The 71895-nt window shown below is 44.7% G+C and overlaps 2 protein-coding genes across 2 annotated transcripts; one reads left to right on the top strand and one right to left on the bottom strand.

Moving 5' to 3' along the window:
• Nucleotides 1-33635: 33635 nt before the first annotated feature.
• Nucleotides 33636-35656, bottom strand: LOC129657127 (translation initiation factor IF-2-like). The gene is made up of 5 exons (XM_055587426.1): nucleotides 35569-35656; nucleotides 35168-35281; nucleotides 34651-34960; nucleotides 34425-34572; nucleotides 33636-34229 (listed from the first exon to the last, which is right to left on the bottom strand). The coding sequence occupies exons 1-5, from the start codon at nucleotides 35654-35656 to the stop codon at nucleotides 33789-33791; spliced, it is 1101 nt and encodes a 366-aa protein (XP_055443401.1). The 3' UTR covers nucleotides 33636-33788.
• On the top strand, nucleotides 34650-71031 carry HS3ST1 (heparan sulfate-glucosamine 3-sulfotransferase 1). The gene is made up of 2 exons (XM_055589109.1): nucleotides 34650-34871; nucleotides 69264-71031. Exon 2 carries the CDS (start codon nucleotides 69375-69377, stop codon nucleotides 70311-70313), a length of 939 nt encoding a protein of 312 aa, XP_055445084.1. The 5' UTR covers nucleotides 34650-34871; nucleotides 69264-69374; the 3' UTR covers nucleotides 70314-71031.
• Nucleotides 71032-71895: the final 864 nt, after the last annotated feature.

Below are 71895 nucleotides of genomic sequence, written 5' to 3'. Positions count from 1 at the left end.
AAAGTTACAATATCTTCTTCATAGTGTTTGTAAGAAATATAGGCCCAGAAAGGGAAACTGTTTGCCTAAAATCACAAAGCTAATTAGTGAGGGAGCAGAAACTAAGTCCACATCCTAGGTATCATTCTGATTTCTACTACAGAACACGTGACTGCTGCATCTGGCTAAACCAATCACAGTCAACGAAAAGCAGAAGTGATCTGGACCAAGAAGGGAAAGAAATATAATAATTTTTTAAAAAAATCTTGCAAACTGAAGTTTCTGTGTCCCTGGTAGGTCTGAGTTCTCTGACTCTTGAAAGGTTCCAGAAGGCCGGGTGAAGCCACCTCTCCCACCAGGAGCCATACATTCCCTCCATAAACTCACTACCATCTCTTTTGGCTCCAGAATGTTCTTCCAGACAGGAAATAACTCACCCCCATCCTGACTAAGTAAAAGACTGGATTAGAGGCTTGAATGAAATAATGGAAGGGGACACTTTCTTTCTAATGTAAAACAATAGGACTTTATCATGTTCAAGCTGCCTTGCAGCAGCAGAGAAAGGCAATCAGCTTTAGGTAATGGAATCACCAGGGCTTCCCTGGTGGCTCAGATGATAAAGCATCTGCCTGCAATGAGGGAGACCTGGGTTCGATCCTGGGTTGGGAAGATCCCCTGGAGAAGGAACTGGCAACCCACTCCAGTACTCTTGGCTGGAAAATTCCATGGATGGAGGAACCTGTTAGGCTACAGTCCATGGGATTGCAAAGAATCAGACATGACTGAGCAACTTCACTCATGCACTCACTCAACGAAATTAAGGACTTCACTGGTGGCTCAGCAGAAAAGAATACACCTGCCAATGCAGGAGATAAGGGTTCCATCCCTGGGTCAGGAAGATCCCCTAGAAGAAGAAATGGCAGCCAACTCCAATATTCTTGCCTAGGAAATCCCATGGACAGAGGCTACAGTCCATGGGGCCACAAAAGAGACACAACTCAGCGACTAAACAACAAGGGAATCAAGCCTCCACCACAGCTTTCAAAAACCACAGAAGGGAGAAGGTCCCCAAGCTGCATGAAGTTCCTTTGAGAAGGCAAACTCAGATCTATTCTAGCCTCTTCCTGTGAGTGAATGGCAGCCCTGGAGATGATCCTTGGGGACACAGCCACACTTTGTCCCCCAGAGGCTCTGGGAAAGTGGGGGAGACCAAGGCAGTGGCTGCAGCTGAATTAGTATCTCCAGGGAGGCCAAAGGACAGTTATTTACAAATTGTCATCACTTTCAGCACACTTTTTCCTTCTGCAAAGAAAAAGATGTTGGTTTATAGCTTCCTTACCTGTAATTTCTTGCAATGGTTTTTTCTTCTTCCTTTTTCCCTTCATTCCTTTCTTCCTTCCTCCAGTAATCAATCTCTCTCTTTCTCTCTCTGGCAAAAACAATACCACGTTTTCCTGTTCAATCCCTGAAGAGCGTACCAATTACACTTATTTTAAAATGATGATAACAGTATAATTACTGAAAGCCATTAAAAGCAGTTAAATCCTAAAAGCTTGAAAGTGCTGATCCTCCAAGAAATTATACTGATTTGATAGATTCAAGGGTTGAGCATTGCCTACTCTGTCATGTGAATAAAATGTTATCTTTTCATCTTAAGAAGTGGCTATATTGGTATTTCTTTTATGATGTCTGGGTTGTTTCCTCTCTGTGAAGAAAGAACTTTCATTTTCATAGTCACAAAGGAAATTAAGGAATGTCTATTCAACTTTTACAGATTGGGGCATGTACTGATATTACCAGTTTCCTTCCCACTCTTATTGCCTGGCTAAGCAAAAGAGAAATAATTCTGTGGTTGTTTGCTGTATCACAAAGCAATAATATTGACCAATAAACAAGTGAAATGACCTGTCAAATTTTCCACATGTCCCATAGGTTAGAGTTGACAAACGGCTTCAGAGTTTTTCAATACACTTTTTTTTTTTTTTTAAGATTAACCTACATTTAATTCTACTCTCTCTTGTTTGCTGAATCTATAAAGTTGAACATGTTACCATACTTCTCTGAAAGTCTCTTTCTGCATATGTAAAATGGAGACAAGACCAGTATTCACAGGTTGTGGGTAGACTGAGCAAGAAAAGACGAAGCTTAGTGGGATGTCTCACATATAATAGATCCTTCCTCAATGTGGTTTCCCCTGATTTCACTGGAACTATGCACTGACCTCATGAGGTTGATGGTGCAGGTGAAAAGTATAATTCGTGTCCCACATGGAGGCAACTGAGCTCAGAGAAATAAAATGAACTGACCAGAATCTCACAAGTGGTTAACTATCACTTTAAACCCCTAGTTCTCAACCAAGGGTAATTTTGCCTCCAGGGGACATTTAGAGATGTTCAGAGATTGGGAATTGTCACATTAGAGGGATTATGCTTTTGGCATCTAGTGGGCAGAGGCCAGGGATGCTATTAAACATCCTGCCATACACAAATACAATCCCCTACAGAAAAGAACTGTCCAGACTAAAATGTTCGTAGTGCCAAGGTTAAGAAACCCTGGCTTAGATCCATGTATTTTGACACCAAATCAAGAGTTCTTTTCAATCCGCCTTACATTTCCCAAAGTACATCAAAGCACCTTGTAAAACTCACACACTATTTTTGTTGTTTGAAAGGCAGTAGAATAGAATAGAAAACTTAAAGGTTTGACATATCTGGGTCTATTCTCAGCTCTGCTATTATTAACATTTAATCTGTGTGACCTCAGGCAAAATTAACTCATCTGAACCCTTGCTTCTCTATTTATGAATTGTAACAGGACACTTCAAAAGTTAGAAATAATATAGCAATGCACCATTCACAGCAGCTACATATACATTTATTATTACAGTTGATGTATCATTTATGGATGCGGGTGTAGATAAATGAGGTACTTTCCATTTTTTCAACAGATACTAATGAATACCCACTATGTCCTAAGCACACAGGGGAAAGAGGGAAATAATACAAAAGAATGCATTTTTAACTCCATGGAAATCCATTATCCCCTAAAGGGGGGATTCCAAATAATCTAAATTATTGGATAAGATTTAATTTTCCAGGTAATTTAAATTTAGATTATCTTCCATAACCCAGTGGAATAGAAAGACTAAATAAGAAATAGAAAAATTTCTTTGCACACTTTGGGGGCGGTGGTTTAGTCTCTAAGTTGTATCTGACTCTTTTGTGACCCCATGGACTATAGCCTGCCAGGTTCCTCTGTCCATGGGATTTTTCAGGCAAGAACACTGGAGTGGGTAGACATTCCTTTCTTCAAGGGATCTTCCCAACCCAGGGATCAAACCCCCATCTCCTGCACTGCAGGCAGATTCTTTACCACTGAGCCATCAGGGAAGGCCTTTCAGTGTACTATGAATATGTGTGACAACATAAGAGAAAAAAATTGAGATCAATCTAGAAGTTCCTCAAATGTAAGGTGAGCACAAAAGCAAAACTGCTTGTTTTAGAGAAATGAAAGAAGGAAAACAGGCCAATATCAGGTGGGGGAAGAGAGTGTCCTCCTGTAAGAGGGCCAAGTCCTCCAGGGGCCTGGGGATGTCTGACCTCCTCCTTTGCACCTGTCTTTTCTTTCTCTTTACCTTTGAGACTCACCCTCAGTTCCTGCCCCAAATTCTGTCTATCAGCCTGTTAATTACTGACATGTCAGTTCTCTGCCTGGGAAGGGCCTGACTTTGGTAAAAGCTGAATTTATGATTAGGGCTGGTAGATAAAATACAGGATGCCCAGTCACATTTGAATTTCAAATAAATAACAAATTAGTTCTTGTAAAAGTATAAAATCCCAAATGTTACATACAAATATTAGGACATACTTATAACAAAATGAATTATCATCTACCTGAAATTTACATGTAACAGGACAGTCCATATCCTTAATCTGGTAACCCTACTCTGAACAATGGCAAACCTAGATTCTGATCCAAAACCAAGTTGAAAGGGAAGAGGGTACCCATATAATCATCCATCCACATTGTGCCCCATCTAGACTGAGACAGGAAAGACCTCACTTCTAGTATTCATGAATGTATAAATATTAATACAATACAAATATAACTTTAAACAGAAGTGTTTTCAAAACTGAAGTTCTGGGGGAAGAGTGCATTGGAAGGTTGAAAGTACCCAACCACCCTGGACCTCACCAAGGAAGGAGGCCTTCTCGTTATACCAATTTTATGTCAATATTATTGGACCTCACAAAGCTCTCACAGACAAGCATCATTATGTGTATTTCACAAATGGGAAACTAAAAGTCAAGGAGTAAAGCAACATTGAATCTTAGTCAGAAGTGAACTAGATGGACACCCTGTAAATGAAAGTAGCTCAGCCGTGTCTGACTCTTTGCAACCCCATGAACTATACAGTCCGTGGAATTCTCCAGCCCAGAATATTGGAGTGGGTAGCCTTTCCCTTCTCCAGGGGGTCTTTCCAACCCAGGGATCGAACCCAGGTCTCCCACATTGAAGGTGGATTCTTTACCCACTGAGCTACTAGGGAAGCCCCTAGATGTATACCCAGAAGGCTAAATTTTTAATTTCAGCTCTATGCAGATATTACTACCAGAAATACCTTAACGTTTTTTAGTCTCTGATTATCACCTTGTGGCAAATAACACACAGACCACGGGGTAGAGGGAATATTTCATATTTGATGAATGCAAAATAAAAACTAGTACTGAAAGAGGTACCCTAAAACTGATAACTACTGGTATTAATTTCTATGGAGTATGTTTCCCATGAACAGTGATGCTGTGACTAAAATCAGGGACCTGGTATGTAGCAGTCATGGGGACACGGAGTTATTTAATAAAGCAGATTTAAATTCATGCCTAGTACTCAGATAATGTCTTCAAATTAAGCACTGGCCTCCCCTATAACCCTATTTTTAAATGCAAATTATAATGTGATACTTAAGTAATATCTTGAATCACACACATGTTTAATGAATTCAATTTATCAAATCAATTTTCTTATTAACAGCAGACTCTGGTCAGTGACATACTCTGACTGTAAAGTTCTTCATGGAGAATAGACCCATTCTTTGCTCATCTCTGAGAAACTGGAAGAGAGGGTATCAACAGGCAAAAATAAGGTGGTGGGGAAATCTGGACACAAGTAGGGAAAGTGAAGGTCAGTGAGTGTTTATAGGAACTCTTTTGATGCAAATCTCTTTGATGACAGATATCTTCCATAATTCCCATCTCTTTAAGAAATACAACAGCCGCAGCATTTTCCAGCTAGGCAAAATCATTTTTATTTGCCACCAGGGATCTTAATCTTGCAAAAGGATAAAGTTAGTAATATAATTTTACTAATAATTATATCATTAACTTTAAACTTAGTGATATAAATATTATAAATATTTAAAGTTAGTGAGATAAATATAAATATAACTTTAAAGTTAGTGATATAAATAAAGTTAGTAATATAAATATAAATATTAGTGATATAGAGTTAGTGATATAAATATAATATCACTCAAAAAAAAAATTTGAGTGAAAGTCAGCCTCCTTCATTTATACTGGAATTAATAGCCAAGAGTCCTGGGACATAGGAAATGGAGGGCTGAAGGTAAGTGCCATTAGTTCATGCCACACATCACACCTTTTCCCAACTCCAACCAACTTTGGAGACCTTCTCAGGAGTTGACTTTCAAGTTTTTGTGTGTACAAACAATCAAATTTACTACTTGCTATTTCTTTAATGTTCGATGTAATTATACTTACAAGTATACCAGGTAAATTTTCTCTAAATATTTAAACAGACTTAATCTATTCGTAAATCAAAATTTAAACTATAAGTCATCTTACACATTGAAAGGTTGATTGCAAACCTTAATCAAATTCTCTAACTCAACAAAAGCATAAACCTAATGTATAACATTCCTTTAGTGCTTCAAATACCTTAGAAACGTATTCACAAATACGTGATATTCACAAAGTATCATAATGCTTATAAAATATATTGTTATATTCATACTCAGCCTAGCAGAAAATTAGTGATCATACAGGTTTAGCTAATTTCTCCATTACTCACATACTTTAATATATTTTACTGCATCTTTCCAGGTTACAGAGATGTATTGAACATAAAGCAAAGAGATTATGGTTGATCAGCTGAGATCGTTGAGTTATCAGTGAATTCACTAGTAGTCACACCAAAGGCCACAGTTTGAACTTCTAGAGTGAGTGAAAGCCTAGCAGGTATTTCTTATCAAGGTTGTTTCATTTTGTCAGAATGTCCACAGTCACGTCTTTTCCTGCAACTTGCTGTCTCTGCTCTCTCCCTTCATTATTTCTGTGTCATGGAGGCATTGAGCTGACTTATGTCCTCCCTAAGTTCCTCTTATGAAGTCTTAACCCCCAGTATCTCAGAATGAAACCATAATTGGATATGGCATCTTTAAAGAGATAATTTAATTAAGCCGAGGTCATATGGGTAGACTCTAATCCAATATGACGATGTCCTTATAAGGAAAGTAAATTGGGACTGTAGCCCACCAGGCTCCTCCATCCATGGGATTTTCCAGGCAAGAGTACTGGAGTGGGTGGCCATTTCCTTCTCCAGGGGATCTTCCCGAGCCAGGGATCGAACCCAGGTCTCCCGCATTGCAGGCAGATGCTTTAACCTCTGAGCCCATGAGACTCCCTCAAATTGGGACATAGATGTATGCAGAAAGAAGACAATATAAAAACAGAGCAAGACAGCTTTAAGTCAAATAAAGTTCCTAGGACAGATTCCTCCCTCATGACTCTGAGAAGGAACCAAGCCTGCTGACACCTTGATCTCAAATTTCTAGCCTCCAGAACTATGAGAAAGTAAGTTTCTGTTTAAGCCACTCCATCTGTGGTATTTTGTTCCAACAGTCCTAGCAAACTAATATAAGACAGTTAACTCCAGTTTACAATTTAACTCAACCTCCACGTTTTGCATCTCAGGAAAATTGATGGACTCATGCAGACATTTCATTCTCTAGGAGATAAGAGGCTGAATTAACCTATCAGGTAGTCTTCTTGAATTTGACCCATTATATGGAAACCATAGGGCTTCCCTGGTGGCTCAGATGGTAAAGCGTCTGCTGCAATTTGGGAGACCCGGGTTCAATCCCTCAGTCAAGAAGATCTTCTGGAGAAGGAAATGGCAACCCACTCCAGTACTCTTGCCTGGAAAATTCCATGGATGGAGGAAACTGGTGGGCTACAGTCCATAGGGTCGCAAAGAGTCGGACACGACTGAGCGACTTAACTTTCACTCTCTTTTCATGGAAACCTACTGGCATGCTTTCTACTCTCATTTTTGCCTGTGGTCTCTTGTGCTCACAGATCTTTGCTCCTCTAGGTGTAATTTCTATTTCCTAGGTAAAGAAACAAAAAGACAAAATGTAATACTTACATTTACTTGGAAAAGCAGAATGTCATCTATGGCAATAGTTCCTTACCAATTTTAGCGCATTTAAAAATTTCATTCACCCTTTCTTTTGTATTATAATTATCATCTTATACATTTTAATGAACTTATTTCATCTTTGAATGTCATAGCTTTCTTATAGACTCAATTCATTCCAATTAGCTATAGTTAATATTCTTGTTTGATGCTTAAACTGTTATAACTTGACAAGTAGGAGTTTCTTAAAACTATCTCCTTTGTCCTTGCAGTATGACCCTTGCATTTTTAAAAAGTTTCCTTATCTTCTGGCACTCACTGTAGCTCAAACTCCATCCTAATTTTTCTCCATCCCATGGAGTCAGTTGACCTCCCCGGAGTCTTGGTTCTCTCTTACCTAGTATTGGAAGATGAGATGTGGCCACTTGGTATTCATAGCTATCTTTTCCACATGCATGATGGGGGATAGGAAGACATCAATGCTGGACCACCCTGGGGATAAAACTGAAAACATCTATTTGTCATCAAGGTCATGAGGCTCACAAGCTCTAATTTAGCTGTAAGATTAGCATGTGTTAAGTCACTTCAGTCGTGCTTGACTCTTTGTGATTGTCAGGCCCCTCTGTCCATGGGATACTTCAGGCAAGCATCCTGGAGTGAGTTGCCACACCCTCCTCCAGGGAATCTTCTCAACCCAGGAATCAAACTCAAGTCTCCTGCATCTCCTGCCTTGCTGGTGGATTCTTTACTATGTGGTCTAGTGGAAATGGAAGCCCACGCCAGTACTCTTGCCTGGAGAATCTCATGGATGGAGGAGACTGGTGGGCTGCAGTCCATGGGGTCACTAAGAGTTGGAGATAACTGAGCAACTTCACTTTCCCTTTTCACTTTCATGCATTGGAGAAGGAAATGGCAACCCACTCCGGTGTTCTTGCCTGGAGAATCCCAGGGACAGGGGAGCCTGGTGGGCTGCCGTCTATGGGGTCTCACAGAGTCGGACTCCGCTGAAGTGATTTAACAGCAGTAGCAGCAGCAGCTAGTGGAAAAGAACCATCTGCCAATGCTGGAGATAGTGAAAGATGTGGGTTGGATCCCTGCATCTAGAAGATCCCCTTGAGTAAGGCGTGGCAACCCACTCCAGTATGCACACCTCGAGAAACCCATGGACAGAGGAGCCTGGCGGGCTACAGTCCATGAGGTAGCAACGAGTCGGATACACTGAAGCAAAGCATTCTTTCATTCTTCTTTACCACTTGCACCACCTGGGAAGTTATTTTAAAAAGATCAATACTTTATTTTAATTTATTTCCATTTCAGTGTGCTTAACTTAAATTTTAACCTATCACCCCAATTGTAATCATGTCTCCATTTTTACTTTCTTTTTATGTCTCATCAACCACCATTTTGCAATCACTTTACTGACCCCAAAGAATTGAAAGCACCTCCTAAATTGCCTCTATATCTCCTCCCTCACTCTTGGGACAGATGCAAAGTAATCCAGCCCCTTTCACACACGTAATCACATTTAGGTCCCAGAAGGTGATATTTCCCAGGCTTCAGCCCTCATTTTCTAAGGATGTAATTTACAGGCTGAGTGACCTTTACCTACTCTCTTCCCCTCTTTGGACCTCACTAACTCATTTATTTGGGAGAAGGCAATGGCACCCCACTCCAGTACTCTTGCCTGGAAAATCCCATGGACGGAGGAGCCTGGTAGGCTGTGCTCCATGAGGTCGCTAAGAGTCGGACACGACTGAGCGACTTCACTTTCACTTTTCACTTTCATGCATTGGAGGAGGAAATGGCAACCCACTCCAGTGTTGTTTCCTGGAGAATCCCAGGGACAGCGGGGCCTGGTGGGCTGCCATCTATGGGGTCGCACAGAGTCAGAGACGACTGAAGCGACTTAGCAGCAGTAGCAGCAACTCATTTATTTATACTGTTTTTTTCTTTTTTACTGAAAAAAGAAAAGAAGAAAAAGAAAAAGCCAGGTCTCAAATTCTATGATTCAGGAAGGCATGTGGTCCAGGATCAAATCTGCTTCATTACCTAAAGTATCTTTACAGAATGAATATGGAGGGAAGGAAGAACAAAACACCTAAGAGCTCTCCAGGTTCCTATAAAACTGGACGCCGGAAGCCACTCAGCCATTCTTTGCTGATGCGAACCCAAAGCTGAAAAGGGTTAACCTCTGTGTGTGAAAGCACTTTCTAAACTTAAACCCTGGGTACATTTTATGCATTTTTATTACGAATTAGCAATCACAATAATGACTGAGTTAACACAGGCATTAAGCTGTTAAAGCCCTCACCTCGGTGTCAGCAGCAAAGATCTTCCAAAGTCCACGGACCCTGGATTTCCAATTCAGGGCTCCATCCACCAGGTCATGCAGCATTTCAAATATGAAAATGAACTCCGTGGATGAAAAGCAATCATTCACCCATGGGCCAAGCTCTCATCTTTCTCTGCACACCTGTCGGGAAGAGAGCCAAGCGGAAAGGCCCCACTTACCTGAGATAAAGGCCAGTCCACTAAGGACCGTGACGCGGGTGCCCTGCCCTTGAGCCCCGTAGCACGCCAGCTGCATCAAGACTGTAAGGCACACAAGCCTTCCTGGCCTATTTTATTCATTCCAGGTCCCGGGGATAGTGCTCCAAACTCTGAATGAAAGGCACATTTTTGTTTCCATCCCAGTGTAACCTAAGAAAGCAGGCTCTTGATACCGCAGTTTAATTAGAGTATGCAAATCACTATGCTTCCATTTCTCTCCTGTGTCTTACCAGTTGTGCCTTATTTACAGGAGAAGAGAATGCAGCTCAGCGAAGTGGTGGGGATGATCAGAAAAATTAAAAAAAGGAAAAAAAAAGGAAGGAATCTGCCCTCCTCCAGAACAATGTGCTGGTGAGGATGGTGAGAGATAAAGGGTCACAAACTTGCTCTCCCAATTCCCATCACGTGACACCATTCAATATGCTTAACTTGTGAGACAACTTTGGTTAAACCATGTCCAAAGTGAGGTGCATGCATTGTAAACAACATGTGACTTTTGTAAATTTATTTTTAATATACAGACTCTAAAGTATACTCTTTTATTATTGAAGTATAGTTGATTTACAGGTTGTGCTAATGTCCTGCAAAGCAGGAGACCTGGGTTTGCTCCCAGAGTCGGGAAGATCCCCTGGAGGACAGCATGGCAACCCACCCCAGTATTCTTGACTAGAGAATCCCATGGACAGAGAAGCCTGGAGGGTTATTGTCCACAGGGTCTCAAAGAGTCAGACACGACTGAAGTAACTTAACATGCATGCATGCATGACTATATCAGTCGACACATTGATCTTCATTTCATTTCCATGTTAGAATGGCAAATAAAGAATTCCATTTTGGACATAAGTTTCTAATATCTGAGAGAGATTTGAATGGAGCTGTCAAGTATACAGTTAGACTAGCAATCACAAGAAAAGGTGAGTTGAAGCCATAAACCAGCAAGGTGTCAGGACAGAGAGGGGAGTTGATGGGGTCCTTTAGTAACTAGGTTTTAAATAGAAGGGAATGCTAACATTCGGGCATCCCAGGTGGCTCCATGGTGAAGAATCTGCCTGTCATGGCAGGAGACACAGGCAACATGGGTGCAGTCTCCTATGTTGGGAAGATCCCCTGGAGGAGGAAATGGTAACTCACTCCAGTATTCTTGCCTGGAGAATCCCATGGACAGAGGAGCCTGGTGGGCTACCATCCATAGCGTCGCAAAGAATCAGACAGGACTTGGCATCTGAGCATGTACACATGCTAATATTTAGAGCTTAAGCAGGAGAGGGGAAACAATTGAAGAAAACAGAGAAGACAAGTGTAAAGAGTGTGCAGAGAAACAAGCTTGTTCCCAGGAGAGAGTAGTGTTTCATAAAATGGCAGACAAGGTGTCAAGAAAGACTGATGAACCATATTACATTTTGCTGGAGGGTTTAGTAAGATGAGAGGAGGACATGCCTACTGAATTTGATTCCCAGGATGTTGGTGACCTCACAGTGATCTCAGCAAGAGAGTGGCCACTTCAGGAGACTCCAGTGCAAAGTGAAGCACACAAAGCCCATGCCCCAGGAAGGGCATTTTCTTGTTATTGTTAACAGAAGCATATTTTATTTTGTATAAAGAAATATATGCATGTTCTGACTGAAAATTAAGGGAATTAAAGTAATGCATGAGAAGACCAACAAAAATGTGTTTTAAATTTAATCATCAATAATCCTCACCTAAAAGAAAGCCCTGGAAGAATGTTGAGTGTCCAATTCCTCTGTTTTCTGTTGGTAGATTGTGTTCCTTTAATTTACTCCATGTAATTATGATTAGATTTTATGCACTGTTCTTTTTTCACTTCAGTTTTTAACAAACAAACTTTAAATGCTTTGTAAGCATAGTATACCACAAAGTGTGCACATCATATATTCATCCCATTTAGATTGTTTCTAATTTGAAAGCTATTACAAATAGAGCTGAAATGAATGTATTTCTATATAAGCCTTCTCCACAATTATTCTGGATTAAATAAAAAACAGAAATATTCCTAGGGAAAATTCTAGGTTAAATGGAAATATAGCTGATTTGGGGCTTCCCTGGTGGCTCAGCTGGTAAAGAATCTGCCTGCCATGCGGGAGACCTGGGTTCGATCCCTAGGTTGGGAAGATCCCCTGGAGAAGGGAAAGGCTACTCACTCCAGTATTCTGGCCTGGAGAATTCCATGAACTGTATAGTCTATGGGGTTGCAAAGAGTTGACACGACTGAGCGACTTCTGTGTTTGCATTGTATTCGTATAGCTGACTTACAACATGATGTTAGTTTCAGGTGTATAGCCCAGTGACTCAGCTCTATAGTGACCCAGGGATCGAACCCATGTCTTCTGCATTGGCATGCAAGTTCTTTACCAGCTGAGCCACCAGGGAAGCCTGGTGGGCTACAGTCCATAGGGTCATAAAGAGTCAGACACAACGGAGCAACTGAACACACACAGTCTGTGCTAAACAGTAGGTCCTTGTTGGTTATCTGTAACTTTTTAATGAAAATTTCAAACACACAACAAATTTGAAAGAATGTTACAGTAAGCACCCGTACATGCAAACCTAGATTCTACTATTAGTATTGTATTATACAGTGTGTTTGCTAAGGACTTATTTTTAAAATGAATATTAGTATGCTGTGGAATGACAAAAAGGACCACAAATTGATCCATAAACAAGATAATAAACTCTAGGTAGTTTTAATTCAGCAACTTCCATGAACATAATTTCTAATTTCCTTTCTCACCGTTCAGAATATTACTTTTCTACCTTTACCTCCAAGGATTTAGAACTTGTCTAATACTGAGCAATAGAACATTGCTGCCTATACAAGAAGACAGACATGGGTCAGAAGAGAGAGAAAAATCGGACAGGAAAGGAAGGAAAGGAAAGAGAAGGGAAGACCATTTGCTACCATTGATTTCAAGGAAGCCTTTAAAATTGTGTAACTTTTTTCCTCCCAAATTTTTGTGTTGTCCAAAGCAGAAGCATCTGCATAGTAGACACTGTTTCTGCTTCTGGGACAACCAGCCTCCTTTTCCTATCACCCTCAGTCTGATATTTGAGAAACTCCTATTAAGTGGAGTCCTGGGGAGAAACACCCATCCCTCACTAGACAAGGAGAAACAAAACAGTTCTCGTTCTGTCAGTAGGACACTGACACATGGACTGGGCTCTGCAAGTTGGTAATCAATTTCAGCAATCAATTTGGGTCTTGAGAGAATGATGCACTTATGTGGGGATAGAGGGCATAGTCATCGCCGTTGCCACCTGAGCAGGCCAGCCCACACACGTCTGCAGTACCTTGTGCTGCAGTCTTTGGTGTTTATCTGTCCCTGGCTATCACTTTTTTCTACATCTGCTCTTCCTCCTCTTGTCATTTCTATGAACCCTAAAAACCCTTCAATAATCACCCTTTCCACCTAAGTTGCCACAGTTCAGTTCAGTCACTCAGTCGTGTCCAACTTTTTGTGACCCCACGGACCACAGTACATCGGGCCTCCCTGTCCATCACCAACTCCCGGAGTTTACTCAAACTCATGTCCATTGAGTCGTGGATGCCATCCAACCATCTCATCCTCTGTCGTCCCCTTCTCCTCCTGCCTTCAATCTTTCCCAGCATCAGGGTCTTCAAATGAATCAGTTCTTCCCATCAGGTGGCCAAAGTATTAGAGTTCCAGCTTCAACATCAGTCCTTCCAATGAACACTCAGGACTGATTTCCTTTAGGATGGACTGGTTGGATCTCCTTGCAGCCTAAGGGACTCTCAAGAGTCTTCTCCAACACCAAAAAGTTCAAAAGCATCAATTCTTTGGCACTCAGCTTTCTTTATAGTCCAACTCTCACATCCATACATGACACTGGAAAAACCATAATTTTGACAAGATGGACCTTTGTTGGCAAAGTAATGTCTCTGCTTTTTAATATGCTGTCTAGGTTGGTTATAACTTTCCTTCCAAGGAGTAAGCATCTTTTAATTTCATGGCCGCAGTCACCATCTTCAGTGATTTTGGAGCCCCCAAAAATAAAGTCTCTCACTGTTTCCCCATCTATTTTCCATGAATTGATGTGACTGGATGCCATGGTCTTAGTTTTCTGAATTCAGTCTTTAGTGTTTGTAAAGAGGTCTCTTCCTGAGCCCAGTGGGCAAGACCAGGCTGCATTAGGATTTTGGACTTTAGAGTGATGGAAAGTTTCTAGTGGGTAAAAACTCTTTCATCACAGGACTATTATCGAGGGAGGCTGGAGACCTCCCTGAAAAAGAGTGGCAGTCCGAACAAAAGGATACACAGGAGTAAATGCCCCAGATGGTAAGGAGTCGAAAGAAGGCTGCTCAGAGTGGCTGACACCCTGGGAACGAGGACCTTCTCATTTTCCCATCATGCAAAGGCTCAGGACTCCAGGGAAACGAAGACAAGAGGCACAGAGGCTATGACTGCACCTATCTGAGATTTCCAGGGACAAATGAAGATGCCAGTAGAGGCATTCCATGAGGCTCCTGTAAAGACTCCGGAGCTGTGTTTTTCCACTTCATGGAGCCAAAAAGAATGAAAAATTGATCATTATCAGTTCTTCTGACAGCTCCTGACTCCTCAACGCTCATCTCCAACATGTCAGGTGGGAAAATTCCACCCAGCCCACAGCCCCCACTCCCACCTTCAAGAACAGTTTCCTAACTCAAATAGGGGCTCTGTTTCAACCTAGAAGGGTAGGATGGGGAGGGAAATGGGAGGGAGGTTCAAAAGGGAGGAGATACATGTATATTTATGGCTGATTCATGTTGAGGTTTGACAGAAAACAACAACATTCTGTAAAGCAATTATTCTTCAATAAAAAAAAATAAATTAAAAAAAGAATAGTTTCCTAAACTTCACAGATAAGATTTTAACATGAAACTCTGGTTAAAAACCCAGCTTCCCCAACTCTGCCCCCAGAAGGCATGAATCAGAGAGTAGAGGTGAAAGCTGAGAATGATTTTTACCACGTTCTGCCTTATGACTCTTGTTATCATGGAAGTTTGTGAAACACCATTTTAACATCTCTTACCTGGTAAAGATATGAAGTAGATTCCTAGCAGGATTTCCCTGGTCATCTGTGGTATCATTACAGATAAAGGTGGTTTCAAGGGTGAGACTAGTGGTTCTTGATACATCCCAGCATCTCCTGGAGTCTACTGGGGGACCGTGACAAAACAGACTACTGGTCCCACTCCCAGAGTATCTTACTCAGAAGATCTTGGTTGGGGTCTTAGAATTTGTATTCGTGACATTCTTAGGTGAAGCTGAAGCTGCTGATCTTGGACCACATTTTGAGAATGACTGACCCAGAAGTCCATAGGTATTCACTCACCTAATTATCACTCACCTATATCACCAAAGGAAATCCCTCACACAATCAATAAACTGGTAGAAAAGGACAGGAGATTGTCAGTCAAGAATTGCATACCCTGAGGCACTAGAGACCGAGATTCTCCCTCCATTATAATATATCAAACAATAAGATCTAGAATCTCCAGTGTGGTCATCATGTGGACTCAGAGATGCAACGTGAATCCTAACCCTCTTTAGACTGAATAAAGTAGGAGGTTGTTGGGACATGGATACCTATACAGTGGTTGATGTTTCTATAGTACAGCCTTGGGAGACCCAAGGCAGAGTCAAAACAAGGAAACTGAGACAAGGACACCTGGGCCTTGGGACACATCCCTAGTGTCGGAAAGAGGACAGCTGACAGTAGGGGAGGTCATTCCGGGGTGGAGGGGACAACTGGGGAGAGTTGACAAAGCCAGGCTGGAGCATCCAGTTTGCTCTGCCATGCTCTGGTGGGATGCCACTAGGCATAGAGTTGGACTACAGAACCCAGTGCATATGGTCTACCGTTGGGTGGATGGGAATTAGTTCAGTTGTGTCCAATTCTTTGTGACCCCATGGACTGTAGCCTGCCAGTCTCCTTTGTCCATGGAAATTTCCAGGCAAGAATACTAGACTGGCTTGCCATTCCCTACTCCAAGGGATCTTCCCAACCCAGGGATCCAACCTGCATTTCTTGTATCTCCTGCATTGTCAGGCAAATTCTTTATCACTAGCACCATCTTGGACACCCTATTATTGGAATGCTTTGTAAATGCCTGATGATGCACTGTTCTAAGAGCTTTTCATGAAACAACTCCCTTAACACACCCCAGCCCCAATTAGCAGGTACTAATAACATTGACCTTTACTGATTAAGGAAGTAGGGCACAGAAAAGCCAAGGATGCTGGTGGAAGACACAAGGCAAGTATTCAGTGGAGCCACATATCAAATCCAGGTCATGTGACTTCAGAGGCTCTTGGCTTACCTCAATGTGCCACTGCTGCTGGGCTGCTAAGTCCCTTCAGTCATGTCTGAAACTGTGCAACCCCATAGATGGCAGCCCACCAGGCTCCCTGTCCCTGGGATTCTCCAGGCAGTAACACTGGAGTGGGTTGCTGTTTCCTTCTCCAGTACATGAAAGTGAAAAGTGAAAGTGAAGTTACTAAGTCGTGTCCGACTCTTACAACCCCACGGACTGCAGCCCACCAGGCTCCTCCGTCCATGGGATTTTCCAGCAAGAGCACTGGAGTGGGGTGCCATTGCCTTCTCCGAAGAGACTATGTAGTTCATGATTTATTGTTGTTTAGTCACTAAGTCATGTTCAACTCTGCAACCTCATAGACTGTGGCCCACCAAGCCTCTCTGTCCATTGGATTTTCCAGGCAAGAATACTGAAGTGGGTAGTCATTTCCTTCTCCAGGGGATCTTCCCAACCCAGGAATGGAACCCGTGTCTCCTGCATTGGCAGGTGAATTCTTTACCACTGAACCACCAGGGAAGCCTTATTTCATGATTATCTGCCACCTTTAAGTCCCCATTTTAGCCACCTTCTGTGGGGTCTTGAGGAGAGGCATGTAAAAGAAAAAAGATACTTTTCCTGGAGGAAGATGATCATCTAGTAGGACAGACAGACCCCTTACAGTTAACAAAACAGATGACAGGTAGAGACATCTATGTCCAGCTAAAGGCTGTGAGGCTGCAGAAGAGGGAATTGAGGGAGTAGATGGTCAATTCTGGAGACCCAGTTGATAGAAGCAACCTTCAATCTAGGCCCTAAATGGATTACAAGGGAAAAAGAAAAGTACTTCCAAAGTGGACACTTAAAAGAGAATATCTTAGTGGAAGAAGTACCTGATGCTGAAGTTCTCACCTCATTTTTCAGATTCTCCTTTGCTCTGCACCCCTCTCTGGTTCCTGCTACCACCATCCTGCTGGCCTCAGAGGGTAGTAATCTTCTTCAGATACCCTGGCCCAGACAGAAAAGACCTTTCTATTAACTCCCCACCATATAGCTGAGGCCAGGCTGGAATTAAAAATAATGAAAATCAATATGCCTTTTGCTGAATGCTCAGGAGCAGAAACAAGGAAATAAACAGTCCTATCATATCAAAACTTTGTCTAAGAGGTCTGCTCCTTCTGCATGGGATCCCTGGGGTAAGAGCATCAGCACTGACGCCTTCCCTTCCTAGACCTTGGTCTCCCTCGACTTAGGGGATACTATTTTCATCCCCGCCTGCTATCAGGACTCCTCAAAGTCTAGACAGGAGATGGACAATGGTCTTCCCTGGATCTGTGTGCCTGTCCTTTCAGGTCTGGCGTCGTGTGTTCTCACCCACCTCCCCTCTGAGTAATTAGAAGTGATTGACTTTCTCCTCTGGACTTTAATTTCTTTACAGCCTTTTAAAGAACACCATGGCTACCTTGTCTGAAATCAAGTCTGGATGGAACCATGAATTAACTGCAGAAATTTGATCCAGGCGTTTGACCTTTCTGTGTTTCTGTTTTTCTGCTGGCAAAATGAAGGGTTGGAATGAGTGGTTAGCTCAGTCTCCTTTCTGATCTCTCTATTATTCTAAGGCCATCTAACAGGCATGACTCAAATTGCTCGTAGCCTAAGTTTTTCTTCTACAGCGATACACTGGGGGAAATTGCCTGAACCTGAAAAGTCATGTCTAAGATCCCATTGCTTTTAAAGAACAAGCCCGGCTGAGTAGAATCTGGGCTTCTTGATTCTCTATCTCCATAGAGATGGTATTTAAAGTACATGAGGGGGGCTTCCCTAATGGTCCAGTGGTGAAGACTGTGCTCTCAATGCATGTCCAAAACCAGATCCTGAAATGCTGTAATTAGAGATCCCATGTGCTAAGACCCAGTGCAGCCAAAAAAAAAAGGGGGGGTGGGCATTAGGTTTAAAGAAATCCAGAGCCCTTCCTATCTCTGGCAAGCTCAACTGCATGTAAAAACAGCATGGCTGATACAAACACAAATGCCCAATCATCAGCTTCCTCCTCAGGCCCCAGTATCCAGTCTCTGATATTATAAGCAGGATTCAAGCTAGAGTCATGACAACAAGCACTTTTGCAGGAACAAACAAGTTGGTATGGCTGGGACATGCCAATGGGCCATCAGGATATACATACAAACAACTCTGAGCTAAACACTGGTAGTCACAGTTTCCTTTTCATATGTGAAGATGTACACAGTTTTACTATGATGATGATAATGACAAGAATCATGTTCAAAGAGTAAAAGAACTCAAGTGAAAATAATAAAATGTTTGAGGTGACCCCACTGCTATCAGCGATATCTAAGATTGTGTGGAAATTCACACTATTGCCTGAAGGCTTTTTACCAGTAAGGATCTAGAATATCAGATGCTTGTCTTTTGGCAGGAGACCTAGGAGAACTAGACCTGGAAGACATAGATATAATAGAAACAAGATGGAGACACCTCTCAGTAAAAGTCTAGGAGGCAGCAAAACCAGGAACCCTGATCCAGTGAAGAAACAAAGTTAAGAGATCAGAATGCAGAAAGAAAAATCAGACTTGGGTACAGAAGCAAGGAATTCAAAGGCAGGAAAACAGAAGAGAGGACCATTGAATGAAATGAATTAGCAGAAGATCATTTGGACAAATACCAGAAAAAAAATCTTTATTATCTGAGGTTGGATATTAAGATGATTTTCTAATGTCATGGTAATATGGGACACAGGGTTCACAAAAGGTTCTATAAGTCAATCTAACCCACCAAAAAAAAGACAAAGGATGTGTGTTTTCTGGGTTTCATGATGGCCTGGGCTTCCAACTGAATTTGGTTTCATGATATATTAGCACATATCCTGCTACATATCTTTGAGTAACAATTAGCAAGAAACTTAGCAGCTTAAAACAGCATATTTTTATTGTTTTGCTCCAGTATTCTTGCCTGGAAATTTCCATGGACAGAGGAGCCAGGTGGGGTCACAAAGAGTGGGACACGATTGAGCACACACACCATTATTCTGTGGACCAGGAGTCTAGGCCTTACTTTGCTGGGTTCTCCACTTCAGAGTCTCATTTGAAAGCTTCAACCAAGGTGTTGGCCTGGGCTGCAGTCTCACTTGGAGTTTCGGCTGGGGATAAAATCCTCTTCCAGGGCCACATGACTGTTGGCAACATCACAACTGAGGCTGTGAGACAGACCTCAGTTTCTTGCTCAGTTAGAAGCTCTTCTCAGTTCCTCATCATGTGGCTTCCTCCACAGGGCAGCTCATGACATGCCCGGCTTCTTCAGAGCCAGTTAGGAGAGCCTTCTAGAAAGACGATGTTACAGTCTCATGTAATGCTACCAAGGGCATGCACATATGTTCCATCACCTTTGTCATATTCTAGTGATCTGAAGCAAGTTAGAAGACACACAGGCACTCAAGCAGAGGGAATTATGCAAAGGCACTATTAGAAGGTGGGGATCATGGAAGTCCCTTCGAGTCTGTCACCCATAAATAGAGGTGTTGTTTATTGCTGGATCTCAGTATTCTTCCATTCTCTTTGACAAATTCAGAGAAGACACCACATGCTTGGCAGTGAACAACATCACACAGTTAAGTACAGGCTGCTGGACCAGACAATGGAGCTCTTTAATCATTCCTTAGTTGACAACACAAGGTTGTTTCCTTTCTCTTGGGTAATAGCTGAGTTTCCATTCCCAGAAATCTAAGCTTTCCTTTTCCCAAGTAGACAGAAACCACGAACCAGATGAAATGAGGTAAAAATTTAACAAGGAAAAGTATTAGGGTTGACATCTGAGTCCCTTAAACCTACCTCACAAGTCGGGGCACGATGTGGTCATAAAGACTCGTGAATAAAGCTTAAGGGATTTGATTGACTCAGTCTGAGTCAGCAGTGTGATGAAGCTGCCAAGAACAGCAAAGGCTGTGTTAGATGCAGTGTAATTAGTCCAGATGGGTGATTACTCCAGAGGAGACGACCCTTTCTCACTCTGGGCTGCTCTGACCACACACTAAGACTGGTGCTGATGCCAAATCTCACATTCTGGAGGGGACATGGGTACATCGTGCTTAGTCGCTCAATCGTATCCAACTCTTGCAACCCCATCGACTGTACCCTGCCAGGCTCCTCTGTTCATGAGATTATCCCAGCAAGAATACTGGAACGGGTTGCCATTCCCTTCTCCAGGGGATCTTCCCAACCCAGGGATCAAACCTACATCTCCTGCATTGGCAGGCAGATTCTTTACCACTGAGCCACCTGGGAATCCCACGAGTCCATCTCTGCACCGAAAAAGTAGAACCTCTCAGGAGGCTGAGGAGGTGAAAGCATGAAAGATGATAAACCAAAAGGAACAAATTCCTGAATAGTGGACAGCACTGTTTTCAAACCCTAGAGGGCTGTCTTATGGACAGGTATGAGATGGTTTTATGTGAGTCCAAAGAAGAGCACTGATACCCTTAGTGGAAATCGTGGAGGATCAGAGTTCTGCTCAGAATGAGAAACATTTTTCAAAAGCCACAGCTGCCATAGAAGAGGTTAGATGCTTGTCACTGGAGAGCTTCATCAAGTCATTCAGTTATTCAACAAACTTTTATTAGTTTCTGCCGACAGCCAAGCACCAAACTGTGTACATAACCAACAAAGCAAATGCATTCCCTGTCTTCAAGAAAGGTATCTTGAATAAAACAAATTAATAAACAGTTTCAGTGACAAGAAGTATTCAACAACCTCCAAGCCTTAGATAGTCAGTTCTTACTGATGGCCCATGTAGGAGACCATAGCTTGGTGCCATGTGCATGCTCATTCTGGAACCAGAATGAAGGAACTTAGGACAAGAGAAGAACAAGAGTGATGTCATTGAAAGCTTCCCCTTAGATGAGGCTTGTCTACTCACATCCCATTGGTTAAAGCACGTCACATGGCCAATGCCAATGTCCATGGACTGTACCAAAAAGTACAGTCTTGCCACATAATGACACAGCAATAGTCAAGTATGTATAACCCTATACAGGAAGGTGGGAGCAATCAGTTCAGTTCAGTTCAGTCGCTCAGTCATGTCCCAGTTTTTGTGACCCCATGGACTACAGCGCACCAGGCTTCCCTGTCCATTACCAACTCCCTGAGTTTACTCAAACTCATGCCCATTGAGTCCGTGATACCATCGAGCTATCTCTTCCTCTGTCATCCCCTTCTCCTCCTGCCTTCAATCTTTCCCAGCATCAGGTCTTTTCAAATGAGTCAGTTCTTCCCATCAGGTGGCCAAAGTATTGGAGTTTCAGCTCCAACATCAGTCCTTTCAATGAACATTCAGGACTGATCTCCTTTAGGATGGACAGGTTGGGTCTCCTTGCAGTCCAAGGTATTCTCTAGAGTCTTCTCCAGCACCACAGTTCAAAAGCATCAATTCTTCGGCACTCAGCTTTCTTTATAGTTCAACTCTCACATCCATACGTGACTACTGGAAAAACCATAGCTTTGACCAGATGGACCTTTGTTTGCAAAGTAATGTCTCTGCTGTTTAACATGCTGACTAGGTTGGTTATAACTTTTCTTGCAAGGTGGGAACAATATCAGGGACAAAAACACACTTTATTCTTGAACTCAGTCTGTAGAAGTTGAGAGAACAAGATTTTGCGGACTATGTAACTCTTTGAAGGGGCTTCAAGGATGAAGAAGACTGTTTTCTTGACAGTCTTAGGCCAATCACTGTTCCTTTCCAAAATCATTCTATATTTACACATATACTTATATAGAATAATACAGTGTGGATGTTTATAATTTAGTTAACTCTGGTCTAAAGGAGATGGTTTTCTTGCCTGGGGAGAGAAATGAAAAAATAAACAAACTTTCCACTCAAAAAAATCTCCAGAAATTTAAATAAGGTAAATGAAATTTAACAGTTGAGAAATTACAACTATGAAGAACTAGGTTAATCCAGGAATGAAACAGAGTGAATCAGGAAAAAAAAATATAAGAAGCTGAATTTAATTAAGGGACCAAGAAGGAAGATATTAGTAGCTGTTCTCTGTGAGGAATAATAAATGAAAGATTGTCATTTTTGGTTGTAAAGGCCTAAATTATGGTCTTCTGCATGCTTCCCTCCTCAAAAAAGAATGAATTTAATTTATCTGTAAAAATTTTACAAATGGAAGGAGCCAAGGCAAGCTGACTACAGTTTGTTGATTTGTTTGTTTATAAGAAATTCTACTGCCTTGGCTACTAGAGGCAAATTAATTCCCAAATGGGGAGAAAAGAAATGTCCTTTTTTCGTAAGTATGGTTGGTGAACCAAGAGAAGTTGTTTGAGGCAGAAATGGGCACTGAGCCTAAAACACGTCATTGCTCACACTGCATAACTTCAAATACATTTAATTCCTGTGTTTGGGGAGTTTTTTTGTTTGTTTGTTTGTGTGTCTGTGCATGTGTGTGTTCAACCTCCTGATGCAAAGTCATTCTATAAAAACTTTTGGAATCTTGGAATCAACATGCCAAATGCACCATAAAATGGCAGTGAGTTAACTGCTACTTCAGTAATTTTCAGTCAAAAACCACTTTGTTCTCTTCAGAGGAAAAACACAATTTTAATATTTTAAAAACAGTGTGGTGATTATAATAAAATCACAACCAGCATTTTCCTCTAAAGCTATGACTAGGGCCTTGGGTATGTCGCTCAGTCACATCTGACCCTTTCAACCCCACGGACTGTAGCCTGTCTGGTTCCTCTGTCCAAGGGATTTTCCAGGTAAGAATACTGAAGTATGTCCCTTACCCAGGGGATATCCCCAGCCCAGGAACTAAACCCACACCTCCTGCATTGCAAGCAGGTTCTTAACCACTAAGCCACCAGGGCCCTAGTTGGGCCCAATTAGGGGTGACTAAGGTGAGTTCCAATCTTTCTGGATCTGTAAAGTAACTGTTTGCAAGGCAATGTTGGTAAATGGGAGTTTGAAGCCTCTTTGGAGTTCTGTGTCCACAATATGCTAGCCATGGGAACCTGACCGGTAACAAAAGCAAACGCTTACGGAGCACTTACTATGCGCCACTTACAGTTCTAAGTGTTTACATGCATTAACTCATATAGTCCTAGCAACAACAAGATGTAAAGTAGGCAGTATTGTCATTCACATTTGTAGGCAGGAAAACAGAAGCGTAGTAACTTGCCCCAAACATACAAAGATTTTCTATAAATCAATAAACACAAGACAGTAGAAAAATGGGCAAAAGACATGAATAGGTATTTTATAAAAGAGGGACACATTGGGGTATGGAATTAACAGATACAACCTACTACATATAAAGTAGACAAGTAACAGGGTTATGTTGCACAAGACCGGGGGTTACAGCAATCATCATCTCGTAGCCTATAATTGAGTGTAACTGCAAAAATACTGATTCACTATGCAGAAACCCTACTCCTAAGTTTACAACAAACATAAATGTTTACATTTCTGCACCAGAAGGACACACACAAGAATGTTCACAGATGCATGATTTGGGAAAGTCCTAAACTGGAAACAACCTGAACGTCATCAACAGTAGGACTAAGACTCTTCCAACACTCACACAATATTCAGCAGTAACAGAGAATTCCATCTCCAAGCAATGGCATGGATGAATTGTATAAGCAATGTAGAAAACAAGGTCTGGGACTCAGAATAGTGATGCATGCTGGTATTTAAATCACATTCCGGTTTGCAAATTTAGTCTCTAACTTTAAAATTCAGAAGGGGTGACTTTGGGGAAGGAAGAGGGGGAGGATGTTTGATGAGGAAGAGGCCTGAAAGTCTCCTGGAGGTAAAGACCTACTCCTCCATCTAAACCCGCTTCTTCATTCCTGGCTCAAGAACCAGGTGAGAGTGAATTGCTTGACAAGTTGTCCTTCTTCAGACTTCCACGGGTCATCAGACAAGAATGTACTGGTCATTTTCTATATAAAGTAAATATTGAAGTATTACTAAAACTGATTTTTTAAAAATCAGAGACTAGGCCCCGGTTTGCACCCTTTCCTAAGAAATCAGAAATCCAAATATACAATAATGTTATGTTTAATAAAGTTAAACATAAACAACTTTAAATGCTATAGACTTAGAAATACTCTAGTACAACAAACTAGTGATTTCAATTTCATTTTTCATTTCAGTTATTATCTACCCAGTCTTAATCCAGGAATTGCCTTCAGGTAGTGGTATTATTGTTTTCTTTTTTTCTCTGTCTAATTTTCTGTGATTCTTTTCCAAATTAGCTATAATGAACAAGTATTACTTTATAAGAAAACAAATGCCAAAGCAAACTTTAAAATTTAGCTTAACCCTTACTACTGGGATGTGGAGGTTTAAAAACAGTATTTAGCCCTCACTTGTGTGTCATTGGTGGCCTGTATGCTTTTTTCTCCTCTGATCTGTTCAGTAAATTCAGTAGAGAATTTTGCTATTTGAAACGTCTACTGAAACCAAACATTATGTTACATGGATGTGGCCCAAATCCCACCTCTTTATGAAGGATTCTGTTCCCTGATTAGCTGATCTTTTTCTCTGAATCCATCAAACACTCTGAGGGTAGGGCTTCCCTGGTGGCTCAGTTGGTAAAGAATTTGCCTGTAAGGCAGGACACATGGGTTTGATCCCTGGGTGGGGAAGATCCCCTGGAGAAAGGAATGGCAACCCACTCCAGTATTCTAGCCTGGAAAATCCTATGGACAGAGGAGTTTGGCTGGCTACAGTCTATGGGATGGCAAAAAGTCAGACATGACTAACACACTTTCGCATGCATAAGTGCTTCCCAGGTGGTGCAGTGGTAAAAAAACCACCTGCCGATGCAGGAGACTCAACAGTCTAGGGTTCAATCCCTGGGTCAGTAAGATTCTGTGGAGGAGGAAATGGCAGTTCACTCCAGTATTCTTACCTGGGAAATCCCATGGACAGAGGAGCCTGGGGTCGCAAGAAGTCGGACATGACTGATCATGTCTGACTGATCATGCATGAAGCAGCTGTGGAATGCATAGAACTTAGTGGTATCCATCTCTTGACTGATTAAATGATTTACTAATTAAGTACCTCAAAATTTGATTCCACAATTTTGGCTTTCTTTACTCTCTATTATAACATATAACTGCAAAGGTCATGTGAAAATTACAAGAAAAAATTTATAATACATCATGTAGGGGTGCCATTTCAAAGATTCTAAGAAATAACATTGCATTTCACTGACTTTACATTTTTTACATCTTAATATTTATGAAACTGAGATTATACCACAATTGATAGCATCTCACCATTGTGATCCGCCAAGAAGTTGTCATGAGGCTGATGTCGCTGCCTGCTCGTGGATGGACTTGCCTGTTGCCGCATTTAGTGTGTGCTATGTACCAGGCACTTTCTGTGTAATAAGACGAGGAGGGGGCCATTTTCATGATTTTACAGAAGAAGAAGCTGAGGCTAAGTAACTCAGGTGAGATCACAGAGCTCATTCTGCAGATCTAGGATCTGAACCCTGGCAACCTGGATCTGGAATCTGCCCTCTTGAGGTTTGTCATATGTCCTGAATGTTTATTTTGGAAGAATTCACCTCACATTCTCTTTCCAAGAATGAGTAGGGCCTAAAAGGTATAAACTATGAACCCAACAGACTTACAATAACCCCAGGAATTGACCTTGGCCATGGTTAACAATTAGAGCACAGGATGGTACATAAAGAGTGCTAATTATGGGCAGTTCTGGGGTTCAGCTCAATGAAACTATGAGCCATGCTGTGTAGGGCCAGCCAAGACAGACGGGTGATGGTGGAGAGTTCTGACCAAATGTGGTCCACTGGAGAAGGGAATGGCAAACCACTTCAGCATTCTTGCCTTGTGAGAACCCCATGAACAGTAAGTGAATTAAGATAAAGGGGAAAAGAGTTCATCAATTGGGAGATTTTAAATCAACTTCTGTAAGTGGCATCCCTATTCCATGCCCATGCTGTAAAGACCAAGATGGACGTCAGCTAAATAAGTTCTTTATTACTGAGGGAAAAGAGATTGCAGAAATTTACCATATGAGAGCTAAGAGGGCTGCATAACTGAACCCCAGAACTGGGCACTTACCCAGAGGGGAAGAGACAGCCCCCGGCCAGAACAGACCTCTCTCCCATAGAGGTGGATCCCAAAGAGGCAGCAGAAGAGTCAAGCAGGTCGGACATTTCCTATAGGCATCTTGCTCCCAAGAGGAAGAAAGGCAGAGCTAACGGATAATCTGAAGATACACTACCCAGTTCATTCACAAGTAAGTCCATTCACTGGGCTTCAGTGGTAAAGAATCTGCCTGCCAATGCAGGAGATGTGGATTCAGTTCCTGGGTTGAGAAGATTCCCATGGAAGAGGAAATGGCAACCTGCTCCAGTATTCTTGCCTGGAAAATTCCATGGACAGAGAAGACTGGTGGGCTACAGTCCATGGGATTGCAGAGTCAGACACGACTGATTAACTGAGCACACACATACACACTGACACACAAGTCCATCCACTTCCCTATGCAGGCAGAGTGTCTCTACCAATCAGAACAGCTTCCAGGTAGAGTGAATCCAGAAGGGCAGGCTGAGCCCAGATAAGGAGCAAGAGCTGTGAAGGGCATTCAACCCTCCAAAGGATATGTGGACACCTTCCTGATTTTCAGCTCTGAGATGACAGGAAGTGCTATCCTGTCCACTCCTGTATCTCCAGGGCCCACCCCTGTGCCCGGCACAGATGAAGAACTAAAAACTACATGATGCTGGAATAATGAATGAATGACCACAGACACCAGAACGGAGATCTGAAGCCCTGTGTGAAATCAAGGGCCGCAGTGTGAGATAAAGTTTGCCAGCAATACATCTTCATCATAAATGTATGCAGGTTGAGAAAAACAATGACACTGAGAACTGAGCTTTTAAGCCTAGAGTTAGTTTACTAAATGCAATTATAACAGTATCATGAATATGGGATTTAAATACCTTATGGTTAATTCCTAGAATGTAAGTATCTTTTCAAGGCCTGAAGAGAACCCCTGATCTCTTCTTCATTTGGAAGAGGTAGACCATAAACTCCACTGGACTCTTCTTTCTTTGATGAAGTGAATACATGAAATTAAGCAAGGAAACAGAGATTATATCATGAGATAGGAGGACAAAAACATAGAAGGACTTGATGTTCAGTGCAGTTCAGTTCAGTCGCTCAGTCGTGTCCGACTCTTTGCGACCCCATGAATCTCAGCATCCAGGCTTCCCTGTCCATCACCAACTCCCGGAGTTTACCCAAACTCATGTCCATCGAGTTGGTGATGCCATCCAGCCATCTCATCCTCTGTCATCCCCTTCTCCTCCTGCCCCCAATCCCTCCAAGCTTCAGGGTCTTTTCCAATGAGTCAACTCTTCGCATGAGGTGGCCAAAGTATTGGAGTTTCAGCCTCAGCATCAGTCCTTCCAATGAACACCCAGGACTGTTCACCTGGTCCTAAATTCAGCACTGCTGGCTGTATGCCCTTTAGGAACCTCCTTAACTGCTCTATATCTGTGCAAAATGAGGATAAGAGATATTCAGATCTCCTAGCACAAAGCTTATCAATAAACGCCATGATTTTTGCTTACCTCTTCATATCTCCACCTTATTTCTCATGCTGTCTAATACATTTTCCCAACTTTGTACCAGTTAGCCATTTTTAACATGGAATTCAAGCATGGTTTCATCTAATCAAAGTCACTCAGTCGTATCTGACTCTTTGTGACCCCATGGACTATACAGTCCATGGAATTCTCCAGGCCAGAATACTTGAGTGGATAGCCTTTCCTTTCTTCAGGGGATCTTCCCAACGCATTCCAGGCAGATCCTTTACCAGGTTTCATCGAGTCTCTGTCCTAAACTGTCTTTAGTCCACTTGTTTTGACATCTTCTGTGTCCTGGAGGTCAAACTTTGTTTCCATGGTGAGGTCTCTCATGGTCACAGGATAGATACAAAACAGAATTGAGGTATCATATTTGCAAGATAGCCATTTTAAAATTTTATAATAAATATTGTTACCAATATATTGAGATATGTCAACTTGATCATTTTAAATATCAAACGCTTTTTTTTTTCTTTTAGAGCTAAGTTGTCTGAGCTTCAAAGTGTTCTATAAAATACACATTACTACCATAAAGGAGAAAAAAAAATATATATATATATATAGCGAGCTCTTTCGGAGTGTCATTACAAACTCTTTTAAAAGAAAAGTATTATAAAAGTCAGAAAGAGAACTCACAAGCACCTTTCAAGACTTTTCTCATAGTTTTGATTCTATTTTAAATCTGGAATCAAAACAAGGCTCAGAAGTGAGAAGGCAGCCCTGCCGGTTTGCAGGGACAATAAGGCCACGCTCTGGAGGACTTCAGCAGGGACTCCAAGAGGAGAGAGCTGCTAGAAATAGCAAGGACTGCTTAAAGCTGCAAGTTCAGGGTAGAATGTAAGGGCGTGAGAATCATATTCCAAATGTTCCGTCGACCTTCCTGGTACACCGGGAACCTGAGCGCATGAGAATCGTCAGGCTGAATTGTAATTTTTCTCTTCTGCACATCTGTGAGCCCCTTTGGGGTTAGGGCTTACACTTTCTTCTTCTCTGTACATCTCCACCCAGGTACTTACCACCGGGCTGCTATCTAGGACGTACCCAGTAAATGTTTCCACTGAACTGACAGGGCTAGAGAGAGGTAAAGATCCTTTTTTGTTTTTTTTTTTTCCCTGAAGAGTTTGAACCTCTCAGGATCCTTGAATAAGGCCTAAAAGAGAGAATCAGCAAGACCCGCTTATCAAAGCATCATCAGCTTTGGTCCCTGCAAACCTGAAATCAAAGAGAGTGCCACAATTTCCCGTGGCCCTGAAGTCTTTCTGGCACTCAGCAGGGTCTAACAATTTGAACAAGAGGACCACTTCAGGGCTGCAATATTGCAATTTCTGCAGCACTGATGTGTGTAATTTGGGGCAAAGCTTGACACAGGACCAGAAATAAAAGCAGCATGTTTTCTATAGTTGTTTATCCAACATAACAAATGGACCTTGAAGTATGAGTCTGGAATTGCGGTTTTCATACATACTCTGTGTGATCAGTCTCTCAGTCATGTCCGACTCTCGGTGACCCCATGGACTGTAGCCCTCCAGGCTCCTCTGTTCATGGGATTTTCCAGGCAGAAATACTAGAGTGGGTTGCCATTTCCAGGGACTTTTCCTGACTCAGGGATCAAACCCATGTCTCTATCTCCTGCATTGGCAGGCAGATTCTTTACCACTGCACCTCCTTACCAGAATCAATTAAGCATTCATCCCCAACAACATCACCACCAACAGAGGGCCAACCACTCCATTAGAAATCTTGAGGTTTCTTGTATCTCAAGGTACTTTCAGCGCCTTTCAAAAATATTGTAATTTCTTTTAAACTCCCAAGAAATACTGATTTGGGGGACCTCATAAAATATTTAAATAAATAAAAATAATATCAATGTATTCTGGAGAAGGAAATGACAACCCCTTCCAGTGTTCTTGCCTGTAGGATTCCATGGACAAGGGAGCTTGGCGGGCTACACAGTCCATGGGGTCATGGGGAGTCAGATCACAACTGATCGACTGAACACGCACACACATGCTTCTTTATGGCGATGTAAACATGCCATATAATTTTAATGTTTAATTAATTACAAAAGCAATATGGGAGAAGGATAGGTCCTATAAAGGCAAAAGTTAGAACTGAAACTTGTCACCACATGTGCCGTGAGTATCCAGTGTTACTAAGGGGATGAAAGTCCTGTTTTCAGAAAAACATCCCATAGTCTATTAATCACAGAGGCGTGAGTCATTTTCAAGGACACACAGATAAGGTTGGGAGTTGGACAGGCTGGTGGGGTAGGCAGGTGACAGGTGCGCTGGCTGGGAGAAATCACAATCCCACATATTTTCTGGATATGACCATCATTTTTCTATTCTCACAAGCCTTCTGCTCCAGCTAATTAGCAAGTCAAAAGAAATGGAAACAATTCTAGACCTCAGCACAATCAAATTAGAGGAGTTATTTGAGGATACCATTTTCACACAGTGCAATCACACTCCCTTTGTTTTGGTCAAATGAGTGAAAACTATCTTTCAAAGCGAACGCCCTCTCCTCTCCCAACCAGCTCTGTGCACAGCGGCATTTCATATCTGCTCTCATCCATTATACACGTGATCTTTTCTATGAAGACAGGGATGCACAGTCTACAATTAAACACACCCATCCAGCTTTCTCTACAACAAGGGCATTTTAAAAGTACATTGACTTTTAAGGTGATTCAGCACTGAAAGCCATTAGTGCATCATCTAAATCAAGACTTGGAAAGTTTATTAAAATTGGATTTTTAACCTGATCCCAATTTCCTCTGCTTATAAAGAATCCCATTGGACTCCTTAATATTCATGCTATTAACCTGAAAGTTTCAAATGGCCATTAAGGGAGGAAAGGCTGAGGCTGTACAGGGGAGCCTTACAGATAAAATCAGGTTGAGCTCAGGAAGGTAGAGTGACTCTGAGTCCTCGACGTCATCCGAGGAAGCAAGCCCTCTCTTTCTCTCTCTCTCTCTAATTCTCCTTCTCCTGACCTCTCTTCCATCATACATTTGAGGAAAAGTAGAAAACCAGAGATAACAAAAGCAAACATAAACTATTCAAGTACAGAAAGCACAGGGCTAGGAATCTTTTTCATGGCAAATAGATGGGAAAAAATGGAAAGTGGCAGATTTAATTTTCTTGGGCTCCAAAATCACTGTAGATGGTGACGGCAGCCATGAAATTAAAAGATGCTTGCTCCTTGGAAGAAAAGCTATGACAATCCTAGATAACGTATTAAAAAAACAGAGATATCACTTTGCCGACAAAGATCCATATAGTCAAAGCTGTGATTTTTCAAGTAGTCATGTATGGATGTGAGAGTTGGACCACAAAGAAGGCTGAGCACCAAAGAACCGATGCTTTGGAACTATGGTGGTGGAGAAGACTCTTGAGAGTGCCTTAGACTGCAAGGAGATCAAGCTAGTCAACCCAAAAGGAAGTGTTAGTCACTCAGTCATGTCCAATTCTTTGTGAGCCCATGGGTTGTAGTCCACCAGATTCCTCTGTCCATGGAATTCTGTAGGCAAGGATACTGAAGTGGGTAGACATTCCCTTCTCCAGGGGATCATCCTGATCTAGGGATCAAACCTGGATCTCCCACATTGCAGGCAGATTCCTGAGCCATCAGGGAAGCCAGGAAATCAACCCTGAATATTCATTGGATGGACTGATGCTAAAGCAGAAACTCTAATCCTTTGGTCACTTGATGCAAAAAGCCAACTGATTGGAAAAGACTCTGATGCTGGGACTAAGGGCAAGAGGAGAAGGGGATGACAGAGGATGAGATGGTTGGTTGACATCACCAACTCAATGGACATGAGTTTGAGCAAACTCTGGGAGATGGTGAAGGACAGGGAAGCCTGGGGTGCTGCAGTCCATGGGGTTGCAAAGAGTCAGACAGGACTTAGTGAGTGAACAACAATAACAGCAACAAAGATGCTAAATAAGAACAAAGTAACCAGTGAATACTTTCTTATTTACCTAAGCATAAGAATATTGATCACTGATCAATGAATGCTGGCCAAAATCAAAAAAGAGAGAGAAGCTAAAACACCAATCCTTGACAGTGGCCAGATCTGTCTGGAGTCATTTGGGGAAAGAGAAGTTTGTGACCGAGTCTCAGGGCTGCAGCCTGAGGTTCTAGTTCCCTTTTGGGGCTCGTAGTGGGGAACTAAGTAGATCAGTTAACCGGACTTTGGCTCCCAGGGTACAAATGGAATCACCGCCAGTCTCACTTTGCATCTCACAAATGAGTTGTGAAATCCAGACTGTGGGCCCAAAGGCACTTTGAACTCTTAAGGAAAAGCAATCATACCTACTTAGGACATCAAAGTGGCTCCCTATTTTGAAGAACTTGTGATCTGCGCTGGGCTTAGCTGCTGGTAGGAGCTTAAGGACTCCAGTACTTGGCAAGGGTATATTTGAAAATACCATTTGACCTGCACAACCTCATCATACATGATTTTATAGGGGTTCATCGAATGAGGCAGGAAAAGTACTTTTTTTTAGAAGCTAATGCAAATTTGAATGTTAAGGCTTTTCAAAGAGAGGCTTTAAACTGACTTTGTTTTTTTCCAGGTTTATTGAGATGTAACGGACATACATCACTTTAAGTTTAAGGCATACAGCCTTCTGGTTTGATTTACATCTATTGTGATATGATTATGACAATGAGTTCAGCCAACAGACACCTTCTCACATAAACCCAACAAAAGGGAAGAAAAGAAGAAAAGAAAAAAGTCTCTTTGTGATGAGAACTCTTGGGATTTACTCTTGGGATTTATTAGCAACTTTCCTATATACCATACAACAGTGTCAGCTATAGTCATTATGATGTACATTATACCTCTGATATTTATCTTTTATCTGGAAGCTTGTACTTTTTTACTAGCTTCCTCCACACCCAGCCCCCAACCACAAGTTTGATTAAAATGACTTTTTAAAATACATACGTGTGTGTGCGTGTGTTCAGTGGCTCAGTCATGTTTGACCCTCTGCAGTCCCATGGACTGCAGCCCACCAGGCTCTTCTGTCCATAGAATTTTCCCGGCAAGACTATTGGAGTGGGTTGCCATTTCCTTGGGCTTCCCAGGTGGTACTGATGGTAAAGAACCCACCTACCAATGCAGGAGATGTAAGAGAGGACTGTTAGATCCCTGGGCCAGGAAGACTCCCTCCAGCAGGAAATGGCAACCCACTGCAGTATTCTTGCCTGGAAAATCCCCATGGACAGAGGAGCCTGGTGGGTTACAGTCCATGGGGTCACAAAGAGTGGAACATAACAGAAGAAACAACACAAAGATACTCCAAAAGTATTTCAAAAGTTCTAAAATATTATGTCAATATTAGTCTGGCTCAAAGAAGCGATCAGGATCATTAAAACTTCTATAATCTTATTTTCCAAAATAAGACTTGGCCTTGGCTTCCCAGATGCTACTTGTTTTATTAGACAGCCAGAAAATGCTGATCATCGTTTTGCTTTCCAAAAGGGCAGTGGGTAACATTACAAGAGAAAGAGGTCAATTTCCTACAGGATTTATTACTTAGGTGGGTGTGTATTTTTAATCTGAGCAAAGTTAATGAGGTTTTTTACACTTGAAGGGCAAATTTGATTTCTTCCAAACATTTATTTTCCAATACTTAAGATATGGAAGAGCGACTGAAATTTCATCTAAAATAAATTACTTTGACACTCATCTGGCACGTTTTCTTTTTCTTTTATTTAATTTCTTAACATATTGGCTGATCTGCCTTTTAGGGCCACTAGTTTGGGCTCGGATAGAGAAACAGCCTAGCTTCTCCAAGGGGATTCCTACCCTGGGTCCCTGGAAACCTTACATCTGAAATTAGACTGAAGGCTGGTCTAGTTCTGACACAAAACTTCCCAGGTACAGGAACGCGGGGGAAGGGGGCAGGGGGACCGGCTTAATTTCAGAGCCCACGTTTGCAAACCCGATGCCCTCGAGAAGGCAGAGCTAAAAAGCTCTGCATTCTCCGGATGAATCCGCATCCGCTCCGGGGACGCGAAACCGAAGAGGGAGGGAGTGTTCAATGGCGACACCGAGCGCTGGGGAGCCGGCTCCTCGCGCGGATCCTCGCTCCGGCTGCCCGGCCGCCGGCGTCCGGGTCCGACTGCGGTGCGAGTGGATGGCTCCCCTCGCTTCCTGAGCGGCGCAGGGAGCAACCGATGCCTAAGGTGGGCACCTGCCCTGACGGAGATCGGCCGCGCTGACGCACGTGGGAGGACCCGGCGAGGCCGGGGAGTGGAGGAAGACGTGGGCTCCGGGTTAGGACCTCGCCTTCCCTAACAAGAGTGACGGTGGAGACAGGATGTCCCAGGTTCGCAGGGACGGCAGTCGCCCAACCCACAACCGGCCCCACCCTCCCGGGAGGGAGCGCTAGTCCCCTCCCCAAGTTCCATCCCCACCCCCAGCTTCCCAGGGCTGAAACCCCGGGAACTGCCGGGCCAGGGAAGGGGCGGGACTGACTCGTGCCGTACCTGTCCGTGGGATTTCCAGAGCCCTGCCCGGCCGCCCCGGGAGCTGCGTGGTGAGCCGGACTCCGAGTCGACCCGACCCCGGGGCAGCACCGGAGCGGACCGGGCAGCAGTGGGCGCTCGCGATCCTCCTCGGCCCGACACGCTCTCCCTGCGGGACCGGCCTCCTCTGTCCCCTCCTCCCACTCCCGCTCCTCCCTCTGCTCCTCCCCTCGGCGGCGGTGATAACCTCGCCTCCCCGCCTGCAAAGTCCCCGGCGCGAGGGCAGCCGCGAACCGCCGCCACCACCGGGTCTCCGCGGGCGCCTGCGCCGGTGTCTCGCCCTCCGGCCCGGGTCGTCCTGAAAAAACTCGCTCCGCTGGCCGCCGGGGCTCCACGGCGCTGCCCATGGCCAAGCCCAGGAGCCGACTTCGGGCGCCGGACCGGCTGGACCGCCGAGGCGCGGCTCAGGTGAGTGCGGCGCGCGCTTGCGGCGGCGGGGGTCGCCAGTGTGGGGAGCGGCAGGACCCGGGGCCATCGAGGTGTCCCGACCTGGCATCCTGAACTTCAGGGCGAGAGCAGAGCCCAAGGTGAGTGGAGGCTGGCGCAAGTGGAGTGCACGTAGGTGGAGGAAGGAAGGAGAGCCCAGAGCTTTCCCCATCCTACTAGCCTCCTGACTTCGTCCCTCAGCTAGGCAAGTCTTCAGGGACTGGTTTTTTTCAAGCAGGTTTCTGACTTGGTGGATTTTTTCTCTTTTTTTCCCTTACCCCCTAGAAGAGTCAGGAGGTTTGCTTCTACCCGACGCGTCTCTCTAGAACCGACCGTGAGGGGCAGTAGGAGCGCAAAGCGCCGCGGAGCCTGGGTACCACTCTGGCTGGCAACTGGGGCGGGGATAACAGCAAAAAGTCCGTCTTCAGGGAGCATCCAGGGTGGGGAAACCTCAGTGCGGTTAGCTTTGGGAACGAAGCAGAGATGGGATATCTCCCGAGGGGCGGGAAAAGCTCGGGAGGAGAGAGATGGAAGCGGCGGACAGACAGTAAGTAGCCTACCCCCTCGCCCCCCCCCCCCCCGCCCCAGTGCCAAACATGCACGGTTCTGGTTTTTCGTGTTACTTTTTACTTTTTTTTTTTTTTTTTTTAAATCCTGCGTCTGTTTCTATTTCGAGCACCTTGGGTGGTGACGGCAGATGAAGGTGAGGGGAGGAGGGGCGCCAACCCGCGGTGGAAGCGCGTAGACCCGGACTCAGAACCGGGCATACTCGCGGAGCCTGAAGTCTGCAGGTGCTACCTCTGGGCCAGGCGGCCGACCGCGCGCGGCTCGCGCTGCTGACCCCAACCTGTCCCGGAGGCCGGCAAAAAAAAAAAAAAAAAGAGAGAGAGAGAGAGAGAGAGAGATGGAGAGGCGAGAGGGAGCAAGAGCTGTGATGCAGTGCGCGGGGCGGGGGTGGGGTGGGGGGCCGGTGCGGGGAGTGTGAGGTGTGCTCTGCTCCGCGGCGGTTTGCGAGCTCCGCGAGTCTTCCATCTCCTCCCCTCGGCGAGGCGATCGTCCACGCTTCTTCGCGCACCCGGGCCCCTCTCTCGGGAGGGGATCGCACCCCTTTTCCTCCGCCCTCCACTTTGCAGGACCAGTCGGATCCTTGCTTAGCCTTGCGTGAGTCTCGCTCCTCCCTCCCCCCCCCCCCGGTGCTGTCCGCTGGCTATTTTTATCCACTACTTGTTCAGAGATGCTTTCGGGGGGGATTCTGGGGACGCGACTCCAAATCTGGTGTCTTCTCGCTCCGCTCCCAGAAGCGGTCCCCTCCTAGCAGGGAGCAGCCGCGAGAAGCGGCCAAGGGATGGAGACTGAGCTCTGGAAACCCGGGATCCACCTGCCCCGCTTCTCCGCCTGCCGCTAGATGCGGGCGCGGATCCTTGAGGGTCCCATAGCACCCTGGGGCCGGTACTTAGCTGGCTTTTGTGGCCGCAGCCCGTTTACACTCAGGATCCTGTGGGCCCTACTTGGGCGTTATTGCTCTGCAGCCACATCTTACCCTATTTTGTTGAAATGCAATTGCCCACTACCGTTCAAGGGTTAATTTCAGGAATTTTATGTTAAAAATAAAAGAAAAAAAGAAAGAAAGAAAGGGTAGGGAGATAACCTAACTTCTGCCTCCTTGCATTTCTAAACCCCATCATTGGGCGTTCGGAATTATTCTTCCTTTCTGCTTCCTCGGTACTGATTGGGTGCGACTCGAATAAGCCTGACCGAGTGAAATTCCAGAAGATGAACGCTTCAGCTGCAGATCCCCGCGTTACTCTTTGTATTTCTAGCGCTTAGATTTTTTTTTTTTCCCTTCCCTCCCATAGGATTGCAGAAATAACATATTGAAATGGCCCATTGTGTTACATAAGATTTTCTCCAGCGCTCGGCAGAGCAAAATCAACTTCTCATGGAGCGTTTCAGGGCTTCAGCGGATCCCTCTAACTCCGCTGAGTTTGCCTGGGATCAACAACTTCGTGACTAAGCACTCTTAAGTCGAAACAGTTCATTACCATGACAGCATACACTGAGGATCCCTTTCTGAGGCATCCTGAGCCTTGCTTTTGCGGCTTCTGATTCAGGCTAAAGCTGCCCGCTGTACAGTGCACTGTAGCTTTAAGATGGGAGATTCTTTGCTTGGGAAACTGGTGAGAAAGTGATACCTTGAACTCTACAGGGGAGAACAGGAAAAGCCCATGGTTCAAGCTGTGCTGTTGGTGTGCCTTGTGTGAAATTTCAAGTCTAACACGTTGTTGTTCAGGAGTCCTTTACTTGTATTCTCCCGTGTAATTGGGGATGTGCTTTTGTTCTGAAAAGAAGACCATTCTCTTACTGGAAATGTCCAGAGAGCTCCTTGAAGGGAAATGCAATGTGGAAGCTTTCCTTATCTTCAATTAAAATTTGATGATGGCTAAAAAGAGGCTAGGGAGAGGGACTGGCTAATGTAATGTGCTTGATTGGTACAGAGTGGCTTTTCCAGAACAGAGCATCTACCCAGGGTGGTCCAAACCCACAGTGAGTCCTGAGTCACGTTCTGGTTATAGAAGCCAGTTTGGAGAAAGGCATAGTAAAAGGTACTGATGTCCTGGTGGAACTGAGTCTGTATTCAGGATCAGGACTGAGAATTCAGGCTCCAGGGCCTGTTTCTATGCCAGGGTTCTTGTGTAAGAGACAATCTTGGAGGAGTAAACGCAAGTAGCAACTTTGGTGAGTAGCAGCAGCCTTCTAGCTGCTCTGTGGGAAATGAAGTGACTTTCTGGCTGTTGCTGAAAGCTGTAACTTTCCAGCTGATGTTGGAAAAGATTTGCCTTTTCCCCCATCACTTTGATGTAAGTATCTTCCGTCAACCCCACTAATGGCCCAGGGCTTCCCAGTCAGGCCAACCTTTTCCAGTGGGGAATGGCAAGACTGCTAACTGGATTTGGAACCAGCTTCTTGCCTCAGGACCCTAAGCAAATGCTTTTTCCTCTCTGAGCCTCAGATTCATCCTCTAAAAAATAGAGCTCGAAAGATTATTATGAGAAAGTGGGAAGATACATGTGGAGAGCATTTGGGCAGTTCTAAAACACTGGTGAAAAACGTACTGGGTTAATTTCCTTTTCCTGCAAATTTCATTTGATCTATTTTAATGCTAATTTTCATTTTAGTTTGTGAATGTGTGAATTACATATTTTAAATATTCAGTGAGGGAGAGGATTTCATGTAATGGGCCAATATCTCCTGATTATTCCACCTGAAATTCACCAGCATCAGGCCTCACTACTTCTGAGAACCATTAGTTTCTTATTTGTAGAATCAGAGTTAAAGTTTTTTGGTGCTTTTTTTTTTTTTAGCTTAATGCATTTTGTATATTAAAGGAAATGTATGTTTCAGGAAGGGCCTTGGTATTGATTAACCAAAAAAGGAAGAATGTTGCAGATTAGTGTTAGCAGTTGGGGAAAAGGGATACATGATCAGTTTTAGAAGATGACCTGGGTCTCTGATGTCTACATCTGTCATCTAGCATAAAGCACTGTCTCTCTGTTGCATTTTTGTTATTCAAAATTTGTCCCCAGGTGCTAGTTAAGTGGCTTAGTAGATGCTCAAATAGTAATTTCAAAATAAGTGAATGAATGCTTGAACTGAACCTTCACAGCAAGCCCATGCGGTACATGGGCAGATGGCAACTTTTCTATTTTAAAGATTTGGAATCTGACGATTAGAAAAGCTAATTAATTTTCTAAAGGTACAAAGGATTCCAGATTGGAGTTGAGGTCTGCCTGTTCTCATTCCATTCTGTTCTTCATCCTGTGTCGCCTCTCTCCCATCACCACTTAAAATTCTCCTAATCCATCGTGGACTTTTGCATTTTGTAAGGTTTCCAGCAATCAAACACCCTTCTTCTTCAGGGAGGTACCAACCTTCCCTCAGGTTGGCTTAGTAGTAAAGAATCCACCTGCCAATGCAGGTGACATGGGTTCAATTCCTAGGTGGGGAAGATCTCCTAGAGAAGGAAATAACCCACTCCAGTATTGTTTGGAAAATCCCATGGACGGAGGAGCCTGGCATGCTACAGTTCATGGGGTCGCAGAGAGTTGGACAGGACTTAGCCACTGCTGCTGCTGCTGCTAAGTCACTTCAGTCGTATCCGACTCTGTGTGACCCCATAGATGGCAGCCCACCAGGCTCCCCTGTCCCTGGGATTCTCCAGGCAAGAACACTGGAGCGGGTTGCCATTTCCTTCTCCAATGTATGAAAGTGAAAAGGGAAAGTAAAGTCGCTCAGTTGTGTCTGACTCTTAGCAACCCCATGGACTGCAGCCTACCATGCTCCTCTGCCCATGGGATTTTCCAGACAAGAGTACTGGACTGGGTTGCCATTGCCTTCTCCACACTTAGCCACTACACAACAGCAACAGCAACCTCCCCTCATGGAAGGACTTTAACACGGGGCGGGGCGGCGGGGGATGGGGGGGCTCTTTCTTTGTATCCATATCTCTGAGCTCTGAACTGGGGCTCAGCCTGGTGATCCCACCTGAGGCTTGGAATCTCAAAGGACTGACTGAAGGACAAAAGGACAATCGAGCGTTTATTTACCAGTGTGAGTCATGAGTCAAGAGGCGTCAGCTGCAGGCCCAGTGTCAGGATGTCCCAGGGATGCTATTCCACGGGCATAATCCTGATGCTTCCAGGTTCTCTTCGTTCCTTCTCGTTTCCAAGACCAGCTTTCCAGCTTCTCATGAATTCCTCGAGGTAACTCATAGTCTTCAAGTAAATTTCTTCTCTCTGGGATTCAGTCAGTCTTGTAACCAGCTGATGTCAGCCTCTCACAATGCATCTTCAGGCCTGCCTCGGGCATGAAGCTTTCTCAGCTTCCTCTACCCACAGGGAATTAAGTTTCATAGCTTTTTCAGGCCCTTAGAGGAATATTTACTGGGCCATAGTATGTCAACAGTTATGTGATACTACCAGAGTTCTAGAAAAATGAATACATTATTCTTCCGAGAAATAGCCAGAACATAAGGGAAACAGGTCCCAGTGGGCATTTTTTCTTTTCTTTCTTTTTTTTTTTTAATCCATGCTGTGTGTTTTTTTTGGTAACTTTCCAGCAGGGGTCGCTCACTCTAATGCCTTCAGCAACCCGGCAAGTAAATAGCCTGAGTGAAACAGGCCTGGAGGACAGGCTGGGTAAGGGGGATGTCTTGGCTCTGATTCAGCACGCAAGCTGGGACCTCAGGCTCTGTCTTGCCGAGTATGATTTTATTTTCCAAGATAGGCTGTGAGTTTCCAATTTTATGTAGAATTGACTGACTTCAGTTGTGTTAGTTGTTCAGTGTGTCTAACTCTTTGTGACCCCATGAACTGTAGCCCACCAGGCTCCTTTATCCATGGGGTTTTTCAGGCAAAGAAGACTGGAGTGGGTTGCCATTTCCTTCTCCAGGGGATCGTCCCGACCCAGGGATGGAACCCACATCTCCTGCACTGGCAGGTGGATTCTTTATTGCTGAGCCACCAAGGAAAGCCCTTGACTTTTAATTGTGTCTGTGTGTGATCAGTCATATTGGATTCTTTGTGACCCCATGGACTGTGGCCTGCCAGGATCCTCCGTCCATGGAATTTTCCATGGACGAGAATGCTGGTGTGGATTGAAATTTCCTACTCTAGGGGATCTTCCCGACCCAGGGATCAAACTCCAGTCTCCTATCAGCAGCTAATTACGTATTTTTAAAATAATACGATGTGGACCAAACAAAGCATGTCTATAGGTAGACCTCCTTCCTCATCTGTACCTGCATCCCACAGGCCTCCAGTTTATGGCCTCTGGGTTCCAGACATAGAAAAGTAATGGGTGGGGCCACAGAGGCTCAGTATAATCAGTTATTCATAAGCTTGAAACAAGAGTGCATCAGGAGTGTAGTATAAACAGTGTTCCTGTGAGTTAAATTTTGCGTTTACAGAATTTCTGTTTGCGGTGTTACTTTTTCCTTGTGCTGTAAGCAGCGACACCAATCACATTTATGCCCTTAACACATGTTTATTGAGTTCCAGTCATGTACCAAGCGCTGTTCTTCTCACTGGTGACACAATAGGGGATAAAACAGATGGAAAGCTCTGCTCTTCTGCTTGTCTTCAGTGGAGGAGACAGGTAAAAGCAAGACGGGGAAGGACAGTCCATCTTAGGTCAGACTCTTAGGTACTAAGAATAAAGATAAATTAGGGGAAATGTCAGGGTACTGGGGTAACACCTTTGGCAGAGGGCCAGGAATCTCCAGGTTCAGTCTCTGATCCAACATAACGAAAGTCAGGTCCGACATAAAGGACATAAAGGATTTGAGGATTTGGGAGTTTGGACCTAGTATTATATTCCGGGACTTGCTATTGTGGGTAAACCCCTAAGAGCAGACTCTTCTCTTAGTTTTAATTAGGTCACCTCTTGAGCCCATTCATTGAGTGTCCAGCAGGTGGTAGGTGCTACATTAGGTGCTAGAATCCATTAACACAAAATTTCCAGTCCTCCAGGAAATTGTAGGCCAGTTTGGAAGACATGAACAGATGATCACAAAAGAGATTACTAAAGTGAGTGATGAGGGTGAGAAGGGAGTCGTAACTGCTGAGTTTTGACACTCAGAATGCTGACATTCAGCATCTTTTTGACTTTTTTTTTTTAAGATTTTTTACTTTTTAACATGGACTGTTTTTAAAGTCTTTATTGAATTTGTTGCAATACTGCTTCTATTTTATGATTTGACCTGTTCCCTGTGAGGCATGTGGGATCTTAACTCCCTGACCAGGAATCAAACCCAGGTGCCCAGCATTGGAATGCAAAGTCTTAACCACTAGTCTGCCAGGGGAGCCCCCAATTTAACATCTTTTTAATGGACCATCTGAGATGTACCAGAAACAGTTTAGATCTGTGCTTTTTATCATCAATAAAATTTTTTTGAAGCTTTTTTTTTTTTTTTTAAACCTGGCCATGGCATTTTGTCTGAGAAGGCACTGGCACCCCACTCCAGTACTCTTGCCTGGAAAATCCCATGGACGGAGGAGTCTAGTAGGCTGCAGTCCATGAGGTCGCTAAGAGTCATGTCACTTTCCCTTTTCCTTTCATGCATTGGAGAAGGAAATGGCAACCCACTCCAGTGTTCTTGCCTGGAGAATCCCAGGGACGGGGGAGCCTGGTGGGCTGCCATCTATGAGGTCGCACAGAGACAGACACGACTGAAGTGACTTAGCAGCATGGCATTTTGTATTCTTAACCAAATTTCCTTTTGTATCAAGACAGTTGAGTCTTTAAAAAAATCTTTTCTAAGTGTGAAATGTACTTAGGCCCTTTGAGACTCTGGTGCATCTCCCTCTCCAGTCGACCCTGCCATTGATGGTGACTGTTGTTGCCAGGGTAGCTGCACAGAAGCGAAAAAAAAAAAAAGTTGTTGTTCTTGAGGAACTTACAGTTTAGTATTGGCAGTCAGATAAATGAGCAATTTTTTTGTGTATGAACCGAGAAATGCATCCTGTTTGGGCCTTTGCTTGTGGCATCAGGTAGGCCTGCCTTTGAGAACTTCTTTCCAATCACTCTATTTCTTTCTTTCATGGCAATCCTCCTTCCCACAGCATAGTTTTGCAGCCATAATGTTTATCTGGAGTCATCCTGTTACTTCGCTGGTTCTCGTTCTCCCCACCTTTCACGCCCCCGTAAGAATATACACCGGGTCTGAGCAGGCATCTGGAGCCTCAGGTTTGTTTCTGCCACCAGTTTGCAGAACAGTGTGTCTGGTTCCAAGTAGTTGCTCAGAAAAGGAGCAAGAGGCAACATTTCTGCCTGGGGGTACTAGGAAAGGCTTCATGGGGGAAAGAAATATTTAAGGAAAGAGAGAGGCTTGCGGAGAAAAGCCAATGAATGGTGATGATACAAGATAATCAAAATATGGCCCCAAGCCATCCCATTTGTCCATTTTAGAGATCCTCAGTGTGGTCGGTCCAGGTAAATAGCTGGCATGTTAAACACAAACCCTTCCCTGAATAGATTCTGGCAGCACAAAAGTACTCTGGCATGAAAAGAATGAAAATGATTTAAAAAGAATGAAAAAATGGAAAAAATTAATAACAAAATAAGAGAAAAGAATGAAAATGATAACTCTTAACTTCCATCTAGAACTTTCATACCCACTGTCTCCTTTTTGTCTTGTACCCGGTCCTTCAAGGGAGACAGGGATCTCTTAGCATTTTTATTTTATATTTAAGGAAACCAAGATTCTGAAAAGTGACTTTTCTTAGATCTTCAGAATGAAGATGGCAGACCCTGGTCCAGGGCCACAATTCTCCACTTGCAGTGAGCAGATGGCTCAAGATGGAGACAGGTTAAATCCCTGGGGGGGCTGAGTAGCCCACATTTTCTATAAACAAAGGAATGTTTTTAGATTTGAAACATTCACATCTTTGTTGAGAACTTCCACTTCAGCACTTTCCGAGATGCATTTTGTGTCTTGATGAATTTCCCCTAGAATTCCTACAGATTAGGTACACCCTGCAGTAGGGTTGTTTTTGTGTAAATATCTTTACTCCTTAAGGAGAGTAAATCAGAGGCCTGTATCAGCAGTTAACATACAGTAGGAGAAAGGTGATTGCAGATGCAGCTGAAATGAAAAGGCTTGCTCTTCTAGCTGTGCTCAGAGAAATACATACTTGAGTGGCACATAGTGAAAGCGGGCTGGCACAGCACCACGTCTGAAAAACTCAGTTTCACCTGATATAAATTCCATCTTCAGCCAGATTTTTCCCAGTGTCCCTGATAGGAAGGAAGGCCAGAGAAGGTGTTAATCATACGTTTCTGGAATTAGGTGTAGGAGTTATTCTCGAAGAGTGTGGCTTTTGAAGTCATGTCTGTTTGAATTTCTGATCTCCTCCTTACTGATGGTATCACCCCAAGAAATAGACAGTTTTTCTGGGTCTCAGATTTTTCAGTATTTTAATGAGGATTAAAGGAGATTCCCCTTGTCAAATGCCTAGCCTAATGCTCAATAAAATGCACGTTCTTCTTATGCAGGGTTGCCGGATTTCACAAGTAAAAATACAGGATGATCAGTGAAATTTGAACTTTGAATAAAGAACATGTACTCTTTTAGTATAGGTATATCCTGGATACTTCATATTAAGACATGATTGATTGTTTTTCTGGAATTTAAATTTAACTGGAAGTCCTATATTTTATTAAGCATCTCTATTCTTGCAGTGACAGTTGTAGGTGATGCGTTTGGTGAAACTTCTAGAGCTGCAGGCAGTGAGAGAGGGAAGAATACAGTCATTTGGAGGTGAAATAATTTAGCCACCGTATGATCCAAGGAGAGAAGGAAGGGCTGTTTTCTCTGATGAGCTTAGCAACAGATCAAACCAAGGCAAACTTACTTGTTTGCGAAAAGAAGCAGAAGAATTGTGGACAAGTCAGATCTCTCCCATCTATGCAGCAGATTATTCCCAGCACCCTTTAGGAAGAAGGCATTTCAACCCTTTAGGCCACCAGGGGAGCAGCCAATCCACCAACGCAGCACATTATTCAACACAAACATTGCTCTGAGCTCATTACTGCAGGACCGGAGTTGGAACCAAGAGATCCACACAAGGGCTCCACTGAATGCAGTGAAGGAGTGCTTTGTGCTTTGAAAACTCACTCTTGCAATTGCTCCCTCCTTGGATGAATCCAAAGCTAATAAAACAGTGAGAGGGCCTTTCAGACTGGCTCCTCCCAAGCAGATGACCTCAGGTTATGAACTGAGGCCGAGATCTCCCCAGGACTGCTGGACTATGTTGTTCTGAGGATGGCCATGGAAATGTGTTTCCATTTCAGGTAATAACCTGGCAGAAACTCAACAAGCAGTACTTTGGTTGCCAGTGGACTTTTCCCAAGCAGAGTTTAATGCTTTCTTCTATAGTAAGATACTGCTTATGCCAAAATGATGTTTCTGTTGCATCTGAAATTACTAACTCTTCATTTAACTCGAGCTGCTTACGAGCAGTGTGTTTATATGGAATATGGACCAGAAAGGAAGCAAAGTGGCTTGGCAGGTTGCATGTAGAATGACTCAGCCAGAGAGATCTGGTTACATCCACTTTGCTACCTCTTGGCCATGCAACAGGAAATGAGTTATCTCCCATCTCTAAGCCTCAGTTTCCACATCTTCAAAATGGGCATAATTAAAATTATAGCAGATAATTGTTTAGTGCAAATTAAACTAAATAAATTATGTCAAACATTTACACAATGCCTGACTCATCAGCATTAAAAAAAAAAGATGCTGTTAATAAGATAACAAAAGAAAGCAGTGTAGACTTCTAGATTGCAAACTCAACGTTATATTACAGAGAGCGTGGATCTCATAGCTCACATTCTTGGGAGACTGTCTGGTCTTTTGCCCTGTTTCTTTAGTCTTAATTTATATAGTGTGAGCAAATCTTATTATTTCATTTTCTGGGCCAAAAGCTTAGAAGCAGCAATGCAGAAAGGGTACAGCAGGAACCGTCAGGGGAAGGCAAAGTACAGAAAGAGAAGGGAAGGAGGAAGAACCCAGGAAAGAAGGAGGGAAGAGAAGGGAGGAGAAGCCAGGACAGAAAAGGATTATGAGCAGACAGAGGATTCGTAGCCCAGGGAAATGCAGTGGCCTCTTGTAGCATGAAGTCCCTGGTTAAATCCTATCCAGATACAGTCATTTAAGTAAATGTCACTCCCTCTCCCTGTCCCAAGGCTTCTCAGGATCTGGGCTTAATACCTATGACCTTGAGGGAAGGACATACAAATTGTAATGGTGGAACTGGAAAAAATGTGGAACGTGATAGAACTAGAGAAGTTGAGGCCTTTCTCCCTGCTCTGAGTCAGCACGAAGTCCTAGATGACAGCTGAACACAAGGGAACCCAGTGCCATCTGGTGGAGACACCGGCCACCATGCCCCTCATGGTCCTCCGCATGATGCCTGGAGTGGGTCTGTTACTTTGGATTTGGTTTTATTTCCATTCGTTACACAGGAGCTCTCTTTATTTTAACTTTATTTTTTCTTGGGGTATAGCCAATTAACAGTGTTGTGATAGTTTCAGATGATTGGCAAAGGGACTCAGCCATACACATACATGTATCCATTTTCCCTTGAACTCCCCTCCCATCCCAGCTGCCACGTAACATTGAGCAGAGTTCCATGTGCTGTACAGTAGATCCCTGTTGGTTATCTGTTTTAAACATAGCAGTGTGTACATATCCATCCTAAACTCGCTAACTATCCCTTCCCCTCATCCTGCCCCCAGCAACCATAAACTCCTTCTCTAAGTCTGTGAGCCTCTTTCTTAAATGTGGGCTCTTATTAGAGAGAGTTTCGGGTGGCATCTCTCCTGCCGTGCTTTCTCCCTGTGAAATGGTTCCTCCCCTCCTGACCTCTCAGCCCCATCTACACACACATCAGAGGAACTGACCTTTTCTGGGGGACAAGTCGGTCCTCAGTTGTTCAGTGAGGCAGGAGCATCCTTGGGGCCAGAGCATTATTGAAGATCACAGAACCACCCCTGCTCCCGATAGCACTGCATTATTTGAGGTTTTTGACATTGGAGAAAATGCTTTTGTTTTTCCCAACCTTGACTGTCCTGTTAAAGGGCATTGCATTTCTTCATGGCCCTTTTGGTCTTCCCTGGTGGCTCAGTGGTAAAGAATCCACCTGCCAATTCAGGGAACGCAGGTTTGATTCCTGAGTTGGGAAGATCCCCTGGAGAAGGAAGTGGCAACCCACTCCAGTTTTCTTGTCTGGGAAACCCCATGGGCAGAGGAGCCTGGTGGGCTACAGTCCGTGGGGTCACAAAGAGTCAGACACGACTGAGCAACTAAGCAACAGCAATAACCTGGACCTTTTGCTGGTAGAAACGTTGGATAATATATGTAAAATACCCATTGGAAAGTCTGGTACTGAGTAAGTGTGTATAAGGCGGCACTTAGTAGTGATTATGAGCTTTTCTTGCTGGTAAGCCTGATCTTGTGTGAAAAGCAGATTAAGAATGTTACTAAGGCTCTCGCTGTGTATCCGCACCCAGACCACCTTGTCCTTCGCTGATCTGTCCAGGTGGGGAGAAGCCCAGGACGACCCCGGCAGCTGCCCTTACCCTCCGCTCTCAAGTAGGAAGGGAACAAGGTTGAGGGACTCCTAATCAGGGTAGAAATCTTTCTCAAAAGCCTGCAGGAGATTTCCCTGTAAAACAGAGAAGTTTGAAAGTTAGTCACTCAGTCGTGTCTGACTCTTTGTGACCCTATGGACTATACCCACCAGGCTCCCCCGCCCATGGAATTCTCCAAGCAAGAATACTGGATTGAACCCAGGTCTCCACATTGCAGGCAGACTCTTTACCAATTGAGCCAAAAGGGAAGCCAGATTTCGCTGTAGGTCCCCTTATCCAAAAGTTTGGTCACATGCACACAGGTCAGAACTGCAGAAGGAGAAACTAAGGCACAGCCATTTGAAACTGTGGAAGAGCCAATTAATCAAACAATAAGCCAATTAATCTGGGTCATCCAGAATCGATCCCTTCACTTTTGAGCAACTACAGGAGACGTGAGGGAGACTCAGGTTCGATCCCTGGGTCAGGAAGATCCCCTGGAGGAGGGCATGGCAACCCACTCCAGTATTCTTGCCTGGAGAATCCCCATGGACAGAGGAACCTGGCAGGCTACAGTCCATGGGGTCACAAAAAGTCAGACACAGCTGAAGTGATTTAGCATGCACAAGCCTTTGAGCAACAATTACACTTATGTTTGTATCTTGCAATTGGTGATGTATGCTGCTCCTCTCTAAAACAACTTTGACTACTGTCTTCAGCCAAAATGTAAATCTTATATTCTTCTGGTTTTGCTTTTCTTTTCCCCCTCAGCTTCATAACTTTTAAAACTGTTTGCAATCTACAGTATTTCTCTATGTTAATTTCTCTAGCTCTGACCCACTGTGCAGAACACAAATATAATCTGGTTCCAGCCCTGTCCCTCGGTGCACAGTGTCCCATGGAATCCATGGTTTACAGCATTGGTGTTTGAGTACAGGACACTTAAACGCAGATGAGCTGTGGGCCCAACTACATTGCTACATCACAGTATCCCTTTGGGCAAGGTTATCATTTCTGCAAACCTCACATACTCTTCATGATTTTTTCATAAACTTATTTAATGTTTAATCTGTTCCAGTAGATTAAATCACAGGAGGATGGAGGCTTTGTCTGGACCCCCCAACCCCTAGATCAATCCTGAACCAGGGTGTGGTAGGCAGTTGTCACCCAAGAAATAACTACTGACCAAAAAAACTAAGGACCCCAACATATTCTGTTTTATTGATTTGTCAGGATTAAAGGCAGTGGTGTATGGAGGACATTTAGTGTTCCTGTTGTTATTTAGTAGCTAAGTCACATCTGATTCTTTTGCAACCCCGCCGGACTGTAGTGCTCCAGGCTCCTCTGTCCATGGGATTTTGCAGACAAGCATACTGGAGCGGGCTGCCATTTCCTACTCGAGGGGATCTTCCTGACCCAGGGATCAAAACATCGTCTCCTCCATCTCCTGCATTGGCAGGTGGATTCTTTACCACTGAACCACCAGGGAAGCCTTAATGCCCGTAGTGGGTTCTCCAGACCTAGCTGTTAATAATGCAAGTAATGATACAATTCCAAGTCCTGCAGCCTGGTGTTCGCACACTACTCTTTCAAGCCATGTCCCTTGCTGTCCTCTGTTCTGACTCCCACCTCGTGGTCTGCCCACGGGACTCCCCACTGTTTCCCCAGATGAATCAGGAACATGGGCATCCCCACCCTTTGCCCGGGCTGTGCTCCCTTTGCCAGCCCCATCCCCTTTCTTCTTAGCTCCAGACTCTTGTCTTTGCCCCAGATCTGTCTTGGATGCTCTCCGCCTCCCACCTCCCAAACAAAATAATAATAATGATGCCTGTGGCAGCCTCCTACTGTCTGTCTTTAGGTTCAGAGTAGGGTTGCACTCCCTACCCACCCCCCCACCCCATCTGAAGGTCAGATGGCCTTGGGACTTGCTGCGGGCAGTGAAAGTGACAGGAAGCACTGTGTCACTTCCTGGAGCTGGAAGGGCCAGCTGAGGTTCTATGCACTTTCTCCCCGCTCTGGCCCCAGATGGCCGGCGCTGTCTTTCTAGGTCTCTGAGACCCTCGAGTGGGCAAAGTCCTGCCACCAACCCAAGTGGGACAAGAAGCTGAGGGTTGGAGGTGCTGAGATGCAGGGTCTATTCTCGGTGTTCCCGGCTCCTCTGGCGCTGTGACATTGCTGTAATTGACATGGGCTTGGCTGCTTCCCGCAGGAAACGCCTGCCACGGGAGAACAGGATAAACCTCTGCTGTCAGCTCTGCACCCGCTCCTGCCTGGTCCCAGATCTCAGTGCAGGATTACGCAACAGAATGTGGATCTATGTGTGGAGAAGGCAGAAAAAAAAAAAAAAAAAAAAAGCCTGCCTTCGCAGCTGCTGAAAGTGAAAGTACCGTTAAAATAAACAGAAACAGGAGTCTTTGAGAGAAGCCTGAGGTTTTAGTCCAGATTTGTGAGTTCAGATGGGCAGCTGTCGTTGGTGGTCCATCAGGGAATGAAAGTGACCTGAGTCAATGGTCTCTGGGTAACATCAGTGCCACCTGGTGCTTTGTTTTCTCATGAGCCCTCTGGTTGCAGGCAGCCCTGTGTGCACCAGCCTTCCCGCAGCCTGGCAGCCCCTGTTCCCAGGACTGCTTTACATTATTTAGTCTTGAAAGTGGGCTTCCCCCGTGGCTCAGCTGGTAAAGAATCCATCTGCCAATGCAGGAGACACAAGAGACGTGGTTTCAATCCCTGGGTCAGGAAGATCCCCTGGAGGAGGAAATGGCAACCCACTCCAGTCTTCTTGCCTGGGAGATCCCATGGACAGAGGAGCCTGGAGGGCTACAGTCCGTAACATGGCAAAGAGTTGGATATAACTGGGCACACATGCACACACACATGGTCTTGAAAGTCAAGCTTGCCTTGACCTTACTCTGCTCCCAGCCACGCTTCCTGGCTGTACAGATTCCAGCAGAAGCTGCAGAAGGGCTCAGGGTTGGCATGGAGCCACTTAGGAGGATGCCAGTTACACAAGCCACCAGGCCCTGCTGATTGAAACAATCTCGTGTTCAGAATTGCCTTCACCTGCCACCGTTTCTTACTTGAAGAGTTCTTTACAGTCCTCTGCAAAGATGGTGCCAAGGCTAATTATCTCATAAACGTTGTCCTTTAAAAATATTAGTTTAAGAGCCACTTTGTGCTCTTTATTCTGCTATTTTCTTTGTTTTCTCTCCCTGTCTGTGAATGGCTCTCAGTGCTCAAAATTTTCCGCTTTCCCTAAAGAATACTTTTCCTTACATGTCAGTTTTTGGAATGTTGCGATTCCTTTCTTTACTTAGGACCATTATTTAAGCAGGCTGGATGTTATAAAAATCTGAATTTTAATTGCTATTATTGTCCTTTTACTTCTCTTTTCAAGCTGATGTCATCATGCTACTGTTACTCTGGTATTTTTGAACTCCTTTGTCTTGAGGGTTTAACCTTGTATCAGGTGAGCTAAAGTGTTCTTCCTCAATACCTTATTTGAATCTTACAGTCACTCAACAATGTAGGAACCACCTCCTTTTTTGCGTATGTGGGTGCTTAGTTGTATCCAACTCTTTGCAACCCCATGGACTGCAACCCACCAGGCTCCTCTGTCCATGGGATTTTCCAGGCAAGAATACTAGAGTGAGTTGCCAGTTCCTTCTCCAGAGGATCTTCATGATCCAGAGATTGAACCCGCATCTCCTGCATTGGCAGGCGGATTCTCTGCCACTGAGCCATACCGGGGGAGCCCCCTACTTTCTTTAGATGGGAAAAATAAGACCCAGAGAGATGTGTGACTTTTTTCATGATCAAATAACTAAGCCAGGATTTAAACCCCAGCAGATATCAACTCACTTGTTTTGATCTTCCCACACCATTCTATTTATTTCTCTGTTTATATGCTTTACCCTGGATGTCATTTTAAAGCATATTGAACTTGGTTTTTGTCCTCACCAGACTTCTAAGTGTTCCCTAGGTGTTTTTTCCATGAAGTATGTCCCAAACTTCCTCTTCCTGGCTTCCTTTAATTTGCTAAAATAGTATTCATCCCAGATCCTCCTCCGACTAATTGGGCCAAAAGTGTCTATTTCCACATCCTTCTTCCTCTGTCCACAGTGGGCCTCTGGGGGCTGTGGAGGGACCTGTCTCCTTCTAGTATCCCTGACTGGTGTCCAGAAGGGACCTGTGCTCTGGAGACCTGGTATCCATGTCCTGAGCAAACGATGTAGTCTCCTGGATGGTATCTGAGAGAAGAAAGAGGGTAATGTGTGTAAGAAGAAATCTTGAAATTTAATTTAGTGACCCACATTATTAAATGTCTTTCTTCCTGTGACTGTAAATACTTGAAAGACACTTGTGGAAAGCCAAACCAGAAATGTCAGCATAATCGTCAATACCTCATTTAATGGGAACTGTTGAGCTTGGGCCAAGCCCCTCATTTGCCCCCACATATGGGACACCAAATGCTGAAGAATTAGTGCTTTTGAACTGTGGTGTTGGAGAAGACTCTTGAGAGTCCCTTGGACTGCAGGAGATCAAACCAGTCCATCCTAAAGGAAATCAATCATGAATATTCATTGGAAGGAGTGATGATAAAGCTGAAGTTCCAGTACTTTGGCCACCTGATGCAAAGAACTGACTCATTGAAAAAGACCCTGATGCTGGGAAAGATTGAGGGCAGGAGGAGAAGGGGATGACAGGGGATGAGATGGCTGGATGACATCACCAACCCGATGGACATGAGTTTAAGCAAGCTCCAGGAGACGGTGAAGGACAGGGAGGCCTGTAGTGCTGCAGTCCATGGGGCTGCAAAGAGTCAGACAGGACTGAGTGACTGAACAACAGCGAATGCTGGTTTGAGTTTGATCCTAGTCTGAAGCACAAAGCCAGGGCATCAAGTTCACACCAGCTGATGGGGAAATGAAGATGATTGTCAACGTGGGAACTCTGTGTGGCTCAGTGACCAAGATGGCTGTAGTGATTTATTCTTTGAGATCTTAGAAAATGTCCCTTTGGAAATGCATTGTCATAGAAACATCTCATAGGTAAGACCTCAAGGTGTGTGTTAGCTTCCCTAGTGCCTTGATTGTCTTGAGAGGATGTAAAAGTTGCAGAAAGTCTTAAAAACCTGGTCTATCATCAGAGCTCTAACACAAAAACACACACGCATACACATACATACAGATTTTATGTAGCAAATTCCTTTCGGAGGATGAACCTTCATGATGTGTGTGTGTGTGCTCATTTTTTCCAGGCAGGAATTGTGAGGCCAGTGGCCATTTCCTACTCCAGGGGATATTCCCAACCCAGGGTTCAAACCCACGTCTCTTGTATCTCCTGCATTGGCAGGTGATTTTTTTTTTTTTTAACCACTCATGCCACCTAGGAAGACTGAACCCTATTGAAGTCCCGTCAAATCAAGTTGACACCATGAAAGAAGGAACAATGGAGAAATTCACACGCAGACTCCTGTCTCTTCTCTCCATCTCCCAACACCTTTGCTTTTTCCTTCTTGTTCACTAAGACTTGGAGGAAGAAATTCTGCCTATTACTGGGACATGAGAACTCCTTCCCACACCATTTTCCCACCTTTGGTTTTGACAAATAGAACAAACTATTTCTAAATGTAACTTTGTTACAGTTCTTCTTGCCTCTTGACACATTGATATGACCAAAATAATTTGATGTTGATGTATGTATACCCATCATTCTGTTGTCTGTGAATCTTTATGCTAGTAAGCCGTGCATTCATGGCCATTTCTCAGCCCTAACCTCAGTGCAGTTATCACGTATGTTGCCTCCTCTCTCTCATCTGCCCCCCAAAAACACCCTATACCCCTGCATGTACCTGAGTTATTGGAGGGAAGGAACAAGGATGCAAGCTGCGTCTTTTAATTCCCCAGGGCCTGAGACAGCAAATCCGTTTAGGTCTTGGCTGGGTTCTGGGTATGTTTGGCCAGCTGATGATTGTGTTTTGCACTTCCTACTATTCGTTAAAGGTTGCATCTTCATTGATTTAGGAAGAGACTGGATGTTATGTGTGATCAGGACCAAGAAGCGGGACCCCTCTGACAGCCCTCCATCCTTTTCTGTTGTCTTAAGGAATTCTGCTCACTCCCAAACTTCCCTCCCAAATGTATCCAAGCAAAAGTCCTGAACTCAACTGCCTCCATCCAGCCCAGAAGGTGCTGAGGCTCACCCGTTGGAGTTGGGTGTGTGGGAAGGCTTATCCCATGACACACAACCCCTCAGCCCCCACCCCAGCTGGAAGGACTTGGTCTACTTTGTATATTTCCCTTTCATTGAGAAGCTTTTATATAATGCCATTTTTCTTAGGGGTAATGAAGCCTCCTTCAGAGAGGGTTCCCCTCTCCTGCATATCCACCTCTTAATCAGGTCCTGGGTTTCATTAATATTTGTTGATTGAATGCTGAATATGATCTGAATAGAACCAGAGCAACAGGTAGCTTGGGAGACCCTATACCTGTCAGTATAGGAGACATAAGAGACGTGGGTTCAATCCCTGGGTTAGGAAGTTCCTCTGGAATAGGAAATGGCAACCCACTCCAGTATTCTTGCCTGGGAAATTCCATGGACAGAGGAGTCTGGCAGGCTACAGAGTCGTAAAGAGTAGGACATGACTGAAGTGGCTTAACACACACACACCCTCAAAGGGAGTCCTTCCTGCTAGAAGCTATATGATTTTCCTGAATATCAAAATGACCTCAGAAGTGTAGAAATTCAATATACATTGCTCCCTTTAGCCTATGAAATGGAAAGCTGATGCCAAGTGACAAAACATTATTAAGATTTATTTTTAACAGTGATTGTTTTGTTTAGAATCTTGGATAATACTGTCTTGCTTTGACAGACAAGAATGTTTCTTAATTCTCTAAAGCCTTCATATTATAGATGGATATAAGAGGGCAGATGTTCTGAGAATTTATGGTCCAATTGTTTTCTTTTGTAAAAGAGGCTTGAGAGTATTTCTGGGTCTTGGCCAAGGTCACACAGAAGTCAGGACAGAACTTGGGACTAGACCCCAGCTCAACACCCTGCTCGCTCTTGTGTATGGGTCCTTTCAAGCCAAGACGATTTTGTGGAGATGGCATTTTATGTACCTGAAATGATCGGTGTTAGAGAAATTGATTATCTGGATTAAAGATGGAAAACAGAGTTCTGCCAGAGCTGATGATCACGTTTGGTGAGGGTTTTCTACATGCCTGGCCCTCTTCTTGGCACTTCATATATGCGGTAATACCTTCTTTAAGCCTCACAGCAATCCTATAGTATTAATACTGTCATCTGTGCATGTTATGTACAAAAACAGAGCCCACAGTGGTCACATGACCTTGGTCACACAGTGGGAGTAAGGGATGGAGCTGGGGTTCAAACCCACACTATTAACCACCAGCTGGCCCCTCTGAGCTTGTCATTCTTGAAGATTCCTGAATGTCTCCCTCAGATGCCAGATTGTTTCAGATACATTATTTAAGGGATAATAACTTGAATATATTTTTAAACTATAAACCACTTTGCAACAGCATGCAGAAAGAATAGGTGATCAGGCTGACGATGGTTGAACTTACTGTATAGTATTGTAGTTAATCTGAAGATACTGAAATTATCACAAGCTGTAACAAGAGATCACAGAGAAGGTTGTGTCAAGTGCAAGATCTAGGTGTAGTTCTTCTGGGCCGATTAAACAGCATTTAAAGATTCCAAGATGACTGAGATAATAAGGCAGATGCTTTCTGTTTAAATTTATTATAGATAAGTTCAAGCTTGATTTAGAGGCAAATGAGACACTAACTCATTTTGTAAAACCTGAAGCTTTAAGAATAAGGAAATATTTAACTTGAATAGTATTTAAAAAAAATTTTTTTAAGTAAGGGATGAACAGAAATCACAGTGTATGTGTGGGAGGAGGGAGAAAACAGCCGTTACTTTATTCAGTACTGTTACAGGAACAGCAACAACTCAATTCTGAAAAGGAAAAAAAAAAATCACAGACAATGTAAAATCGAAACCAGCTATGGTGCCGTGCTTTAATTCTGCCCATGCCTGTTTCCCCCTCAGAAACTTGCAGCCAGGGGTATCTCAGTCTTGCCCCACCCTGGTGTCTTTCAAGGTCAGTACTGAGCTCACACTCAAACGTCTGTTTTTAAATGATCACGTTAAACCAAGAACACGCATATCCAAAGAGGAAAGACAAAAACAAGCTCTTGGACCAAGAGTGAGCAGTAGTTTCCAAGATTTTCCATTAACGTGTCCCAACTTGGAGTCTGTGAGTGGCATTTCTGGGACTCAGGCTGAGGAATTTTTCCTTTGTTCTGTTGCCAGGGCTCTTTCCCCTCCCTGTGCTTCTGAATCTCAAGTTGTGGCTCCTACGGGCTCCTGCAGTCTTGTGTCATCTGCCACTTTTCCCCAAAGACCTTACCTCCACAGCCAACCCCAGCACAGGCCGAGTCCCTGCCCCTGCCCAGCCCTGATTCTGCTGCAAACTCTTTCTGGGCTGATTGTCCCTGGGGACTTCCTGCCAAGCAGACCCCAAGCCTCCTCCTGGATTATTTCTGGCCACTGATGTTGATTCCTTTTAGTGCAATGATGCCAGGCCCTCCCTGTCTTCTTCCTGTGTGGCTTCTCTCCCCTGTGCTCTGATACAGCGGTCACCTGCTCACCCTGGACACCGTAATAGGTTTCCTTCCACAGGTATCTTCTACATTACAGGGTGCTCTGAGGGCAGTGACTGGGTCATTTCTGTGTCCCCAGGAATTCCCTCCTCCAGGGGATCACATTTTGTCGGAACTCTTCACTGTGACCCGTCTGTCTTGGGTCACCCTGCACGGCATAATTCATAGCTTCATAGAGTTACACAAGCCCCTTCGCCATGACTAGGCTGTGCTGCATGAAGGGGATGGAAGCATCATGCTGCTGCTGCTAAGTCGCTTCAGTTGTGTCCAACTCTGTGCGACCCCATAGACAGCAGCCTACCAGGCTCCCCTGTCCCTGGAATTCTCCAGGCAAGAACACTGGCATGGGTTTCCATTTCCTTCTCCAAAGCATGAAAGTGAAAAGTGAAAGTGAAGTCGCTCAGTCGTGTCTGACTCTTTGCGACTCCATGGACTGCAGCCTACCAGGCTCCTCCGTTCATGGGATTTTCCAGGCAAGAGTACTGGAGCATCATAGGTGTCTTGTAAAAGTGTGAAGTGATCACCTGTGGGCAAGCATAGACCTGAGGCATCAGTCTTTGCAGACTTGCCTTCTAATCCTTTCTTTAAAAAAAAAAAAAAACTTCACCTTTTTGAGCATCCATAAAAATCAAGAACTTTCATATAAGTATCCATAATAGAGTCTCAAAAAATCCAAAGATCAGACGACACTGGTCCCTCTTCCCCAACAACATGGGCCAGAGTTATGGCAGCAGCTTGCTCATTACACCGCCTGTGTACACACGGGGCTGCTTGCTGCTGTCCCCCGACCCCAGCCACCCGGTTTCCAAGGTTCATGTCACCTGCCTGGATCCAGGAGACCATGGTGTGCCACCCTGGGAAGACTCACCCAGTGGAAACAGTCCCAGGCAGACTCGTTCTTTCTTCTTTCTCCTAAGGGCTGTGTATCAGCCCTGGTGGCTCAGATGGTAGAGAATCTGCCTTTAACGTGGGAGACCTGAGCTCGATCCCTGGGTTGGGAAGATCCCCTGGAGGAGGGCATGGCAACCCACTCCAGTATTCTTGTCTGGAGAATCCCCAGGGACCAAGGAGCCTGGTGGGCTACTGTCCATGGGCCTTGGGGTGGCAAAGAGTCAGAAATACCTGAGAGACTAAGCACAGCATAGCACGTGAGTGTGCTCAGGCAGCTGTAACAAAATGCCAGAGGCTGGGTGGCTTAAACAATGGCAAGTATTTATTCTTCCCAGCTCAAGTTCAAGATGTGAACAGATTCAGTTCTTGGTGAGAGCTCTGTCCAGGTTGCAGATGGTTACCATCTAGCATTGGGGCTTCCCCGATGGCTCAGTGGGTAAAGAATCTGCCTGCAATCCAGGAGACACAGGCGATGCAGTTTCGATCCCTGGGTTAGGAAGATCTCCTGGAGGAGGAAATGGCAACCCACTCCAGTATTCTCGTTTGAAAAATCCCATGAACAGAGGAACCTGATGAGCTACGGTCCACAGGTTCACAAAGAGTCAGACACAACTGAGCGACTAAGCAAGCAAGCAAGCAAGAGCATGCTCAGGTGGCAGAGACAGAGCACGAATCTCTCTTCCTCTTTTCCCAGGGACGCTCATCTCATTACGGGTCTTATCCTCAGGACTTTATCTAACTCTAATTACTTCCCCAAGGCCCCATCTCCAAATATCCACCACACCAGAGACAAGGGCTTCAACCTATGAAATTTGAGAGGCAACAACATTCAGTCTATCCAGCCTGGCTCAAGAAATGAGACAAATTCACCCTCCACCTTTGCGTATCCAGGGGAAGAATTTACTTTGACTTGTATATATTTATTTTCAGTGGCAACTATTCTAGGGCTCCGTGACCCCAAATAAAAGAAGCACAGGTTCCCGTGTGTTTGAGGTTCGGTGCATGCGTATCAGCAGACCTTGCTTTCTGATTCATTTCAGCCCCTGCACCCTTGACCTTGGGGCTCTGGTCCTCTGTGACCTGTGTCCTAATCAACAGGGATGAAGAAAGGACAGGGGGTTCTTTGGCCTCTGAAGCTCTGTGTCTCTTTCCTGTCCATTTCCAGGGAAATGGATTGCATGGGTGCTGGCCATGAGTGGGGTGATGAGGACTGTCCACCTCGTCCAGGGACGTTCTCACAGTCAGATGGCACCTGTCGGGAGATTGGCTCATACCTGGAGCGGGAGCTGAGCCGTGCGTATCCGAGCGCACCGAGGCAGTCGAGATCCTGTCTCCCGTCTGCTGGCACGGCCCCCTTTTCCACTCAGCTGCACTGAGTAATAAGACAGGCCCCGTCCGCCCTCCTGTCACGGAGCTCAGCCTGTGCCAGTGTGTTTCTGCTCCTAATGAAGGATTTATTTAGGTCACCACTGCCTCCTGTGCACAGCACCGCAGATTAAACATGAAGGGGGCGGGGGGGTCCTCTTCATCCCTCCTGCACACACCTGGCCGCCTATCACTCAGGCAGGGGGCCTTTCTGGAGGACCCTCTGCGAGCCCCTCCCCAGACAGAGAGCCTGGATTGCCCCTGCGTGCCACTGTCCTTTCTCCTGCAAGCCTCTGTCTGGTTGAGTCACTGCAGTACTTTGGATCATGAACAAATGCGTTTGACTAATTATCATGCTTGATTCCCATTTATATCACACAGCCTCCTTTTTTTTTTTTAAGAGACAAAAATAGCTGCCACGATTGAAGGGCTTGCCATCGGCCAGGCAATATGGCAACATCGTAAGCACCCTCATAGGCTGTTCTGTTTAATCCTCACAATGGTGTACGTTGGCCAGGGCATTCGATCGAAGGCTCTGGGTTTTCAGTGCTCTCTCATGGATTTTAAGTTATAAAGCTGAGATTTGCGCCTGGGTTTTTGGCTCTAAATCCTCTGAATTCCAGCATCGGCCCTCCACCCCCCTCCACAGATAACACCACCTCTGTGACCAGACTGATCCCTCTCTATTTTGTCTGCTGCAATTGTTTCCAGCCTTGGATTTAAAAACAAACTACCCTAACAACCATAGGAAACCAAATCCAAAGGCAGCCTTCCCAGCCCAAGGCCGGGGGCATCAGGCTCCGAACCTAAATGGATGCAGTTGTTCCAAGCTCAGGGAGTTCTTGAGTTCTTCCCATTCCAAAAGCTGTGGGTGGGCAGACCGGTTCTCCAGGCAACTGGTTAGAAACGCAGACTCCCAGGCCTCTGCCCAGAACTCTTGGATTAGAATCTGCATTTTGAACTACATCCCCAGGGAATCGATGTGCACTTGTAAGTCTGGAAAGCGCCTGGCGATGGTGATGGAGCAGCCAGAGCTCCTGGCGGGGATGTGGGGAGCTTTAACTGACTCCAACTTGCAACCCCTTGCCCAGATCCTTCAACCTAATCTCTCACCTAATTTGGAAAAGTATATCCTGTGGGTTGACTTCAGGCCACCTATGGGGCAGTTGGCATTTATCATCCATCGTTGGATCAGGGAATTCTCAGAAGCTTGGAAATAACACAGTGATTGAAATCCACTGGCCCCAAATTCTTGCCCCACCATGCTGCCCTCCCTGGCTGACCCAGGCACCTCCTTCCTTCAATTCCAGGGAGTTGCATTCATTATCCAGGTACCCTTCTGTATATATGGAACCTCCCGTGTCATGGAGGTAACAGAGCCTAGAAAGTGGAGTAGGGAGTGTTGAAACAGTCCTGGTCTTTTTCAAGAAGAAAATAGGGCTGGTCACTCCTCCTTTTCCCAGGCAGTCAGTGTGGCCCAGAGAAACTTTTTTTCTTTAAATTGGAATATGATTGCTTTACAATGTTGTATTTATTTCTGCTGTACAGCAGAATGAATCAGCTATCCGTATACATATAACCCCTCTTTTTTGAATTTCCTTCCCATTTAGGTCACCACAGAGCACTGAGTGGTATTCCCTTTGCTATACAGTAGGTCTTCCTTAGTTATGTATTTTACACATAGTACCAATATGTATAAAACAGATATATATCAACGTTCATGTGTCAGTCCCAATCTCCCAATTCACCCCAATCCCCCCTTGGTATCCACATGTTCTCTGCATCTGTGTCTTTATTTCTGCTTTGTAAATAAGATTGTCTATACCAGTATATTTTTTCCGATTCTACATATATGCATTAATATTCCATCCTTGTTTTTCTCATTCTGACTTACTTCTCTCTGTAGTAACATTATGTGAACTGACCCTGCGTCTTTTGTACCCTGAGCTCTTTTCTACCCCCAGCGTACCTCACAGCAATTACCATGAGTAAATTCAAGCAAAAGTCAATGTCAACAGCTGTTGACAAGTGTCATGTGTAGGCAGTTTCAAGAAAATAAATATTTATGGGAGTCTTGAGATCTCTCTGTCCTTCTGTAGACTGACAGGCAGGAGCTAAATCCATTTCCTCTTTCTTGGTTTCCACGATGACCTGCCAAGGATGGAAAGTTGACCCTGCTGCCACATGCTCTTAAATTAGCCATGCAGAGGTAAAGGTCTCCTAAAGGCAAACAAAAAATCATATACCGTTGATTGCTCAGAAGTTTGGTTGGATACAGAAAGGACGGTTCTCATCAAACCGTCTTTACTTGGGTATTAGTGTATGCCAGAAAGTTAAATCACTCGACACTCCAGCATGTGTGGAGAGAGGCAATTCTTGGAGAGTAACACAAGAGCTCTCCTCCTTTCTGCTGTGTTATCAGGCTTGGAGCAAGCTCGCCCCCTCTGCCTGGGATGTGCTCGCCGCAGCCCAAGGAAGGCATCTCCACTCAGAGGCAAAGCACACTTCTTGCCCCTGTGACATTTTTGTTCTATTCAGTCGCTCAGTTGTGTCCGACTCTTTGTGACCCCAGAGAATGCAGCATGCCAGGTTTCTCTGTCCACCATCTCCCGGAATTCGCCCTAACTCGTGTCCATCAAGTCGGTGATGCCCTCCAACCATCTCACCCTCTGTCGCCCCCTTCTCCTGCTTTCAATCCTTCCCAGCATCAGTATCTTTTCCAGGGAATTGGCTCTTCGCATCAGGTGGCCAAAGTTCTGGAGTTTCAGCTTCAGCATCTGTCCTTCCAATGAATATTCAGGGTTGATTTCCTTTAGGATTGACTGGTTTGATCTCCTTGCAGTCCAAGGGACTCTCAAGAAACTTCTCCAGCACCACAGTTCGAAAGCATCAATTCTTCGGCACTCAGCCTTCTTTATTTGAGAAGGTCTTTTAACCTTACTCAGCTGAGCCACAAGGGAAGCCCAAGAATATTGGAGTAGTTAGCCTATCCTTTCTCCAGCCTTCTCCAGTGATCTTCCTTACCTAGGGATCGAAACGTGGTCTCCTGCATTGCAGGCAGATTCTTTACCAACTGAGCTATCAGGGATAAAGAATCTGCCTGCAGTGCGGGAGACCTGGGTTTGATCCCTGGGTTGGGAAGATCCCCCGGAGAAGGGAAAGGCTACCCACTCCAGTATTTTGGCCTAGAGAATTCCATGGACTGTGTAGTCCGTGGCATCACAAAGAGTCGGACACAACTGAGCAACTTTCTCTTTCACTTTAACCTTAATAGCATGTTTCTGTGTCTGCCTTGGGGAGAAAGGCAGGCCATTAGCATTCGTAGTATGCCCTGTAAATGCCAGACATCGCCCTGTCTCTTTGGCATGGGTAATCTATCGGAATCATGATAGCATCCCTATGAAGTAGATTTTAGCCCGTTTTGCAGAATGGCACACTGAGGCCCAAAGAGATGAGAAGCTAACCTGAGCTCAGTTAGCTATAAGAATTCTAGCCTGGGTCTGTCCAGTTGCTTTTCTATTACCACTCACTGCCCTTTTATTGCTTACAAATATATAAGATAAAAGAATAGCCACCCCCTTGATACTGTTACAAGTATTTGGAGGGATAATTTCTGCATGAGGGCTTACTGCCTGACACGCGGTGGGCACTCAGGGAGAGAGTAATTGCTTCCTTTCCAACCCTTCTGTCAAATACCTTGGATGACGTTTGTCCCCCAGATAACCATCCTTGTCATCCAAGAAGATTCTCACCTGTGCCAACTGGTTCACCATCGTTTTCTAAGGGGCGAAAAGGTTTTCCTGCAGACAGAAGGACCACAAGCATCGCTGTGCTTGATGTACTGACTGTCCCTCCTGTGAAATATTCTAGTTCTTTAATTTTATCCATGAATATGTTCTAGTGATGGGGCTGAGAGCAGATGTGTGGTAGTGGTTACATTTGAAATCTCAGTCATAATGTGAATTTTGTAGTAAGACTTAAGAAGAAAATTAAAATATTTTTGAAGGGTTATCTCACTAGTTCCCATCCTTTTTTAATGAAAATGCATTCTAGGCTCTCAGGCAATTTTGTCCGTCCTGCAGGAGAAATTTTGAGCCCCCTTCTCAACATCTGGTTCCTATTTGATCCTCTAGGGAGGAAAGCTTGCTACTTTTTGCCACTGTCTTTTTCATAAGTGGCAAACGGTTAAGTTTCTCTTTCTGCTGAATGAAAAGCCTCTGTCAGTGCCTTCCGTCATTTGCCTGACTTGCCACTACATCCGATGTGTTCATTCAGCAAACAGCATCTCTAGCACCCGCTGGGTACCAGCAATCACACCAGCCCCCGAGGATGCAGCGGCAGGAGGTAGGATGCTGATAAGGAAGCCCTGAATGGACTTTGTTGGGTGGAGAGGCAGGCAGTAAACAAGCAAACATAATTTTGGATAGTATATCAGGAATATAAAACAAGATGATGGGAAAGAAAGTGATTAAAGGCGAGAGGGTGAGCTCATGTTGCTGAGGAAAGCCAGCGTTTGAAATAAAATCCGTGACGGGACAGCCAGCCTCAGGAAGCATGTTGGGGGGTGGAGCATCCTGGAAAGACGAAACAGAGAACGCCAAGGCACAGAGCTGGTGTGAGCTTGGTACCATCAAATGAACCGGAAGGCCCGAGCTTGGCTTAAAAGGGCAGTGAGGTGGGAGGGGCAGACAGATCCTATTCTAGGTTCATTCCTGACCCGAAAAGGATTTGGATTTAACTTGTATTTTTTTCACCTCAAAGCATGTGGCTTACCAGTTCCCCGACCCCATGCCTCCTTCAATGAAAGCTAGGAGTCTTAACCACTGGACCGCCGGGAAAGTTCCCTTGGATTTAATTTTTAATGCAGGGGAATCTCCACCTGGAAAATTCTGTGTCCTTTCCCATGTGTCCCCCATGCCTGGTGTGTGGTCAGCATCTTCATGTGGAATCCAAGGAAGCCTAGTGCTGCTGATGGGAAAGACTCTTGGCTTCGGAATTCTTGAAACTCAGGGCTTGGTTTATCACTGCAAGATGAAGCAAGCAGCCTGCCTGGTAAAAGGGAGTGAACAGAGAGTGAGTTAGATCTCTTTCAACAGGGAAGGATGGGACTTCTCAGGTGGTGCTAGTGGTAGAAGAGCCCACCTTCCAATGCAGGTAAACAGAAGAGACGAGGGTTCGATCCCTGGGTCGGGAGATCCCCTCAAGTAGGAAATGGCAACCCACTCTGGTATTCTTGCCTGGAGAATCCCAGGGACAGAGGAGCCTGATGGGCTACAGTCCTTAGGGATGCAAAGAGATGGACATGACTGAAGAAACCACTCTGTTTCTCTGAGACTCACTTTCTTGTGACAATATCAGTTCTGTCCAATATGCAGTGTGTCACACGGGTCCTGTGTGCAAAGTGGCTAGCCTAGTGTCTGCTCAGTAGCAAGTGCTCTGGGTGACTGCTGCCAACGTTGCTTTTTGGAGGAATGTGGACTGGCCTCCAGGTGCTGTTGAACAGTCTTTGTGCTGATGCCAGCTCAGGCTCCAGACTTCCAGCAGATTCCCTTTGATAGTACCTAGTTTACTTCTGAAGAGAGAATACTCCATTTATTTTTGTGCTGCTTGCAATTTCAAACTTTCCTTCCTGGTTCTTTTCCTGCTTGAGATGCTCCTGATTTGTGAGTGGGGTCAAGGATCTTACTTTTGAAGAAAGCAGTTTCCACAATTAACAAGCTTTCAGAGTAAGAATTGCAACATTGCTCAGTGCTGTGGATCTCTGGGCTGTCCACTCCAGTTGTCAGAAACCACATGTGGCCTTGGGCCCCAGAATCACCTCAGATGGTGATTTCAGCCACGGAATTAAAGGATGCTTGCTCCTTGGAAGTAGAGCTATGACAAACCTAAACACCATATTAAAAAGCAAGCCTGGCTTTGCAAAGGGGTTGCAAAGACGCAGACGTGACTTAGTGACTGAACAACAGCAACAAGAAGCAGCCTTGAGATGTCCTACAAATGTATACACACTGGCTTTTGAAGACTTAAGACAAAAAACTGCAAAATATCTCCTTCATTTTGTGTTGAAGTAATAATGTTTTGGATAGGGTTACAGAAAGTATTCTGTTTTTAAAACGGGGCTCCTGGAAAATGTGCAAATGCATATGTGGGTCATTTTAACATCTATAATGAAAGTAACAATGAGATATGATCCATCTTAGGGCAAGCTGTGACTAAGTGTTGGAGACATAAATGAGCAGTGGTTACTGTCAGCTTTGAGAGGGTTGCTCTTACCTTCCGGAGAAGGCAGTGGCACCCCACTCCAGTACTCTTGACTGGAGAATCCCATGGTTGGAGGACCCTGGTAGGCTGCAGTCCATGGGGTCGCTAAGAGTCTCACAGGACTGAGCGACTTCACTTTCACTCTTCACTTGCATGCATTGGAGAGGAAATGGCAACCCACTCCAGTGTTCTTGCCTGGAGAATCCCAGGGATGGGGGAGCCTGGTGGGCTGCCGTCGGTGGGGTCACACAGAGTTGGACATGACTGAAGCGACTTAGCAGCAGCAGCGAGAGCAGCTCTTACCTTCCTGAGCAGCTCTTAATGACCTGTGGTGATTTGAGGTTTTCTGAATATCTTGTAAAACAGTGTGTTACACTTTTACTTACATAACTCCTTTGGGGAAGGCAGTGTGGTTGGAAGAGTGGAGGGGAGAAGGTATAGATGAAAGTAGGGAATACCAGATCACCTTACCTGCCTCCTGGGAAACCTGTATGCTGGTCAAGAAGCAACAGTTAGAACCAGACATGGAACAGCAGACGGGTTCCAAATTGGGAAAGGAATAGATCAAGGCTGTATATTGTTACCCTGCTTATTTAGCTTATATGCAGAGAACATCATGTGAAATGCCGGGCTGGATGAAGCACAAGCTGGAATCAAGATTGCCAGGAGAAATATCAATAACCACAGATAAGCAGATGATACTGCCCTTATGGCAGAAAGCGAAGAGGAACTAAAGAGCCTCTTGATGAAAGTGAAAGAGAAGAGTGAAAAATCTGGCTTAAAACTCAACATTCGCAAAACTAAGATCATGGCATCCACCCATCACTTCATGGCAAATAGATGGGGAAACAATGGAAACAGTGTCAGACTTTATTTTCTTGGGCTCCAAAATCACTGCAGATGGTGACTGCAGGCATGAAATTAAAAGACATTTGCTTCTTGGAAGAAAAGCTATGACCAAACCAGACAGCATATTAAAAAACAGAGACATCACTTTGCCATCAAAGTTCCATCTAGTCAAAGCTATGGTTTTTCCACTAGTCATGTATGGATGTGAGAGTTGGACTATAAAGAAAGCTGAGTGCTGAAGAATTGATGCTTTTGAACTGTGGTGTTGGAGAAGAGTCTTGAGAGTCCCTTGGACTGCAAGGAGATCCAACCAGTCAATCCTAAAGGAAATCAGTCCTGAATATTCCTTGGAAGGCCTGATGCTGAAGCTGAAGCTCAATTATTTTGGCCACCTGATGCAAAGAGCCAACTCGTTAGAAAAGACCCTGATGCTGGGAAAGATTGAAGGCAGGAGGAAAAGGGGATGGCAAAGGATGAGATGTTTGGATGGCATCAGAGACCCAAAGGACATGAATGTGAACAAGCGCTGGGAGATAGTGAAGGACAGGGAAGCCTGGAGTGCTGCAGTCCATGGGCTTGCAAAGAGTTGGACACAATTAAGCGACTGAATAGCAACAAGGAGTTTTTAAACTACATACTAGTCTTTTGGTTGTTTTGGAGGGGGAGTTGTTTCGGAGTGGTGGTGTTCTTGTTTTGTTTTTGTAAAAGACAAATTATATTTAGTTTCTTCTCAGGAATTCCCTGATGGTTTAGTGGTTAGTACTTCAGGCTTTCACTGCTGAGGGCCCAGATTTAATCCCCCGTAGGGGAACTAAGATCCCACAAGCCTCGTGTTTCAACCAGAAAAAAAAAAAAAAGTTTCTTCTTTTTGCTGTCTGCTGGTAACTCCCCTTTAGGAAAGTGATCTCAGGTGCTCCCTGTGCTAATCCGCATGCCTCATAATAAAGTGAAAAGAGCATGGATAGTCAAAGGGTGTGGATCTCAGGTCTGGCCTCTGGCTCTGTTCCTTCGGTGTCCCAGGATCGGGCTATTTTCTGGGATGTGAGGCTGTGAGATGGGGAGAGTGTGGCTGCTCAGTGTGGAAGAGCTGCTCTCTCCCTCACTTCACCCACGTGACACCCTGCACATGCACACACGTGTACACACATGTACACATAGACGTGCAGACACACAAGCACACACGTGCACCTGCTCACATACCCCAAACTTGTGAAAGGCAAGCACAACGGGTCCCTTTGGCTGACCCACACAAGCAGTGGAAAAGGAAATAGAATTTCACTGACTCATGCTAAAACATGCATTTGACTAAAGCAAATGGCCCATTAAATTGAGCTCATCCAATCAGTAAGACCAACCTTGAACCCCATCTTGTTTGGCCAGCTCTCTGAAACTTTTTTTTTTTTTTTTTTTTCCTAAATGAGCATGTGGTGGTTTTGCAGTTTCCTCTTCCAGTGTTCTATGATTTTTCAACTTTTTAATTGTTTGATCTTGAATATACATTTTTCAAAGTGGTTAATACAGTTGATATCTGAAGGATATCAAATCAATTTGATCATAAACAGGGAAGCTCTGTATATTGTTCTTCATTACATATTCAAGATAAATTTTAGTACTTCTCTAGTGGATCAGCCGGTAAAGAATCTGCCTGCAGTGCAGGAAGTCTGGGTTCAATCCCTGGGTCGGGAGGATTCCCTGGAGAAGGGAATGGCAACCCACTCCAGAAGTCTTGCCTGGGAAATCCCACGGACAGTGGAGCCTGGTGGGCTATATAGTTCATGGGGTCAAAAGAGTCAAACACAACTAGCAACTAAACCACTACCACCAGACAAGTTTTAAACTATTAAAGTGAATTTTAAACCTGGCATAATGAAGATGATGGGCCTTCTTGATAGAAAATGTTTTCTGGCTTTGTAAGTCCTACAGTCCCCAAACTGGGCCTGTCTCCAACTCTCCCTAAGCTGTGTTTAGACAGAGATTATTTAAACAGAGCTTCCAATCGCCTCTTTCCTGGAGAGGGTCAAACACGGATTGCTGCTTATCAGCCCCGTAAAAACATCAACCATGGCTCATGTGTCTTGGGGGCCCATACGCTGCAGCTCAGCAGTGCCTGTGTTCCTTAGGGACTTTAACGCCCAAATGTGATAAATCTCAGAGAGTTAAAGGAGGAGAAGGCATAAAGGAGGCAGTTCATGGGAAGAGCCCTGCGTTTAGAGCTTTAAATTTGGACTGTGAATCTTGAAATGGAATAAATTTTTGTGTCCCTGGGCAAGACCCTCATCTATAACTGTCCTGCATGTCTACTTTCCACTGCCGTGTTGGGGTGACATTCCACTGAGCAGACTGCAGGACTTGCTCTTTATAAACAGTTAACCTTTGCTTGTGTGAAAGTTTTTTGTTCCTTCCAGTAACCTCACCTGTTCATCCCTCCAGGCCCACTGCACACACTTGCTCTACTAGGAAGATATCCCTGATTGTTTCAGGCAAAATGAAGGAACACAGGTCCTCAAAGTACCTGAACTGTGATCATAACGGATACCATACTGATGCTTGCAGTCAGGTTATGTCCGTTAACTTTTGCCAAATTTGTACTGTAATACAAACCAGCCCAAAACTCAACAGCTTAAAACCACAAGCATGCATTCTCACACACGAGGGAGATGGCTAGGCTGCACACATGGGATGGCTCTATGCCAAGTGTGGTTTGTCTTTCTCCTGGGACCTGGGCACATTTTTTTTTTTGTTGTTGTTCATCACAATGGTGTAAGGGCTGAGGGCATGTGAAAACACACTCCTCTTAAGGCCTATGCTGGGCACTGGCACACTGTCGTTTCTGCCCACGTTGTTGTGCATTCACTAAGTCATGTCCAACTCTTTGCAATGCCATGGACTGTAGCACGCCAGGCTCCTTTATCTTCCACTATCTCCCTGAGTTTGCTCAAACTCATGTTCATTGAGTCAGTGATGCTATCTAACCATCTCATCCTCTGCAGCCCCCTTCTCCTACAGCCCTCAGTCTTTCCCAGCATTGGGGTCTTTTCCAATGAGTGAGCTCTTTGCATCCAGGGGCCAAAGTATTGGAGCTTCAGTTACAGCATCAGTCCTTCTGATGAATATTCAGGGTTGATTTCCTTTAGGTTTGACTGGTTTGGGCTGAGTGCCAAAGAATTGATGCTTTTGGATTGTGGTGCTGGAGAAGACTCTTGAGAGTCCTTTGGACTGCAAGGAGCTCAGACCAGTCAATCTGCCCACGTGCCACTGGCCAAATCTTAAAATCACTGGGAAGTACACCCCCCCACCCCCACCCCCTGCACTGAGGCCACAGCAAGAACTGGATCCAGGGACAAGTGAACAATAGGAGCTAACCATTCCATTTTTCAAACAGGTTCGTCGGTCCTATTAAATCAGAAGCCCCTCATGGGTAGGGGAGCAGAAACCATGGCTGCTTCGCTGTCTCTTGCCCCTCTGCCTGGGCTTGAAGCTAGTTGCTATTCACTGATGTTTCCTGAGGTCCAACAGACCTTCCCAATCTTTTTCCTTTGTAGCAAAGGTTGGCAAAATAGGACTACAGGCCAAATCTGGCCTGGTTTTTGTGTCAATAGAGCACTAAACATATAAATGTTTGGGGAAAAAAAGTAAAATAAAAATTTTTAATGACCCATGAAAATGATATGAAATTCAAATGTCAGTGCCCATAAATAAGGCTTTATTGGAACACAACCACACCCAAGTCTCTGCATTGTCTGTGGACACTTAAGAGCAAAACAACATAGCTGGAGGAGTTCCCAAGGAGACTATACGTCCCCCAAAGCCTAACCGTTTACTTTCTTGCCTGGTACAGAAACTGTTTGCCACCCCTGCTTGATAGGATAAGTGAAAGTGAAAGTCACTCAGCCATGTCACACTCTTTGCTACCCGACCCCGTGAACTCCTCTGCCAGGCTCCTCTGCCCATGGGATTCACCAGGCAAGAATACTGGACCGGGTTGCCATTTCCTTCTCCAGGGGATCTTCCCCATCCAGGGATCAAACCTGGGTCTCCAGCATTGCATGCAGATTTTTTACCATCTAATAAAGAAACTGAGAAAACCCGGAGGAGCTGAATGTCTTGCCAAAGATGACAGAGTTGTCAGCTTGATTAAGCCAAGTATTTATGTGGGGTTAATATTTTCCCCTTTGTTTCCTAGTAATCAGAAGCCTGCAATACCCATGTGTCACTGATCTGGAGACGTCCCCCCGAGGGCAGCACTTCATGACCCAGCGGCGCCCGGCCCAGTGAAGCCACCGTGGTGTCCGGCATGGCCCCGCTGCTCCTGGGCGCGGTGATGCTGGTGGCCCAGCTCCAGCTAGTGCCTTCCCGCCCCGCGGTGGTGCCAGGGGACGAGCCGGGCCTGCCGGAGCTGGTGCGGAAAGCGGCAGCCCTCCAGGAGGAGATCTCCGACGGCGCCGCCCCCAACGGCTCCGCCCAGCAGCTGCCGCAGACCATCATCATCGGAGTGCGCAAGGGCGGTACCCGCGCGCTGTTGGAGATGCTCAGCCTGCATCCGGACGTGGCGGCCGCCGAGAACGAGGTGCACTTCTTCGACTGGGAGGAGCACTACAGCCAAGGCCTGGGCTGGTACCTCAGCCAGATGCCCTTCTCCGCCCCACACCAGCTCACGGTGGAAAAGACCCCTGCGTACTTCACGTCGCCCAAAGTGCCTGAGCGCGTCCATGGCATGAACCCGGCCATCCGGCTGCTGCTTATCCTGCGGGACCCGTCAGAGCGCGTGCTATCTGACTACACCCAAGTGTTCTACAACCACGTGCAGAAGCGCAAGCCCTACCCGTCCATCGAGGAGTTCCTGGTGCGCGACGGCCGCCTCAACGTGGACTACAAGGCTATCAACCGCAGCCTGTACCACCTGCACATGCAGAACTGGCTGCGTTTCTTCCCGCTGCGCCGTATCCACATTGTGGACGGCGACCGCCTCATCAGGGACCCCTTCCCCGAGATCCAGAAGGTGGAGCGGTTCCTGAGGCTGTCTCCGCAGATCAACGCCTCCAATTTTTACTTTAACAAAACCAAGGGATTCTACTGCCTGAGGGACGGCGGCCGGGACCGCTGCTTACACGAGTCCAAAGGCCGGGCGCACCCCCAAGTGGACCCCAGACTCCTCAATAAACTGCACGAATATTTTCATGAGCCAAATAAGAAATTCTTTGAGCTTGTCGGCAGAACATTTGACTGGCACTGATTTTCTTTTTTTTTGTGATAAGCTAGGCTCGGAACCTTTCCTATTGTAAGTTCTGGTGTACATCTGGGGTGGGGCAAAGAATTTTAAAAGGGCATTTAAGTATAATTTATTTGTAAGATCCATAAATTACTTCTGTACAGTATTAGATTCACAATTGCCATATATACTAGTTATATTTTTCTACTTGTTAAATCGAGGGCATTTTGTATTGTTTTTCATGGTTGTTAACATGTGTAATATGTCTCTATATGAAGGAACTAAAATATTTAACTGCAAAAAAAAAAAAAAAAAAGAAAGAAATTCTGGAGATGCAGTCTTTTTTGAATATAATTAACTTGCCCCCAACTCCAAATAGCTGTGTGTGTTCATTCATCGCATATATTTCTTTGTTATTCTTTAAAAAAAAATGTTTTTCATATTTATTACCTTCCTCTCCCCTTCTCTCCTGTCTTCATTGTCTTTTAAATTTTTAATGTCTCCCTGAGGTCATCAGATTTATTTTTAACTTGCATTGTGAGATTTATCTTCATTGAGATGCCCGTTATTCTTGGAGGTGAAAATTTCACCCATTTCCAGCTTTAGCAGGTCCCTGAGTGTGGATTCTAACTCCACGTAAACTCCAAGAGGACAAAACAATTAAGCTGGAGAAGTTAGTTGCTAACCAGCAAGAGACTTGCTTCAAAGAGTGCTTACACTTCCTTCTGATTGCAGCAATAGATGAAACAACAATAAAGGAAATTAAACCTGGCTTTCAGAATGATCTTGGGGCTGTGTACTTTGCCCCAGGTGGCAGTGGGTCTCCAGAAAGTCACTTAGAATAGAAAAGAGGAATTGCAGAATCTTTGCATGTCCCCATCTGTGAAAAGCTGACTAAAAGGATAACCGTTTGCTTGGGCTGCTGCTGCTGCTGCTAAGTCACTTCAGTCGTGTCCATCTCTGTGTGACCCCACAGATGGCAGCCCACCAGGCTCCCCTGTCCCTGGGATTCTCCAGGCAAGAACACTGGAGTGGGTTGCCATTTCCTTCTCCAATGCATGAAAGTGGAAAGTGAAAGTGAAGTCACTCAGTTGTGTCCGACCCTCAGTGACCCCATGGACTGCAGCCTTCCAGGTTCCTCCATCCATGGGATTTTCCAGGCAGGAGTACTGGAGTGGGGTGCCATTGCTTTCTCCGAGTCTATTAATCTATTTCCTGAAAGATCAATATGCACTTATAGACATATATTCCATATGCTTTGAGATCTGAGTGTGTGCATGTTTAAAACATCAGCTCCAAATTTGGAGTCCTGAATGTGAAAGGAAATTTAAATTCCCAAGGGTTGAAATTGAAAAGAGAAAAAAGTTCAACGCAGTGGCGGATATAGGTTTGGAACCCCTTGCACCTGCCTCAGAGACGAGGGGCCCAATTTCAGTTTCACTTCTGCCCTGAACAACTGGATTGTTAGGAATGATCAGATAAGCCCCTCTGAGCCTCAGTTTTCTCCTGCATTCTTCATTCAGTCAGCCTCATACAGAATTAAATAAATCAGATTTTTTTTCTTATTATGAATACAAATATGTTTGTTACGGTAAAACAAAAAATT

Source organism: Bubalus kerabau, chromosome 7, assembly GCF_029407905.1.
Source record: "Bubalus kerabau isolate K-KA32 ecotype Philippines breed swamp buffalo chromosome 7, PCC_UOA_SB_1v2, whole genome shotgun sequence".
NCBI classification, from domain to species: Eukaryota; Metazoa; Chordata; class Mammalia; order Artiodactyla; family Bovidae; genus Bubalus; species Bubalus kerabau.
Note: the sequence above shows the minus strand (reverse complement) of the source record. Positions and strands in the feature narration are given on the sequence as shown.

Coding starts and splice junctions, on each gene's coding strand:
- LOC129657127 (XM_055587426.1), bottom strand. CDS start 35,656: ATGCCCGGTTCTGAGTCCGGGTCTACGCGCTTCCACCGCGGGTTGGCG. Junction 34,961..35,167: donor CCTCCTGACTCTTCTAGGGG/GTAAGGGAAAAA, acceptor CCTGAAGTTCAG/GATGCCAGGTCGGGACACCT. Junction 34,230..34,424: donor TCTGGAAATCCCACGGACAG/GTACGGCACGAG, acceptor CACTCTTGTTAG/GGAAGGCGAGGTCCTAACCC.
- HS3ST1 (XM_055589109.1), top strand. CDS start 69,375: ATGGCCCCGCTGCTCCTGGGCGCGGTGATGCTGGTGGCCCAGCTCCAG.